The following is a 72,089-nucleotide window of genomic DNA, read 5'->3' as shown; positions in this document are numbered from 1 at the left end:
TTTGAGGGGAATGTATATTGGGGAATGCCATATCACATATAGGATTTTTGGTAAAAGTATCATTTTGACCAGGCCTATACAACCCATCACACCCACCGGTAATCTGATCCGTGTTTGAATCTTAGATTTAATGAATGGGACTAGGGGTTCCACATTTTGGGGGATGAAGTCTGTCAGTGACCTGGAGATCTGTATACCCAAGTGTTTAAGAGTGCTCACTCTTACTAGAGGTAAGTCAGCCTGTTCTTTTGTTGGGGGGAATATATCAATGGGAAGAATTTGGGACTTGTCCCAGTTCATTTTGAGCCCAGAGAACCTGCCAAAATTCTCGATAACCTGCAGGGCTGTTTGGAGGGAGGGACCCGAGTCTGACCCACCCTTTCCTCCATTGTGCCTGAAGCTATACCGTGGATATTCTCTAAGCGCCACTGCCAGGTGTTCCACTGCCAGCGCATACAGTTGAGATGAAATGGGACATCCCTGCCGCGTCCACCGTGAAAGTGGGAAGGCAGCAGAGGTTCATCCGTTAGCCACAACTCCAGCCTGAGGTGCATTATATAAAATAGTGAGCCACTTAACAAAGTTAGGACCAAACCCGAAGCTATGTAGTCAATGCCATAGGTACTGCCATTCCACCGAGTCGAATGCCTTGGCTGCATCAAGGGAGACAACTACTCTAGATCCTATTTGCTGGTGAGAGGCCTGGACGTTCCTGAAGAGGCGTCTGGTGTTAAATGCAGTGTTTTTGGCTGGTATAAAGCCTGTTAGGTCTGGGTGTATGAGGGAGAGGATAACCTTATTTAGGCACAGGGCTAGGATTTTGGCCAATATTTTGATGTCTTTTTGTAGGAGTGAAATAGGCCTATATGATTCACGCATGTATTCATGGAGAGCGTTAGCCTTAAATATTGCTTGGTATAAGGTGAGAAGTCTAGGGATAAGGGTTTCTGAAAAACGAGCATAAAATTCAATTGGCGATCCATCGGAGCCTTGGCATTGGCAAACTGGGAGATAGCGAGTTTAATGTCATCTGCGGATAAAGGGGCCTCAAGCATCTCAACTTGTTCTGCATTTAATTTAGGTAGTGTAAGGGCATCAAACAGATTTTTGAGGTCTTGTATGGGATAATTTACCTCGGATGTGTATACTTCCTTAAAGAATCTTTCGAATTCCTTAACTATCAATGCAGGATCTGTAATATTACCCGCCGTAGCTGATTTCAGGGTGATAAGCACTGTGGGTCTGGAGTCAAGGTGTGCCAGATAAGCCAATAGCTTACCTGGGTGTTCCCCGTGCTCGAAAGCCTTTGGTTTCCTGAAGAACATCGTATATCTAGCCCGTTCCTGACACATCTGATCAACCGCCCTGGTTTGCAGCTTCAGCTGTGCCAGTGTGGCTGGTGTAGGGGATGTCACATAGTCAGTTTCTGTTTCCGCTAGTTGCGCTATAGCTTTGGTATAGGTAAGTTTAGAATTTCTCCTAAACCTGGATATACATTCAGTGAGCAGCATTCTAGCATGTTTTTTAAACGATTCCCACTCACTCAGTGGAGTGGAAGTGCCAGTGTTATTTTGAAAAAAGAATCCCCATTCCAGGACTAACCTATCTGTGTCAGGGAGTATGTTTAACCAAAAGGGCTTTAGTCTCCAATTCGGGGGGAGGGGGAGGTCGATATAAGATGTCAGTTCAACCCAAAAGGAAGAATGGTCAGAGAGTAGTCTGGGGCCAAATCCGGCATTATGTAGCCTGGGAGTTAGATTGGCGGATATCCACACATGGTGTATACAGGACATGGAAGAATGGGAACTAGAGAAGCAGGAGTAGGTTTGGCGCTTTGGGTAGAGGTGTCGCCAGGTGTCCACCAAGTCAAAACTTGTCATTAGTCTGCTAAACCTAGTATCATGATCTAGTAGGGGTGGTTGTGAGCCCTGTCCCAGGCGCTCAAGGGAGGGATTGGTCACCATATTAAAGTCTCCTAGCCATATTGCCGGTACACCCAGGTATTTAGCCATAAAACAGAATCCCTCACTGACAATGGTGGAATTAAAGGGCGAGGGAATATACCAAGCAAGTATTAATATGGGGTCACCCGCTATTTTGGCATGCAATAGCACATATCTGCCCTGGGGGTCTAACACCATAGATTGTATCTCAAATGGTACTGACTTAGCCACCAGCACTGAGACACCCCTGGAGTATGAGGTATGGGTGGCATAGTAAGCCCAACCAATCCAGGGGCGCTGCAGCGCTAGCTGTAGGTGTCCCTGTGCATGGGTCTACACTAGTATAATCACATCAGCCCTTTGATTTTTAAGGAATGAAAACACTGCGTGTGCGTTTCAGTTTATCACCCAGTCCATGTACATTCCACGTCAGGCACTTCAGCCTAGCCATAGGCAAAGCATAATGAAGCGGGCAAGCCGGGTAGGCTCGCTCATCCCCCTCTTGTGTTGGCATTGTAGTGCGCCTGTGCAAGTGTATCCATAGTGTAATAAATCATTAGACATCAGCATATTAATGGTCATATTTGTGCAAAAAATATGTGCGATAGACTGATCTTTTGCTTTTAAAGGTCTTTTTGACCCCAGATCTCTCTATAACGAGGACCTTTCATCAGTATTTCTATTACAAGGTGTAGGGTTGCACTGATAGCGATACTAGTATTGGTATCGGTTGCCGATACCGAGCATTTGCACAAGTACTTGAACTTGTGAAAATGATCCGATGCTTAACCTGATACCTCCAGATCTTCAGCCCTCCTCCAGGAACAAAGACATCATGCGAGGGAGTTGGAGGCGTTGTTCTATCAGAATACCGCTACCCATCAGATTGTGTAACGGAAGTGACGTTCCGACCAAAAAATACTTACTGCGCATGCGCTCCACGGTGCGCTATACGTTCTACGCACTTCTCCACTCCACTACCAACAGAGCCCATCAGGTTGTTTGACAACAGCAGCAGCGGACATCTTACTACACCCAGCTAGGTCTTGAACTTTTTTAGCAATGAAGTGAGCGTATATAAAGGAATATAGTATATTGACATCTGTGATGCTGTTTGGATGTTTAATTTTGAAAGCCTAAGGGTTGACGCTGAGCAGTTTGAGGTGTACCAACATGGCCTCCGCCACCTTCCTACTGCTGGCTAGGGATAAGCTTTGAGTTTGAGTCAAACTCATGTTCGACTCGAACATCGGCTGTTCGCCAGTTCTCCGAACAGCGAACAATTTGGGGTGTTCACAGCAATTCGAAAGCGGCGGAACACCCTTTAAAAGTCTATGGGAGAAATCAAAAGTGGTAATTTTAAAGGCTTATATGCATGGTATTGTCATAAAAAGTGTTTGGGGACCTGGGTCCTGCCCCAGGGGACATGTATCAGTGCAAAAAAAAGTTTTAAAAACGGCAGTTTTTTCGGGAGCAGTGATTTTAATAATGCTTAAAGTGAAACAATAAAAGTGTAATATCCCTTTAAATTTTGTACCTGGGGGGTGTCTATAGTATGCCTGTAAAGGGGCGCATGTTTCCCGTGTTTAGAACAGTCTGACAGCAAAATGACATTTCAAAGGAAAAAAAGTCATTTAAAACTACTCGTGGCTATTAATGAATTGCCGGTCCGACAATACACAGAAAAGTTCATTGATAAAAACGGCATGGGAATCCCCCACAGGGGAACCCCGAACCAAAATTTAAAAAAAAAATGACACGGGGGTCCCCCTAAATTCCATACCAGGCCCTTCAGGTCTGGTATGGATATTAAGGGGAACCTCGGCCCCTCAAAATCTATACCAGATCTGAAGGGTCTAAGGGGAACCCTGCGCCAAAATTTTTTTTTAAAATGACGTGGGGTCCCCCCAAAAATCCATACCAGACCCTTATCCGAGCACGCAACCTGGCAAGCCGCAGAAAAAGAAGGGGGGACAAGAGAGCAGCCTTCTCCTTCCTGAACCCTACCAGGCCACATGCCCTCAACATTGGGAGGGTGCTTTGGAGTAGCCCCCCAAAACACCTTATCCCCATGTTGATGGGGACAAGGGCCTCCTCCCCACAACCCTTGCCCGGTGGTTGTGGGGGTCTGCGGGCAGGAGGCTTATTGGAATCTGGAAGCCCCCTTTAACAAGGGGACACCCAGATCCTGGCCCTGCCCCCTGTGTGAAATGGTAGGGGGGTACCCTACCATTTCACAAAAAAAACTGTCAAAAATTTTTAAAATGACAAGAGACAGTTTTTGACAATTCCTTTATTTAAATGCTGAGATGTTTTATCAGCTTGCCGCTACCCTTCAGATCATAAAGTGTTTGGAACGCAAAGCGCCGTAGAATGCATGTTGGAACGCATAGAGCATGCGCAGTAAGTATCTTTTGGTCGGAACATCACTTCCATAACACGATCTGATGGGTAGCGCTATTCTGATAGAACAGCGTCACTTGCTCATTCCCGGAACTCTGTGGGCAAAGAGAAGACAGAGGGAGTCAGCGTCAACATTTAACACACTGGCAGCTGGCAGGTAAGCTGGTCTGGGGCAGGAGCGCAGCCGCTATGTTTTCCTAAGACAAATATGCTGGTGTTCCATCAGAATCGGCGACCCGTCAGATTTGGTAATGAAAGTGACGTTCCATCAGAACACTGCAGTGACCATCTTGGTGCACCCTGCTCATATAGTGAAATACAGTATTTTAAAATCCATGAGACATGTTTTGATATTGAATTTGAAAAGCAGCGGCAAGCCTGCTGATCTGACAGGTTTGGTAATCTGGCAGAACACTGCTGCTTTTAAAATTCAACATCAAAATAATCTCACGGGTTATAAAATACTGTATTTGAACCATATAAGCTCAGTTTACTGCTAAAATAAGTCTAAAATTCAAGACTTGGCTGGGTGTAACAAGATATCTGCTGCTGCCTTCTGACTGCAGGCTTACTGCGGCCGAGTACAGGGTACCAAGATGGGGGTCGCAGTGTTCTGACGGAACATCACTTTTGGTACCTTATCTGATGGGTCGCCGATTCTGACGGAACACCAGCATATTTGTCTTGGAAAAACAAACTATATTATTTAAAGTGGAGTTCCACCCAAAAGTGGAACTTCCACTCATTAGATTCCTCCTCCCTCCGGTGACACAGTTGGCACCTTTCAGGGGGGAGGGGGGTACAGATACCTGTATATTACAGGTATCTGTACCCACTTCCAGCATAGATAGCCGCAGAATCTGCGGGTATTTACGCCACATCCTGTTCCCCCCGCTGCCTGCTGGGAAACACACGGGTCCCAGAGGCAGCAGGGACCATCCGTATTGCGCTGCGCGACTCGTGCATGCGCAGTAGGGACCCGGGAAGTGAAGCCGCACGGCTTCACTTCCTGATTCTCTTACCGAAGATGGAGGCAGCAGCACCCGAGGACGGAGAGATGCTTCGGCCTCGGGTGCCGACATCGTGGGCGCCCTGGACAGGTAAGTGTCCATGTTTTAAAAGTCAGCAGCTGCAGTATTTGTAGCTGCTGACTTTTAAAAAAAAATTTTTCGGTGCCGCTCCACTTTAAAATAGTTAAAAAAAGGTATAGCTTCTTAGCTGCGCACACTCTGGAACGAACAAAATAAAAATAAAAATGTAAAAATCAATTAAGTGAGCAGCCCGCAGTGTAACCATAAGGTCAAATGTGAAAATAGAAATTAATAAATTTCATACCATGCTCAATAAACCAAATGATGGGATATAAATTACTCATATTAAACATATGCAGAACATAAACATATGCAGAAAAAGAAAGAAAAGCTGCTCATAGTGTAGCTTGAAGCTGTTTATTTGAAAAATGTACTGGTGACATCAGACGTGCTGACAAAACGCATTGGATTATGTACGTGATACGTCACTTCCGCCATCGTGGTTGGAGCGCAGGTGGAGCGCAACTTGGCGTACCGGCTCCATTTTATGTGTTTTTAATGGAATGAGTACATTTTTCAAATAAACGGCTACAAGCTACACTATGAGGAGCTTTTCTTTCCTTTTCTGATCTACAAATCTCGTTTTGGCCATATCGTTGGGGAGAGATGCCTATACTGGGTGGGGACATTGTGATATACATTCTCTGCTTATTTGACACCTGTCATGAGTGTCAGATCTATCCGGTGAGTAGGATGTTTGCCTAGATTGGTGGAGGACGGCACCTTTCCCATTCCTAGAATTGTATTTTCACCGTTCACTGGAATGAAAAATCGTTTGGTGGCGGTTCATTATAATTTCATTACAATTTCATTGTTGTATTTATAAAGTTCATTTATATCATTTGTCACATGCATATGTTTATATGAGTAATTTATATCACGTGATTTGGTTTATTGAGCGCGGTATGAAATTTTATTAATTTCTATTTTATAATATTTAAAAGTTGCAGTGAGGCCAATCTGTGCCCATCAGTTATGCCAATCAGAGCTGCCTTTTAGTGCCACTATAAAAAAAACGGTAATCGGTATCGGCGAGTACTTGAAAAAAAACTATTGGTACTTGTACTCTTAAAAAAGTGGTATTGGTACAACCCTAACAATGTGTTTATGTTTGCAATGTTTACATTCCTTGTAATAGAAATAAACATGATAAAAATTTGAAATAAAAAATAAAACAAATAAGAAAAAAAATAAAAAATAAAGTTCCCCCATCCTTCCGTGTTCGCGCACAGAAGCGAACGCATTCATAGGTTGTATAGGCATATGTAAACGGTGTTCGCACCACACATGTGAGATATCCCTGTGAACATTAGAGTGAGAGCAATAATCCAAGCGCTAGATCTCCTTTGTAGCTCTAAACTGATAACCTGTAAAAAATGTCGCCGGTAACCTGTAAAAAATGTTAAAGCATCGCCCATGGAAATTTTTACATACCATAGTTTGTTGCCATTCCATGAGTGTGCTCAACTTTAAAGCGTGACATGTTAGGTATCTATTTACTCGGCGTAACATCATCTTTTTCAAAAAAATTAGGGTATATATTGTTTTTTTTTCATTAAAGTGTATTTTTTTTAAACTGCGTTTGAAAAAATGCTGCGCAAATACCGTGTAACATAAAAATTGCAATGATCGCCATTTAATTTCCTAGAGTAAAAAAAAAAAACACAAGGAATAGGGGCGCCTCTGAGTATATATCGTAAAACAATTTATTAAAACAATAATATCCACTCACATGAAGGAAAGAGGAGTAGTATTCAGGTCCATAATCTGGGCTGAGAAGATGATGGTGTGGGACTGTAGGTCACAGCAGTTCCAGTGTGGCTGACACTCCATCAGATCCAGACAGGCAGGAGTGGAGATGACTGAGCACAACACAATCTAATGTAGTTCAGTATTCCTGGCAGATACCTGTAGCAATCCGGTAGGGAGGAGGGAAAACAGTCTGGTGCTGACAAGGGTGTCAGTGAGGGGGGAGGGGGGGGACATACGGATGGATGGTCGAGCCGTGCCTCCACAGTGTTCACACTGCTTCTGTGTTATGGAGGGAGACACGACCGTGTATGCAGATTGATATTGATATTCCCTAGAGTCTCTGCTAAATAAATAAATAAATATATATATAAATAAAACATTTGAGGGTTATAAGTCATTTTCTAGCAAAAAATACTGATTTAAACTTGTAAATAAAAAAGTGCCAGAAAAGACTTTGTCCTCAAGTAGATAGACAATCTTCAAGGGTATGTCTGATGTCTTTGTACTACCAGTTGGCCTCAGGTGTCCTGTAACTACAGTATATTTCATGGAGTTTGTAAAGTGGCCCTGCCTTGGCTATAACAAATGGCTTAGATATTTACTGTGAGTTGCTCAATGGCTTATTACAAAAGGAAACATTTGTGATCTGTGGGCTTTGTTGTGCCATATTGACAGTTGTACATGCAAGTCTTGGGCTTTACAATTGGCCATTATTATTAGGAAAACATTTACATAGGGAAAGTCAACTTTAACCTCCTGGGGTGAAGCCACAGGGGGGATGAAGGACGGGGGAATAAGGACTTGTGTAGAACAGTAGCCATTAGCACTTGTTTTGGTGGAACTAGTAAGAGATGGGATGCAAGGGCAAGTTGATTTGACAACAATGGAAGTGGGTTTTTGAATTCTTTTGTGTCCATTTTTTACCTTACTTATTTAATAATAAAGTACCACATACCATACTATAGTGATCTTCTTCATGTGACCTTTTGGTGAGCTTTGGGTATCTATGAAGATGTCCTTATATTTTAGACGAGGAGGTATTTTAATTGATGAGGGAATTCCGGGGGTGTTTTTGTTTTCTTTATCATTTCCATCACTGACAATGGTCACCGGGACTAATAAAGGAGTGCATTTCCTCAGCACAGATAGCTAAAAAAAATCAACAGGGAGTCTAACTCTTCCCCACTCCATCCAAAGCTAAAAAAATATGTTCCCTTTTATTCAACAAAGGTGTCTATCAAAGAACGTTCCTCCTATCTAGCCAACCATGATCAGCTCAGGGATTGATATGATATTTCTGGACATCTTTGCTTGGATCAGATTGGGGAGAGTCAATCAGCCAGTGGGGTTCTTTCTAGATGGGGATATCAGCTAGGCTCCCCCCACATATAGACACTGGCTTTATTTTTTTATACCATGAGTATTTGGTGGAACAATTGGTTGGCCTCTACCTTGTCATCTGTAGGAAGCATTAGAAGCTTTTTCATATTTCTTCCAAGCAAACACCACAATGTGAAGTACTTCTTGGTTCTTTGCTGCTATTTTTTCTATAATTACAGTTTTTCTATGGCCAAAAATTAGCTTTCTGAGGATTCAATTCCCTTATTTATTTTTTTTATATTATCTTCCTCTATGTGGGAAGACATCTGCCAGAGCCAGGAGAAAGGATCTAACCTAGGTCCCTTCTTCCAGACATAGGAGCCCCGTAGGAAACTTGTTCTGCACTTATGGGCAGTGTGGACAAGGGTGACAAGCCGTCAAAGTGGTTATAGCTTATATGGCTCCTGTGGTGAGAATGCTGGATCTAAGGATCTAAGCTAGATCCCTTCTTCCAGACATAGGCACCCCATAGGAAGCTTGTTCTGCACTGATGAGCAGTAAGGACAAGGGTGACAAGCAGCCCAAGTGGTTATAGCAGGGCCGTCTTATCCAGTGGGCACACCTGGGCACTGCCCAGGGGCCCCAGGTGCACATGGGGCCCCATCAGGATGGGCCCAGGATGGGCCCAGACCTACAGAGATGCTGCTGGCACTAGGGTGCAAATACTCCCCCAGCTTTGCCTTATCTCTCCTACTGATTGCAACACATTAATCCCTCTCCTCTTCACTCGCTCTCCTGCCACGGCTCACTCCACCTTCTTTCCAGATGAGTTTCTTTCAATTATTTCTGCTACAAACAGGTCACCCTCTGCTTCTCCCTTTATCTACACTTTCAGTTTGCTGTAAGTTGAACACTTTCGCACGATCCAATCCTCCTCCCCTCTCCCCTGATAACTCTATGTCCTCTCCTTTCTATAAATCTGCACTATAAACAACACTGGAGCCTCCGCTCTCTGCTCTGGGCATTTGGAAGAGATAGAAAGGGTGCAAGACCAGTGGCAGCTTGTGCTCATAATTTTTGGGGGGCGCAAACAAACTGAAAAACACTGAAAAAAAAACATCAATTGCAGCCACTGTGCCCAAACGCAGCCACTGTGCCCAAACGCTGCCACTGTGCCCATCAAATGCTGCCACTGTGCCCATCAAAAGCTGCCACTGTGCCCATCAAACGCTGCCACTGTGCCCATCAAATGCTGCCACTGTGCCATCAAATGCTGCCACTGTGCCCATCGCATGCTGCCACTGTGCCCATCAAATGCTGCCACACTGCCCATCGAATACTGCCACTGTGCCATACAATGGCACCACTGTGACCCCCTCACTCACTGTCTGCCTGGCACTTACCCTGTCTTGGTGGGGCAGCAGGTGATGGCCGTGAGCAGTGTCCTCCGAGCGCTGTCCTCCAAGCGGTGCCTTCATGTGTCTCTTACTGTCCTCTCCTCCCGTCTGGGGTCCAATCGCCTATCGTTTCAGCCAGGTAACAGACCCAAGCACCTGACTGGCAGAGAAGCAGTTCAGTGTTAGGACAGGGAATATTCATTTGCTGTTCTAACACACCTGGGTAAACTGTGAGCGCCAAGCAGTGATCACCTTTTTTGACGCCTATTAGAGCCTATGGCTCCAATCACGTGCTTCAAAAATACCCCCCCGCCACTGTAATTCAGGTGCCCGGTGCCCGAAAAGGGGCCAGGTGCCTGAATAGGGGGTGGCACCAGTGGCCATGGATAGATTTATGCAATGCATCAATCTATCCATTGGTCATAGAAGGGGTGGCTGGAGAGAGGGTCCCTTATGGACGCACTGCCACTGTGCAAGACAGATAAACGTGTGGACTGTCTTGCACCCTTTCTATGCCTGCTCACTTTTTATCTCTTCCAACTGTCCTGCAGCCTAACACATTTTCTGCAGCTATTTAAACTGCCCATAGCGTAACACACTCCCGATCCCTGTATTCTGAGCATAACACACTCCCGATCCCTGTATTCTGAGCATGACACACTCCCGATCCCTGCATTCTGAGCAAAACACACTTCCGATCCCTGTATTCTGAGCAAAACATACTCCCGATCCCTGCATTCTGAGCAAAACACACTCCCGATCCCTGCATTCTGAGCATAACACACTACCGATCCCTGCATTCTGAGCAAAACACACTCCCGATCCCTGCATTCTGAGCATAACACACTACTGATCCCTGCACTCTGAGCATAACACACTACCGATCCCTGCACTCTGAGCATAACACACACCTGATCCCTGCATTCTGAGCAAAACACACCCCTGATCCCTGCATTCTGAGCAAAACACACTCCTGATCCCTGCATTCTGAGCAAAACACACTCCCGGTCCCTGTATTCTGAGCATAACACACTCCCGATCCCTGTATTCTGAGCAAAACACACTACCGATCCCTGCATTCTGAGCAAAACACACTACCGATCCCTGCATTCTGAGCAAAACACACTCCTTATCCCTGCATTCTGAGAGCAAGCACTCCTGATCCCTGCATTCTGAGAGCAAGCACTCCTGATCCCTGCATTCTGAGAGCAAGCACTCCTGATTCCTGCATTCTGAGAGCAACACTCTCCTTAATCTTGCATTCTCAGCACAATGCACTACTTAACCCTGCATTCTGAGCGCAACACAAACCTTAACACTGCATTTTGAGCATAATGCACTGCTTAACCCTGCATTCTGAGCGCAGAGCACGCCTTAACCCTGCATTCTGAGTATCATGCACTTCTTAACCCTGCTTACTGTCTTTTTATTTTTGTTTGGTGGGGTGCTTCAGAATTCCCTGCCTATATTCTCCTGAGATTTAAATCCAGCCTTGCAAATCACATCAGACTGCAAAAACAGTAGTGCATGCACTGGCACCACGTTCTGGTGTGAACCGGCCCCAACAACAGGACACTGTGCCCGGTGATCTTTGACTTCATCAGTGTTGTTCAAGTAGATCTCCATCTGTCTAAGGTTGCCTACCCCTGCCTTAGAGCCTTTTCAATCCCTTTTGCTCCCTCAGAGCCCCCCAAGATCCCTTTAGTTCCATGCACCAACTCATTCCCAACTGGGAAATATGTTTCCTCAGTCCCTTTCATTGTATCAAAAGTAAGACTTCCGGGGTCTGTTTACACCCCTGATATCTCACCAAAGACAATAGCGTTATGAAAAAAATGTAAGCAATTATTTTAAAAAAAATATGGTTTAAAAAAATAGGTCAAAATCAAACTAAAAGTTCTAATCAGCCTAAAAAGCCTTGCCCAATATGTAGCATAATTTAGCCACACCCAATGTTTGCCACGGCACGCGTAGCATGCTGCAGATCACCATCTTCATTGTTGGGGCAGCAATGCATTACTTTGCCCAGGGGCCCCTAATGCTATTAAGATGGCACTGGGTTATAGTGGCTCCTGTGGTGACAACACTGGATTTAAGGATCTAAACTGGATCTAAGCTAGATCCCTTCTTCCAGACATAGGCACCCCATAGGAAACATATTCTGAACTGATGGGCAATGAGGACAAGGGTGACAAGCAGTCCAAGTAGTTACAGTGACCCCTGTGGTGACAACGCTGCACAAGCATCACTTTAGACCCAACAGCATTGTCAACTTGCAGGAGGAAGGATCCAGGCTAGATCCCTTCTTCCAGACACAGGGCACCTCATTGATTACTTGTCCTGCACTGATAGGCAGTGAGGAGGAGGGTTATCAGCAGTGACAACAGTCCAAGTGGTTACAGTGGCTCCTGACGTGACAACGCTGCATGAAAAATCACTTAAAAAAAATAGCGTTGTCAACCTGTAAGAGGAAATCCAAGCTCAATTCCTTCTTCCAGGCACAGGGTGCCCCATTAGATACGTGTCCTGCACTGATGGGCAGTGAGGAGGAGGGTTATCAGCAGTGACAACAGTCCAAACATGCAGTGGTGACAACTCTGCAAAGGGCGTTGTCAGCCTACAGGGGGGAAGGTCCTAAGGCTGCCACTTTCATTTAAATTGTAATTTAAAAGAGATTTATGAGGAAGAATTTCCCTTTTTGGATATAGTTATACTTTAATATTATAAAACTGGAAAAGTGAAAGAAAGCAAGAAAAGTGGTCAAAAAATGCTAGAATGCTAAAAAGGGCCGAAGAACAAAATTGCTACTTTAGGAAAAGTGACCCTTTCAATCTCTCTGCTTTGAGAATGTCAAATTAGGATTTGGGTGGAGTAAATCATGGGAGTAAGTGTATATACTCTAAGATTGGGTTCACATATATGACAATTGGATGTGTTTTTAACCGTATCCAATTCACATAACATGTGAGTGTGACCGGCTTTCAATGGAGCCGGTACACACATGTCCGGTGGTGGCTTCAGTGCAGTTTTGAAAAGGGTCTTGTGCGTTTTTGGGTCCGGTTCAGGTGCGAATTCAGGGAAAAATTTGCACCTGCATCACACCTGAACCGGTGAACCGAAATGCACAGGACATCGGACTGCAATCCACAGCCACAAATACACTATATGAGCAAAAGTATTGGCACGCCTGCCTTTACACACACACATGAACTTTAATGGCATCCCAGTCTTAGTCCGTAGGGTTCAATACCGTGTTTTCCCGAAAATAAGCCCGGGTCTTATATTCATTTTGCCAACAAAAGACACAGTAGGGCTTATTTTCGGGGTAGGTCTTATCATGTAATGTGCTGTCTTCTCTCCCCCTCTCTCTCTCCCTGCCTGACAGGAATCCCCAGTGTGAACCAAGTTAAAATGCTTGTAAATCCTATATTCCACTCTATTAAAGTAGTATATAATGTACAATGTGTGTGTTTCTGTAATATAATTGTGCCAAATACCTTCATTATAGCATCGTTCTGCTCTTCTGTGACCCACCGGAGCTCTTTTCCCTGCAATTATATTACAGAAGCACACACATCGTACATTATATACTACTGTAATAGAGTAGATTATAGGATTTCACAAGCATTTTAAACTAGGGCTTATTTTCTGGGTAGGGCTTATATTGCAGCCCTCCTGGAAAATAACGCTAGGTCTTATTTTCAGGGTAGGTCTTATTTTCGGGGGAAAACGGTATTGAGTTGGCCCACCCTTTACAGCTATAACAGCTTCAACTCATCTGGGAAGGCTGTCTACAAGGTTTAGGAGTGTGTCTATGGGAATGTTTGACCATTATTCCAAAAGCGCATTTGTGAGGTCAGGTATTGATGTTGGATGAGAAGACCTGGCTCACAGTCTCTGCTCTAATTCATCCCAAAGGTGTTCTAGCGGGTTGAGGTCAGGACTCTGTGCAGGCCAGTCAATTTCCTCCACCCCAAACTCGCTCATCCATGTCTTTATGGACCTTGCTTTGTGCACTAGTGTGCACTCATGTTGGAACAGGAAGGGGTAATCCCCAAACTATCCCCACAAAGTTGGGAGCATGAAATTGTCCAAAATGTCTTGGTATGCTGACACCGTAAGAGTTCCCTTCACTGGAACTAAGGGGACAAGCCCAACCCCTGAAAAACAACCCCACACCATAATCCCCCCTCCACCAAATGATTTGGACCAGTGCACAAAGCAAGGTCCATCAAGACATGGATGATCGAGTTTGGGGTGGAGGAACTTGACTGACCTGCACAGAGTCCTGACCTCAACCCGATGGAATACCTTTGGTAAGAATAATGCCACGTACACGCGATCGCACATTCCAACAACAAAATCCATGATTTTTTTTCTGACGGACGTTGGCTCAAATTTGTCTTGCATACACACGGTCACACAAATCTTGTCGGAAATTCCGAACGTCAAGAACGCGGTGACGTACAACATGTACGACAAGCTGAGAAAAATTAAGTTAAATAGCCAGTGCGGCTCTTCTGCTTGGTTCCAAACATGCGTGGAACTTTGTGCGTCGGAATTGTGTACACACGATCGGAATCTCCGACAACGGATTTTGTTGTCGGAAAATTTGAGATCCAGATCTCAAATTTTGTGTGTCGGAAATTCCAATGGAAAATGTCCGATGGAGCCTACACATGGTTGGATTTTCCGACAACAAGCTCCAATCAAACATTTTCCGTCGGAAATTCCGACCGTGTGTGGGCGGATAACTGGGGAGTGTACACTCCCACCCAGTGAGAGCACACTTGGATAGGGCATCCACACTGAGGCTTGGTTGGTAGAGGCGGACTCGTGGTCCGATTGGTAATTTGTGGAAACACATGATCTTGAATAAAAAACGCACGTTAGGAATCCAGGAAGTCAGAGCGCACGACGCTGTAACAGCTGTTTATGGGTTATTATCTTAGTATATGTATAAAAGCGTGGTGGTGGCGGGATGGCACATACCCCAGCCGAAGTCTTTTCAGATGAAACGCGTCGGGTCTCCTTGCTGTACCCAGCCACCCACACCACGCTGCAAGCTTGTTTGACTCACCGCCAAGGGCCTGTGAGTCCACCAAAGTCAGTAAGAGTACTCTATCCCTTACTCTGATTTGGATTATTACTGAGAAGATACCAGTATATCACCTGCATTGTACTGAATTTGCTTCACCTGCATTATGTATCATTTGGACTAGACAATTTAATTTTTAGGCTTTAACCGGTGGCTACACCCCTTACCAGAAGTGTGGACATTTTAATATCACTACTATGTCTGTTATTTATATCTCACTACTTTCAATTCACAATTTTTTTGATTGTTCATGCTTTTCTTACCACTAAAGAAAGAGCGTTTTATGTCCTATATAGGTTATGACATAAGATTATACACCTAGAATTTTTTTCACTAATTTGCTTTAATTTCTCTAGTTCTAAGATTGGATGTGGTTATTTTTCACACAAGTGTGAAATAGCTTCCCCTCTCTTAATCCTCACACATAGAAGTTCTAATTTTAGCGCTACACTTTTTATATCTAAGCTCCAATCAAACATTTTCCGTCGGAAATTCCGACCGTGTGTGGGCTCCATCCGACATTTTCCATTGGATTTTCCAACACACAAAGTTTGAGAGCAGGAGATAAAATTTTTCGATAACAAAATCCATTGTCGGAAATTCCGATCGTGTGTACACAAATTCGACGGACAAAGTGCCACGCATGCTCAGAATAAATAAAGAGATGAAAGCTATTGGCCACTGCCCCGTTTATAGTCCCGACGTACGTGTTTTACGTCACCGTGTTCAGAATGATCGGATTTTCCGACAACTTTGTGTGACCGTGTGTATGCAAGACAAGTTTGAGCCAACATCCGTCAGAAAATAATCCATGGATTTTGTTGTCGGAATGTCCGAACAAAGTCCGACCGTGTCTACGGGGCATTAGAATGGAGACTGCGAGCCAGGCCTTCTCATCCAACATCAGTGCCTGACCTTCACTGCTGAATTTGCACCTGAACCAGACCCAGAAATGCACAGAACTCCTTTTTGAAACACCACCTCGTCAGCCCCAGAAATGTGTGTACCGGCTCCATCGAGAGCGAATTGGACGCGGTTTAAAACACATTCACTTTGCATATATGTAAACACAGCCTAGAACTTATGTTTATTAGATATAATACATTTTTGGGGCCGTGGATATTGTCTCTTGTAGTGAAAAGTTTGGAGACCCCTGTATATGATTGGCAGATTGATAGCTTATTAGTGATTTAATTTCATTCAGATGATTAGCGGTGAGCTCCACTAATGTTCTTCTCTATATTGTATTTGTTTAATAACATCTATTATTATTATTATTATTATTATTATTATTATTATTATTATTATTATTATACAGGATTTATATAGTGCCAACAGTTTGTGCAGCGTTTACAACATGAGGGCATCTATTGAGTTTTCTTCACACATAGAATATATATTGCTGACAATTTATAGGTTATAACAAGAGAAATGCACATTTTTCTTATATATGAGATTTGTAACGAAATAACAATTTCCATCTTTAGAAAGATTCCTGCGGGTGTATTCCTTGTAGTGGGAATTCCTGGGCTCGTGTCTCCTGACAATGGGAGGTTGTGATGTTTGGAAGGGTGTAATGTACACTGAGATCGCTCACCATTGTTGGGGCTGTTGAGATGTAGATGAAGGTTGGAGTCACACGGGGGATGAAGGGTTGGTGGGACATATCAGGAGAACAATGTTGGCCTGATGGGTTACTTAAGGATTCTATCATGTGCTAATCACTGTAAACAGGGTTCAGATTGAGAAGTGAGACTCCTCCAGGCAAGAAATGGGAAGTCACTTTCATATGTGTCATGGGACTGATAACCCTAAAAGACGCAAATTGAAAGCATATTGTACAAAGTTTAGGTGAGTCTATGAGAGTTTAAGAGCATTTTGTTTACAGGCGTTTTTTACACTACACGCCCCTCTGCAAAAGCCAAGAAATGATGTACAGCAGCAACACATGCTGACAATTTATAGGTTATAACAAGAGAAATGCACATTTTTCTTATATATGAGATTTGTAACGAAATAACAATTTCCATCTTTAGAAAGATTCCTGCGGGTGTATTCCTTGTAGTGGGAATTCCTGGGCTCGTGTCTCCTGACAATGGGAGGTTGTGATGTTTGGAAGGGTGTAATGTACACTGAGATCGCTCACCATTGTTGGGGCTGTTGAGATGTAGATGAAGGTTGGAGTCACACGGGGGATGAAGGGTTGGTGGGACATATCAGGAGAACAATGTTGGCCTGATGGGTTACTTAAGGATTCTATCATGTGCTAATCACTGTAAACAGGGTTCAGATTGAGAAGTGAGACTCCTCCAGGCAAGAAATGGGAAGTCACTTTCATATGTGTCATGGGACTGATAACCCTAAAAGACGCAAATTGAAAGCATATTGTACAAAGTTTAGGTGAGTCTATGAGAGTTTAAGAGCATTTTGTTTACAGGCGTTTTTTACACTACACGCCCCTCTGCAAAAGCCAAGAAATGATGTACAGCAGCAACACTCCTTTTTTTTTTTTTTTTACTAAAAAACGTTTAAACTTGACGTTCAGAAGAGATAAGAGGAGTTTAGGAGAGATTGACGTTTTTACAGCTCCTAAACTTCCCTAGAAAATGCGATAGAGAAGGTTTTTTTTCCTGCCTCTGAACGTCTCTGACAGAAAACGCCTGTAGTAGTCATAATGTGCAAAGACACATAGAACACAATAGAAGTGCTTCTAGAGGCAGGTGAAAAAAAGCCAAATGCCTGTAGAATCGACGTTTTTTAAGTCCAGTGTGCATGGAACCTAATAATGTCACGATTGTCACATTAGCCATCGATATTTCTTGTTCTTGTGTGATGGTGAACTGAGAATACTCACATTAAGAATCAACACATTTGTTACAATCTTCAATGACTTTTAGATCCACCAACAATTATCTAGTGTAAGGGCCGGCCTGATTAGATAGGAATTGATTGGGTAGATTAGGTAGGTTCTTATATAGTTCTGGTAAATCTAAAGTTGATTGGGCAAAGTTTGTATGGTCAAACTGTAACATGTTTGGTGACCTTAAAGCTGACCACGTGCGGGAATCTGATTGTAAAATCTCCTTTAGATCTACCAACAACTATGTAGTGCATGGGTACTCAACCTGTGGCCCTCCAGCTGTTGCTAAACTATAATGCCCATCATGCCTCTGCCTTTGGGAGTCATGCTTGTAGGCATCAGCTTTGCAGTGCCTCATGGGACTTCCACAACAGCTGGAAGGCCACCAGTTGAGCACCCATGATGTAGTGTAAGGGCCTGCCTGATTGGATACAAATCCATTGGATAGATTAGGTAGGTCCTCATATTACATTGCTTCTTTTTTCTGTAAAGTTGATATTACAAAGATGATACGGTCAGATGTTTTGGGGACACGAACCGTGACTGTCTTATAAGATTCATGGTCAATATTCCCATAAAACACTTTGATAGTTTATCTTCGTTGTCAAATTACTAATCCAACCAGAAGAAGTGAATCTAAAGGCCATATTTATCCAGCACAGAATGGACTCACATATACAAGAACCTATTCTATACTGGACATTGGTATTTCCCAGCTGGTATTGTAATTTTGAGTAAAAAATAATTATATTTGGAACCAACATTACTCTCCATACACACACATTGACTTGATGACATTTACATTGTTGCAATGTTGAGTAGGGGCAGATCTGTGTTGGACACTCATTCTATATATCATTTTTTATAAGATTCTTCTAACTCCCTGGTGTCCAACCTGTGGCCCTCCGATGCTTGTAGTGCAGCCCTTACCCCCAGCAGTCAGTACAGGGAGCACTGATTTGTAAAGGGTTCCATAACTGTAGTAAAGTCCAGTGGTCTCTTGCAACATTTGCCTAGTCTCTGATGGTCTCCTATAGCATGACTTCGGTCTCCAACCACTCTAGTACAGGGGGTCTCCAAACTTTCCAAACAAAGGGCCGGTTTACTGTCCTTCAGACAGAAGGGGGTTGGACTAGGGCCATTGGGAATAAAAATGTTCTGGTGTCCAGTGGGAGTAAACAACGCTCTCTTAGGTGTCAATGGAAATAATTGTGCCCCATCATTGATGTCAATGGGAGGAATTGTGCTCCATCATTGGTGTCAATGGGAGGAATTGCGCCCCATCATTAGTGTTAATGGAAGGAGTTGTGCTCCATTATTGAGGGACCCACATCACAATGGTGTGAACCCAGCCTAAAATTCCATGGGAGGTCTTCCATGTTTGAGAATAGATTTCCATTTCTCTGAAGAAATTTCCTCTCATTTCCTATTGTGTCTATAGTACAGGAAGTGAATAGAAATCTAAAAATGGCAGACATTTTAACCATTTCCTACAGTATCCAATAATGTTTAAAAAGTTTTGTCTTTTTATGCTTACGTTTTTGGAAAATCTGCTATTACTGACAGAAACAAATATGGACATTGGTTCTAACCCGTTTCCACTCCGTCCAAAAATTAAAAACAGTTTTGATACTCTGGTTTTAATTCAGCTTGAGTACATATTTTTCCCCCTTTTACTAAAAAGCCGTTTTGGTTACAGTTACTGGGTTTGGTTTACTAAAGCCAATAGGCCGATGACTTTGCAAGGGAATTTAACCTTAGCTTAGTAAATGAGGTGAAGCTCTGCAGCCTTCCATCATTCAATCATATGCAAGAAAACAATGCTGTGTTTTTTTTTTAAATTTTCATTGCCTGGTTGGGTTTCCTTTGTAAAGCGCATTTCACCACATTCACTAAGTTAAGGGAAAAACCCCTTGCAAAGTGAACACCGGTTTGCCCTTAGTAAGTCAAACTCGGTGTGTCCAGTTCTGGAGACCTCACATTCAAGAAGATATTGATGTGATAAAACAAGTCCACTGATATGATGATGGGACTGATGAGAATGTACAATGTATACGTAAAGCGCTGTGTAAATTGATGGCACAATACAAGTACCTGAAATAAATGAAATAAATAAATAAGTCCAGAGATGGACAACAAAATGGTGAAAGGTCTGAGGGATAAAACATTCCGTTTGTTCAATGAAAGGGCTTGTAAAGCTTTGTGTTTTTTCACCTTAATGCATCCTATGCATTAAGGTGAAAAAACACCTGGCAGTCAGCGGCTCCCCCAGCCCCCCTATTTTACTTACATGAGCCCCTTCATCTGCGCTGTCCCTCCCTCCACGGGGTCCTGGCTCTTGATTAGATAGATTGATAGCAGCACAGCCATTGGCTCCCACTGCTGTCAATCAAATCCAATGATGCAGGGGGAGGGGCCGAGTATGACATTCATGTCTGTGGATGCAAATGCTGGACTCGGGACTGCACCCACAAGGTAACCCCCTCAGGAAACTGCTTCTCCTAGGAGGTTATCTGATATGGGGAGGAGCCGCCGGGGGACCCCAGAAGAGGATATTCGGGGCCACTCTGTGCAAAACGAGCTGCACAGTGGAGGCAAGTATGACATGTTTGTTACCATGCACAGCCGCACCAGATTCTGTGTGCACTAGTTTTAGGAAATCAAAAAAATTGGCAGACCCAATGGAAGACTTGGTCTTTTTTTAGTAAGTCAAACTTGGTGTGTCCAGTTCTAGAGACCTCACATGCAAGAAGCTATTGATATGATAGAACAAGTCCAGAGATGGACAACAAAATGGTGAAAGGTCTGATCAATAAAATAATCAGATTGTTCAATTAAGCTTTGACAATACAACCTTGAAGCTGATTGGTTACCATGCACAGCTGCACCAGATTCTGTGTGCACCAGTTTTAGTAAATCAAAAAAATTGGCAGACCCAATGGACGACTTGGTCTTTTTTTAGTAAGTCAAACTCAGTCCAGAGATGGGCAACAAAATGGTGAAAGGTCTGAGGGATAAAACATTTAGTTTGTTCAATTAAGCTTTGACAATACAACCTGGAAGCTGATTGGTTATCACAGTTACACCAGATTCTGTGGGCACTAGTTTTAGAAAAAAAAATAAAAATTGGCAGACCCAATGGTCGACTTGGTCTTTTTTTAGTAAGTCAAACTCGGTGTGTCCTGTTCTGGAGACCTCACTTGCAAGAAGATATTAATGAGATTGAATGAATCCAGAGATGGACAACAAAATGGTGAAAGGTCTGAGGGATGAAACATATCAGGAGAGACTTCAGGAACTTACAGTCTGGAGGAAAGAAGGGAAAGGATGGATATGGCAACCTTCAAACTCATAAAGGGGGTGAATAAGGTTCAGGAGGGCAGGATTTTCAATATGAAGCCAAGTTTAGGAACACGGGGACATGACCTCAAAACTAGATGAAAGAAAGTTCTACACTAATCTTATGCCGCGTACACACGGTCAGACTTTATGGCAGACTTTGCCCGGCGGACTTTTTGATGTACTTTATGACGGACTTTCTGAATGAACGGACTTGCCTACACACAATCCACCAAAGTCTGTCGAATTCGTACGTGATGACGTACGACCAGACTAAAATAAGGAAGTTCATAGCCAGTAGCCAATAGCTGCCCTAGCGTGGCTTTTTATCCATCGAACTAGCATAAAGACGAGCAGACTTTTCGACCGGACTCGATTCGACGAATAGATTTAAAACATGTTTCAAATCCGTCCAACTTTTGAGCAAACAAAGTCCGCTGAAGCCCACACACGATCGAATTGTCCGACGAAATCCCGTCCGCCGGGCAAAGTCTGCCGTAAAGTCCGCTCGTGTGTACGCGGCATTAGAAAGATTGGAACAGACTTTCAGAAGAGGTAGCGAGTCAGTCAACAGTCAGCCCCTGTTCACATTAGAGCGACAGGTCAAATCGCATAACAAGTCACATCCTATTGCCAGCCATCACTCTGTTCAAATCAGTGCGACGCCGACTCATGCATATTGGATGTGGTGTAAAACGCATCCAATTCACATATATGTGAACCCAGCCTAAATCTCCCCCTAATGTATTTAACATTAGTGGGTATATAATTCTCTAGATTTGCATCCCTGCGCCATATCCTTTTTCCACCATATTTTCATCAGTATAAAAAAATAATTTCTAAGCATGTCTATCATAGATTTAGAATAGCAGTTTCGTTGGGGTGTCATACTAGTAAAAAAAAAATCTGCAAACAGCAAGAGCAATAAAGCAGCTTCAGTACTGACCCCATCAATCATTATACCAACATTTAATAAGTCATTAACTCTTCATTATTAATTGATTATTAATTATTAATAATAATCAATTAATATGTATTCAAAGTTTTTACCCATTTAATATTACATCTAGACACACAGACACATAGAAGAGTGAGGACAGAAAAAAAAGACCAAGTGCTCCATCAAGTCGGCACCATTTTTTTAATTTATATCTACAGTATATCTATATTTTTATTTTTTTAGTATAGATTTATGTTTGCCCCAAGCATTTTTGAGATGCATGTTTGAAACTCTATTATCAGTTATAGACCTCCCATGTTATATGGAGTCCTACTGAGTGTGTTTTTTATCAAAGACATTTTTTCCTGCAAATTGCTCAGATCTGTCATCTTAACATAACAAAATTGTTCTGCTTATATAGATATAATATCATATAGGTATTTATATTTTTTATATTAAATATAATCCCCTTCAATTTGCTTCTACAAGCTCCTAAATAGAATGAATGCCTAGAAAATGGCCACTATTAAGGAAAAAATGCTGAAAACCATCTGGAATAACAGGGACACCAACGTGCAGCAAATTTAAAACACTGATTTCAATTAAGAAATAAACAAACAGAAAAAAAAGTAAATTTATGCTAAAAAAAGCAGTTGTAATTTAACACAGTATGTGCTCCTTAGATAAGATCCCTCAGCAAATATATCTTTCTAGGTGTAATAAAAAAAATAACTTCTAAAATTCAATGTACTTGTAAATGTTAACTGGATAAAGTTATTTAAATAAATTAGACATAAAATAAAACTATTTTGACAGCCAAACGTTGTAAGAATATTTCGAATAATAAAACCATCAAATTCAAGTTTGGACACTTTGAGTGGTTCTAATGGATAACAAGCAGTATTAAGCTATTTATGCCCGATGTACCCTAAGAAAAGCCATTCTGAGATTGGTAAACGTGTCTAAAATTTTATGCAAAATGTAGGAAAATTAAAAGATAAAACAAATATATTTTTGAATTAGTAAAAAAATCAAAATTATACATGTGACATAAAAGTATATACAAATAAATCTATATCCACAGGTAAAAATAAAAATTGTATATACAAGAGAATCTTAGTATATGAACGTAATATTCACCTCATAAGCATACGATATATGCTCCATCAGCTTATAGTCAACACAACATATACATAACAATGCCCCCCAACATCTCAGCCCTGAAACTTCCTAGAAACTTATTCAAATGGATGGTGAGGGGCCCTCTGCAGTAAGGGAGGTGTCGCCTCTTATGATTACAGGTGCATTTACATTATAAAGCCCAGGGTGGGGATCCCAGCACTATGTATACCTGGCTGCCCCCATACACACAACACACCTGACAAGCCATGGATTGCCCACAACATTCCTGGGACCCCCTCTACAACCAAGTCCCTGAGCCACACAGCATAGACAGGATCCTGGCCAAAGTAGAGAACTGTCCTGGGGAGGCCAACGGAGGCCCCAAAAAGCCCGACACCACTGATCAGCTCAGCAAGAAGAGCAAAAAGAGCAAAAAGAGCAAGAAGAAGAATTATCAACGCTATGCCAAACCACCCTACTCCTACTTGGCCATGATCGCCCTGGTCATCCAGACTTCCCCCAAGAAGAAGCTCAAACTGTCCCAGGTAACCAACCTTCCATTATGGGGCTTCCTGGGGCTTTAGGGCAGCTAAGGGCAGAGGGAGGGGGTGACACTGAGACTAGCTCAGATAAAGGATTTGTCAGAGGGATATTCTTTATTTTCAGCGCAAAATTATTTGTTTCTGTTAGGCCTATGAAGGCTGAAAAAATTATACCAATATTTATCAAAATTAGAAGTTCAAGAAGTTGGGTGAATTGTCAGTGTTTTATTGTTTAGTTATATTTTTATTTTTAATTTAGGCCCCTGGCTGCCTGTTATATTTGCAACATATAAAACTCTTATGACTACAGGCTGAATTACGGAAAAAAAAATGTTTTATTTTCCTCCTCAAATTTTTTTAAATAAAAAAAATGATCGAAAGCCAAAACTTTTTTTTTCTTTTTTTTTGATGAAGTAGGTCAGATTTTTGTTGTTTTTGTATGGAGCAATAAGCCTTATGCTGCCCTTATGTATATCATTCACAGCTGTTCAATTATACCAACTTTTTTTTACAAAATACGAAAAGAAAATATTAAGAAAAAAATAGAATCACATAAACGTTCAGAAAAAAAGGATTTTTTATTTAAATTTTTATTGTTTGCATTTTTTGTTTTATGTAATTTCATTTCTGTGTGCTTTTTTTCAAATTTGTGTTTTTTTAATATTTTTACTTTATTTTTTCTTCCTTTTTTTTGCTTTTTTCATATTGTGTTTAGAGAATACATCTGATACAATTGATATAATAAATTGAACATATGTGAATAATATATGTAAGGATAGTGCAGCTAAGGCCTTCATTATTATTGCTCTTATTGGGCTTAGCCCGTGCTTTGTGGAAATACGTTTTGTAATAGTGAATGATATTATAGAGAGGGGTGCTTTTGCATTTTATTTTAGTCTTTATTGCTGTCTGTGTCCCAGCTGGGGAGATTTACCCTGAGACCCCCCAAAGTATGAAAGTGATTGGAAAAGCCAAAATATTGGGCTGTAAACAAAACAGGGGAAGCCTTTCAATGAAGACAATTGTTCCTGTGGCAAATGTTTAACTTGGGATTTGCCTCCCTTTGGGGAGGTTTCATCTTACTTGAAGGAAAGGGAAGAGATTAATTTCCTCAATGGGGACACAAAAAAATTAAAAAACCTCCACTCCATCCACAATGTCCAAAAAAAAGTTTTGCCTTCAGGTCATCTTTTTCTTCCAAGTTTTGTGCTGGGATCTCAATGGTAACCCAAAAATCCCCCCAGGACATTGATGTCCCTTTCTCCCATACATACATACATTTGGCTCCCAACACCAGACTTCAGAAAGTGCTAGCTGCCTCCCCAATTCAATACAAGCATGCACAAAGTGTTCTGTCTATACCCTGACATCACTTTCTACATGCTTAATTTAGGAAGCCTTATACCACAAATGGACAGGAGGTCTACAGTGATGTCCTCCTAAGTATCTCAGTACAGGTCTCCTGGTTATACTTATATAATGTAAGATGTATTATGTATCTTGGTTTACGGTCATGTTCATTCACTTACAACTATACTTTTTTTAATTGGCAGATTCTCCATGAGATCAGCATCCTCTTCCCTTTCTTCAAGGGGGATTATCAGGGCTGGAGGGACTCTATTCGACATAACCTCTCCTCCAATGATTGCTTCAGAAAGGTAAGGACTTGTTGCTCCTAGGATGTGATGGCAGTGATGGGCTCCTAAGGCTCTCTACATACTGCAGCCAAGTAAAAAAAAAAACATTTTCAAAAATAGGTGCAGATTCTGAGAAATGACTTTTCTGCTCATTATAAATAGGTCACAGGGTTTTGTTACTCTGACCTGTAAAAGAATTGTGTGAATCTGCTTTGCTGGTTTACGCCTCTAACATCTTCTCCCTCTTTTGCAGATCCTGAAAGATCCATTGAAGCCGACGGCTAAAGGCAACTACTGGACGGTGAATGTGAGCCGGATTCCCGCCGAAGCCACAAAGCTGCAAAACACGGCGGTCACCCGCCAGGAAGCCTACCCTCATGACCTTGCTCCTTATATCCTGAATGGAAAGCCCTACAGACCTTCCGCTTTTCACAACCCTCATCCTCCAATAGAAAATACTGCGGTCAGAGCAGAAGCAGAGGCTCAGTCCTCAGTACCAACTCAACCCCCTAGTGTACATCCCGCCTCAACTTTCCCAGAGATCTTATGGAACCTTCCAACATCATACACAAAATGCGTGGCCCCTAATGTGGTGGCCCCTCCTAGCATACACCCTCTGCAGCTTTATCCCAACTTTGCACTCTCTCTACGTAATTACATGCCTTCCCCATACTCAAGATCCACCTGTGCGGTGCAGAGGGATGTCTACCCTCCCAATGCGATACCTCAAATGTCTCCCCAGCCTAGACCCTCTGAAGCCAGGAATTCCCTGTCAGATTTCCCTCCCAATACAACAATCTTTGACGTCCCCATGTATCCCCCACACGGGAGCTACATGTCACCTCAAAACATATATGGGCAGCAATTATCTCAAGGTGGTGCTTATGGGCAGCATTTATCTCAGGGTGGTGCTTACGGGCAGCTTTTATCTCAGGGTGGTGCTTACGGGCAGCATTTATCTCAGGGTGGTGCTTACGGGCAGCATTTATCTCAGGGTGGTGCTTACGGTCAGCATTTATCTCAAGGTGGTGCTTACGGGCAGCATTTATCTCAGGATGGTGCTTACGGGCAGCATTTATCTCAGGGTGGTGCTTATGGCCAGCATTTATCTCTGGGTGGTGCTTACGGGCAGCATTTATCTCAGGGTGGTGCATATGGGCGACATTTATCTCAGGTCGGGGTGTACCCAGAGTGTGGACCCAACGGTTACTGATTGGCCAGATGCTGAGATAAGGCTGGTTTTGGGCCGTTCACTTTTGTCCCAAGGACTAGCTGCACTTGAATGCTTACCTGATGACATTGGCACCAGTGGTAATTTAGTCGACTAAAATAACACTATTTTAGTTGACTAAAATAATTCAGATGGCTAAAATACGACTAAAACTGAAATGGCCTTTTAGTCAAAAGACTAAGATTAAAACTAAACTGAAATTTGCTGCCAAAATTAACACTTGTTGGCACTCAACTTGGCATGTGGCCCAGCGGAGGTGGCACCAAACATGACATACAGTCCAAAGGCATTGGAATTGAATCACATGTATATATGACAATCATTTTGTATCTTGTCTGATTATATTCACTTGAAATAAATTTAAATTTTTGTTTTACTGAAATTTGGCATCAATGTTTTAATTATCTCCCCATGGGTATCAAGATAAGAACTAGTAAAATAGTCTGAAAAATGTATATATCAACTGTATAGTATAGTTCTTAAAGGGTCAGGCCACCCAAAAGTTACATTTCAGTATTTGTCTAATATATATAGTGGTATTCCGCGCTTAGGACGGGCTTGTGACCAAACTGCAGCCCCCCAGATAAAGAAAGCATCTAGGTGTGATCCAATTGCTATAAAATCTGAAAAAATAGGGGATTGGCGCTGTTCACTGGTAAAAAATAATAAATAAACTATAAACAGACTCCTAACACAAGGGAAACATTACACCACAATTCTGGGTGAGTGAAAAGTGCAACACAGTGTAATATAGTATTTGTAAATAAATATACGTGCTAAAAATTGTCACAAAATGTGCAATCTGCCTAAGGTGAAATATTATATAAAATAATGCATGAAATAATAAATAAAACTCCAAGCAATAATATAAGTGAATGATCAGTCAGGTGTATAAACATTTTTTTTACAAGATCCAAAGAAAATATTCAATGAAGGGTATAAGTGAATTATACCCTAGAGAGAGGACAAACACAGTGTTGCCCACTACAAAATGGCGTATATACTAGTGAAGCTGAATGGTGTTAGATGAAAAATAAAATCAAAAAGAGGACTACTAACATATGGTGTGCATAAAAATATTAGTGTTCAAAGAAAATAATGAAAAACATGAAAAAATGAAAAAATGAAAAAGTCCAAGCATCCAAAAAATTCCAAAAAATGCCAAAACATGCCGTGTATATTAAATATATTGTTCAGTGTACATAAAAAGTACTTGTGCAGCAAGCTAGTGCATCTTCAAATGGTTCCAGGTAAGTCCGTCCCAATATATGTATACTGTCCTGTGTGGAGCCCCCTCTAGTGCCCCCACTCACCGGAGCGCCCAACCCATGCAGGGGTAATGGGCATGTAGATGTAAATCCGATGATCCAAGCGGTCGGTGTCCCCTTCACCACCTGATTTCCACTTGTGTCACCAGATCGCTTTCAAAAGGCATCCACCCGGACAAAATACCATGTGCAGGGAGAAGAGAAGAGCCTCATAGTGTGATTCCAAATATGACTTTATTAAGCTCAAGCTTACAACAAACAAAAAAAACGAAAAAACGAAAAGCTAAAATCAAACAGCATTCTGCCGGCTGGCTCCACATCAGAAGCCGCAGACAGTGCAGTGTTAGCGGCGTGCGTTCCACAGCCGACTGCTGAAACCGGAAGTGAAAGACACAAACAGAAGGAAAAAAGGACGTATGCGTACAAAGAGGCCACACCTTATGTGTTTCATCATCAAGGCGCACCTCAGATGATGTCTTGATGACGAAACGCATAAAGCGTGGCCTCTTGGTACGCATACGTCCTTTTTTCCTTCTGTTTGTGTCTTTCACTGCAGTCGGCTGTGGAACGTACGCCGCTAACACTGCACTGTCTGCGGCTTCTGACATGGAGCCAGCCGGCAGAGTGCTGTTTGATTTTAGCTTTTAGTTTTTTTGTTTTTTTCGTTTGTTGTAAGCTTGAGCTTAATAAAGTCATATTTGGAATCACACTATGAGGCTCTTCTCTTCTCCCTGCACATGGTATTTTGTCCGGGTGGATGCCTTTTGAAAGCGATCTGGTGACACAAATGGAAAGCAGGTGGTGAAGGGGACACCGACCGCTTGGATCATCGGATTTACATCTACATGCCCATTACCCCTGCAGGGGTTGGGAGCTCCGGTGAGTGGGGGCACTAGAGGGGGCTCCACACAGGACAGTATACATATATTGGGACGGACTTACCTGGAACCATTTGAAGATGCACTAGCTTGCTGCACAAGAACTTTTTATGTACACTGAACAATATATTTAATATACACGGCATGTTTTGGCATTTTTTGGAATTTTTTGGATGCTTGGACTTTTTCATTTTTTCATTTTTTCATGTTTTTCATTATTTTCTTTGAACACTAATATTTTTATGCACACCATATGTTAGTAGTCCTCTTTTTGATTTTATTTTTCATCTAACACCATTCAGCTTCACTAGTATATACACCATTTTGTAGTGGGCAACACTGTATTTGTCCTCTCTCTGTGTTGCACATTTCACTCACCCAGAATTGTGGTGTAATGTTTCCCTTGTGTTAGGAGTCTGTTTATAGTTTATTTATTATTTTTTACCAGTGAACAGCGCCAATCCCCTATTTTTTCAGATTTGATAGTATATGTCTAATGCTGGTGAATTAATTGCCCTGACAGGGTCTTGTATCTCCAGATTTTACACACTTGCTATCCCCATTATAAAGGGTTCCCAACTTCCCACCATCCCGGCACCATTTTTAATTTATTTTAGGTTATGGAGAATGTGACAGAAGGCATCAAAACACAAATGTTTTATATATGAGATTTGTAACGAAATAACAATTTCCATCTTTATAAAGATTCCTGCGGGTGTATTGGTTGTATTTGGAATTCCTCGGCTCATGTCTAGTGATAATGGGAGCAGTGGCATCGCTATGGGGGGGCAAGGTTGGGTGTGGCCCGCACTGGGTGACACCTGCCAGAAAGGTGACACCGGGGCCGCCACTACACAGTGCACTATATTGTATGCACTTGCAGAGCTGCAGCGGAGCGGTGAGAGCGGGACATGTAGCCGTGTGAGGGAGGCTGCCTATAACACTCCCCAGTCAGTGAAGCTAACCCTCGGGGATCTTCAATATCTCCTTCAGCTGCAGTTGGGGGCAGAGCTGGGGGGTGTGGCAGCCTCCTCCACTCCTCCCACACACTTATTCACTCCCGCGGCTGAAGGAGAAGAAGAGGCAAAGACACAGCAGCCCCGAGTGTCTTCATCTCTGCAGCTATGCTGTAAGTTCCTTCAAACTGCCCTATACCTCCCCAACCTGCCCTATACCTCCCAACCTGCCCTATACCACCACAACCTGCCCTATACCATCACAAACTGCCCTATACCTTCCCAAACTGCCCTATACCTCCCCAACCTGCCCTATACCTCCCAACCTGCCCTATACCACGACAACCTGCCCTATACCACCACAAACTGCCCTATACCTTCCAAAACTGCCCTATACCTCCCCAAACTGCCCTATATCACCCCAAACTCCCTTATACCTCCCCAACCTGCCCTATACCTTCCCAACCTGCCCTATACCACCCCAACCTGCCCTATACCACCCCAAACTGCCATAAACCACCCCAAACTGCCATATATCACCCCAACCTGCCCTACACCACCCAAACCTGCCCTACACCACCCAAACCTGCCCTACATCACCCCAACCTGCCCTATACCACCCCAACCTGCCCTATACCACCCCAAACTGCCCTATACCATCCCAAACTGCCCTATACCACCTCAACCTGCCCTATACCCCCCAACCTGCCCTATTTCACCTCAATCTGCCCTATATCACCTCAAACTGCCCTATACCACCCCAAACTGCCCTATACCAGCCCAACCTGCCCTATACCTCCCCAACCTGCCCTATACCTCCCCGAACTGCCCTATACCACCCCAACCTTCCCTATTTCACCTCAATCTGCCCTATATCACCTCAAACTGCCCTATACCACCCCAAACTGCCGTATACCCGCCCAACCTGCCCTATACTTCCCCAACCTGCCCTATACCTCCCCAAACTGCCCTATATCACCTCAAATTGCCCTATACTACCCCAAACTGCCCTATACCAGCCCAACCTGCCCTATATCAGCCCAACCTACCATATACCACCCCAACCTACCCTATATCACCCCAACCTGCCCTATATCACCCAACCTGCCCTATACCCCCCAACCTGCCCTATATCACCCCAACCTGCCCTATACCTCCCCAAACTGCCCTATATCACCTCAAATTGCCCTATACTACCCCAAACTGCTATACCAGCCCAACCTGCCCTATATCACCCCAACCTACCGTATACCACCCCAACCTACCCTATATCACCCCAACCTGCCCTATGTCACCCAACCTGCCCTATACCCCCCAACCTGTCCTATACCACCCCAGCCTGCCCTATTTCACCCCAACATGCCCTATAACACCCCAAACTGCCCTATACCACCCAACCAGCCACATATCACCCAACCTGCCCTATAATGAATCCAGAGATGCATAACAAAATGGTGAATGGTCTGAGGGATGAAACATATCAGGAGAGACTTCAGGAACTTACAGTCTGGAAGAAAGAAGGGAAAGGATGGATATGACAGCCTTTAAACATATAAAAGGGGTGAATAAGGTTCAGGAGGGCAGGATTTTCAATATGAAGCCAAGTTTAAGAACACGGGGACATGTCCTCAAACCAGGTGAAAGAAAGTTCTACACTAATCTTAGAAAGACTTGGAACAGACTTTCAGAAGAGGTAGTGAGTCAGTCAACAGTCAGCCCCTGTTCACATTAGAGTGACAGGTCAAATCGCATGACAAGTCACATCCTATTGCCAGCAATCACTCTGTTCAAATCAGTGCGACACAGACTCATGCAAATTGGATGCGTTGTAAAGCGCATCCAATTCGCATTTATGTGAACCCAGCCTAAATCTCCCCTAATGTATTTAACATAACTGGGTATATTATTCTCCAGATTTGCATCCCTGCACCATATCCTTTTTCCACCATATTTTCATCAGTATAAAAAAATAATTTCACAGCATGTCTATCATAGATTTATGCCCCGTACACACGGTCGGATTTTCCGATGGAAAATGTCCGATCGGAGCGTGTTGTCGGAAATTCCGACCGTGTGTGGGCTTTTCCGACACACAAAGTTGGACAGCAGGAGATAACATTTTCCGACAACAAAATCCGATCGCGTCAATTCCGACCGTGTGTGGCCTGTTCCGACGCACAAAGTGCCACGCATGCTCAGAAGAAATTCCGACACGGGACAGCTCGTTCTGGTAAACTTAGCGTTCGCAATGGATACAGCACTTTCGTCACGCTGCAATGTAAAAAATGGTTTAATACAGCGCACTCTCTTCTTCTTTATAATGTGACAAGAATTAAGTCGTTTTGATGCTCATATTCACACGCACTTCTCACAAACTTCTTTCGTTACTATTTATCGGGATTCCCTCAATATATTTTGATTTCTCACATCTGACAACATATTTGTTTTTTTTTTTTCTTTACTTTAATGTAGAATCTTTTTTTGTGTTTCTCTTTTTTTTTTTTTTTGGTGATTTTGATTTGTACTCCCGAAAATGTTTGTGTGTTTTTTGTGACAAGTTCCCACAACACCATTGATATGTTGTTCTATTTAATCTGTAGGAGATTGTTTGGTGTTGTCCCTTAATTTAACATTGTACTTTAGAAATGTACCTGAATACTCACCAACAAACTGTCCTTTTTGGATGAAAACACACACAGGAGAGTAGAATTTACCTAAAAATATTTTATTAAGGGGTCACAACTATAAACAAAGAGGGAGGCAACGCTGGAGAAACTGCAGAAGTGGGCGAAGCCTTGTACCCCCAGGGCAGACATCAATTATTTAAAAGCAAAATTGGTGGCCTGAGGAGTCCTTATCTAAGGGAGTGCAGTCTGGTCCAGAAGTCCCAGAGATCCGGAAAGCAGCAGATGACATCTGTGTCCCCAGGCTGTGGTCATACGGGAGACTGCATCTTCTGTCAGACCAGACTGAACCCAGGGTCATCACTCTGTGGTCTTCTTTCCACGCTTCCTTCCACGCTGTGGCTGTGGTGGTGGAGTTGTGGCAGCAGGAGGAGGAGGAGGAGGAGGAGGAGGATCGTCCCTCTCCATGACATCCGTCTTGTGTGTCAGTTCCCCACTCTCCCCCTTACGAAGGACTTTATAAAGCAGGTCCTCACAGAGCCTGCGTTGGCCCTCCTGCATGCCCTGCAATTTGGTGGCAGCCATGCAGGCAAAGGCCTCTTCAGGACTGGGGAAGGCTCTGAGGGACGCCGAAGCCTCCTGGATCAGCCTGTATGCTGAATCCTGCACGGGACTCGGAGTGGCCTTCCTGGCTCGTTTATATGGCAGGCGGAGGGGAGGAACCTGAGACTCAGTCAGGCTGCGACTTGTCCCAGGCTTCTCTTGGCTGCCACTTAGCCCCGCCTCCTCCTGGCTGGCCCTAATCCCCACCTCCTCCTGGCTGCCACTAATCCCCGCCTCCTCCTGACTGCCACATTCCACAGCCTCCTCCTGGCTGAGGTCTTCCTGTGTATGAAAAAGGGACATAGTTTTAGTATTGTTTTCATCAATCACACACAATTTTCACCTCCTGACTGCTGCAAATTCAATGTTAACAAATATAACAGACTTCTGAGCCCAGCATTTTTCATTCTTGTCCCAATTATTTTTGCCCACTACTGTCTATTGATATGTAAAACACTTTTTTTAATCAGCAATTAGTGATCAATAATAACATCTAGGAAACATCATTTATTTATTGCCCAGAAATCAGTAGAAGAATGCTATACCTGACTCCAGCTGGGCTCCTCCACTTCTTCCTGGCTGGAAGGCCCAGGTTGGACATCGGAAGCCTCGGCTGGGGTGGAAGGAAGAGTGGAAGGAAGAGTGGAGAGGGATTCCCTGACTTCAGTGTGGTCTGACAGAAATCGCAGTCTCTCATAGTACCACAGCCTGGGGACATAAACGTCATCTGCTGCAGCTCCGGACCTCTGGGAATCTGTGACCTTCTTGCACTCCCTAAGATACGTGCTCCTCAGGCCACCAATTTTAGCTTTTAAATAGGGGATGGTTGCTGTGGGGACCACCGGCTTCACCAACTCCAGCAGTTTCTCCAGCACTGCCTGCCTCTTCTGTTTGTGATTATAGTGGGGGTGTCTGACTTGCCACAGACAGGGCAGCTCCCTGTACTTGTCTATGAACAGGGGCAGGAAATTGTGGTCGTTGAACCCATCCATTTTCTCTGCAAGACACAACACATGACAAACCCTAAGGTCAGGCCAAACTCCCCTAATCTTGTTACAATATAGGCTTCAATTTCGAAGCAGTATAGGGCCAAGTTTAGATCCTACCTTCGTTAGCACGATCGGCGTCTCCGATGCTCCTTCCTCCGCTCACAGATCGTACGTAAGAAGCGCACGTTACGATTTATACACACTGCACATGCGTATAACTCCGCCCGCCCCTGACGTTCTTTCTATTCTATTCCCCGCCCCTTTTCGTTCGGCGCAGTGGAGGAAGAGCACATGGTGGAGAGACAGCAGGATAGTGCTAAGTACAGCAACGAGGAGGAGGAGGAAAGGCTGGAGCCTGAAACATCCCGATCCAGAAGGAGATTGAAGGACTCAAATATGTCCTTTGGGGAGATGTTGGAGATGGTGGACATCCTGAAGAGGGCCGACTATGATGGAAAGTATGGGCCTTACCCCAACCCCAATGTCCGAAAGGCCAAGATCATGGCGAAAGTGGTCAGGAGTCTGCACCGGAAATTCGGGGTACGACGATCGAAAGATCAGCTCAGGAAACGGTGGTCGGACCTCAAATTACGAGAACATGAGCAGTACAGAAAGATCCGGAGAGTGCTGCAAAAAAGTAAGTAGTTGTGCTGTGTTCCTATTCTTTATGTTTATTACGTTCGTGCTGCTCCATGTGCTTTTAGGAACTGTTGTACAGTTTAAAATGGCAACTTTCATGTTCATGGGCACATTATTCGTTCGGATCACACATTTTTTTTTTTCGGACTATAAAATACCATTGTTTAGCCCATATGCATTTGGCCACCATTTTGAGGCCCTATACTTGTCTTCAAAGAATTGGGTTGTGTAGATGGCTTTGTTACTAGAATGAAATGCAAACTAGATTGTGTGTAAGGAGAGGACACTGAGCAGCTGTTTTCACATCTGGACACTGGAGCACTAGTGTGGGACACAAGAACACCATTTTTATTAGGGGGGGCACACAGGTGCTCCAGTGTATACTATAGGGGGGGTCTCCATCTGTGAAGCTTGTACCAAACAGGTAAAGTATTGCAGCTTGACAAAGGACACTAAAAAAGCGACATCTTGGAACTCGGCTAAAATAGATAATTGTACCCTACTTCCAAGCAATGTTTCATCTTTATAGTTCTGCCATCAAATATCTGTGTGCTAAGTATACCATTTTTGTTTTACATAGGGGAGAAAAGACTCGGAGGACACCCCTCATGTGAGGAGACCAGAGCCCCCCCCCCTCTGGAAGAAGGGGAAATACCAACACAAGATGAGCAGGAGGAAGAAGATGTGGTGGAACTAGTCACCACAACAGGTGAGTGTCTGCAACCACAGGCTCAGATAAGAGATGGATGGCGGCATTTTTTTAGACCTAATTTATTTTGGGTTTCCTCTCTTTTTAGGTGATCGTGAGGTTGTGGATGAAGATCCTTTCACATCAGAAAGTGCCCAGATCCTGATCGGGGAGATCATGGGGTGTAATTTACAATTGGAAAACATCAAGCAAAACATCAATGATGTTATTCCAAAATATAAAAACATCATTGATGTTTTGGAGCGAGTTTAAAGCCCCTCCAAATCACTTTCTTCTTTTGTCTGCTACAATGTGCGAAATGTTTTTGTGATTTTTCCCAAAGCCAAATTTGGAGGATGCACACAGTGTGTCAACATGTGCTATCTGCCATCACGGGAGATCAATGGACGTGTTTTGGTGGTGCAACCCCCTCCTCAATTATAAAGTAACGGTGAGGAAGGGCTTTCTCCCCCAAAACACATCCCTTCATCCCCCGTGATGGCAGCTAGCACATGTTGACATTGTGAAATTGGTGTGCATTTTCCAAATTTGGCTTTTCCAGGGGTGATTTCCCCCCATCTGGACGCAATATCAAACACAGTTCCTAAATACTCATGTCTGATATTGCCTTCCAGTTCTACCAAATGTGAACTTTGTAAGATCAAGATTTGTGTCTTTCTTGTTGGTTTTACACAGGCCTGTTTTCTATAAAATGCACATTTTGATTTTGGATAATGACACCACAAAATATGTTATACAACAAACATGTCGGTTTGTCAGAAAAACCTTTGGTAAATGCACATGTGATTGTGCTGGTATTAAAAAGATTGTTCATCAAGAATGTGTAGATTATTGTCTCAACGCTACAACACTTTTGGGGTGATGTAATTGTTGTTTTATGAGAAAATGGGGGTTATTTGGTAAGGGAAAATCCACTTTGCACTACAAGTGCAGTTTCAGTGCAGTTGCAAGTGCACTTGTAGTGAAAAGTGTCTTTGCATTTAGTAAATAACAGCCAACAGTGCTTTGTATAAGGTTACACAATCACGATATTTTCTGCACTCCACACATTTCTGTCAGGGTCAGCTAAAACAAACACAAGCAGTAAATGTCCACAAAGAAGAGCCTGGGGGGAGATGCCTGTCGAGAACTTGAGGTCCTGCAGACTTCTCCCTGTCGCCAAATACCGCAGGGTAGCGACCAACCTCTGCTCCAGAGTGATGGCTTGCCTCATGCAGGTATCCTGCCTGCTGATATAGGGGGTCAGTGAAGCCAACAAACGGTGAAATACGGGGTCCATCATCCTGAGAAAGTTCCTGAAATCATCAAGATTATTCTCACGGATCTCACGGAGCAAAGGCATATGAGAGAACTGGTCACGCTGAAGCAACCAATTCTTGGTCCATGAACTCCTCCTCGCCCTGTTCATGGACTGGACTTGTGTCAAGGTCAGGACCCCAACACCAAGCCCCCGCACAGCACAAACTGTACGAGGAGTACGCATACGAAACATGGCTAGAAAACGGTCGGCTGCTCAGAACGAAGTAACAGAACGCACTGAAGAACAGCAAGGCCTGTAAAGAGCGACCTGAAAAACAGCAACGAGCGGACAAGATCGCACAGAAAACTCCGATACGAACTGACGCCACGCACTGAAGAGCAGATACAAACCCACAAGCACAAACTGAACGGCAGAAAACGATCTGAAAGCCACGAGTCTGAAAAAGCGCGAATCGTCTCTCACCAAACTTTTACTAACACGAGATTAGCAAAAGGAGCCCAAAGGGTGCCACGCTTGGTTCTGAACCGGCCTTTTCTAGTCTCATCGTACGTGCTTGACGTCACCGCGTGGTTGTCGATCGGAAATTCCGACAACTTTGTGCGACCGTGTGTAGGCAAAACAAGTTTGAGCCAACATCCGTAGGAAAAAATCCGAGGATTTTGTTGTCGGAATGTCCGATCAATGTCCGACCGTGTGTACGGGGCATTAGAATAGCAGTTTCGTTGTTGGGGTGTCAAACTAGTTAAAAAAAAGTTCTGCAAACAGCAAGAGCAATAAAGCAGCTTCAGTACTGACCCCATCAATCATTATACCAACATTTAATAAGTCATTAACTCATTATTAATTGATTATTAATAATAATCAATTAATATGTATTCGTAGTTTTTACCCATTTAGTATTAATTCATTAATTAATATCTAGACACACAGACACATAGAAGAGTGAGGACAGAAAAAAAAGACCAAGTGCTCCATCAAGTCTGCCCCACTTTTTTCATTTATATCTACAGTATATCTATATTTTAAGTTTTTTAGTATAGATTTATGTTTGCCCCAAGCATTTTTGAGATGCATGTTTGAAAATCTATTATCAGTTATAGACCTCCCATGTTATATGGAGTCCTACTGAGTGTGTTTTTTATCAAAAACATTTTTTCCTGCAAAATGCTCAGATCTGTCATCTTAACATAATGGAATTGTTCTATTTATAGATATAATATGACATAATATCATATCGGTATTTATATTTTTTATATTAAATTCTGAGCATAACACACTCCTGATCCCTGTATTCTGAGCATCATGCACTCCTTAACCCTGCTTACTGTCTTTTTATTTTTGTTTGGTGGGGTGCTTCAGAATTCCCTGCCTATAGGCTCCTGAGATGTAAATCCAGCCCTGCCTGCAAATCGCATCAGACTGCACAAAAAAGTAGTGCATGCGCTGGCACCACGTTCTGGTGTGAACCGGCCCCAACAACAGGACACTGTGCCCGGTGATCTTTGACTTCATCAGTGTTGTTCAAGTAGATCTCCATCTGTCTAAGGTTTCCTACCCCTGCCTTAGAGCCTTTTCAATCTATTTTGCTCCCTCAGAGTCCTCCAAGATCCCTTTAGTTCCATGCACCAACTCATTCCCAACTGGGAAATATGTTTCCTCAGTCCCTTTCATTGTATCAAAAGTGAGACTCCTGGGGTCTTTTTACACCCCTGATATCTCACCAGCAAGACAACAGTCTTATGAAAAAATGTAAACAATTATTTAAAAAAAATGTTTTAAAAAAATAGGTCAAAATTTAACTAAAAGTTCTAATCAGCCTAAAAAGCCGCGCCCAATACGTAGCATAATTTAGCCATGCCCACTGCTTGCCACGGCACATGTAGCACACTGCAGGTCACCATCTTCATTGTTGGGGCCCCAATGCATTACTTTGCCCAGGGGCCCATGATGCTATTAAGATGGCACTGGGTTATAGTGGCTCCTGTGGTGACAATGCTGGATTTAAGGATCTAAGCTAGATCTAATGATCTAAGCTAGATCCCTTCTTCCAGACATAGGCACCCCATAGGAAACTTGTTCTGAATTGATGGGCAGTGAGGACAAGGGTGACAAGCAGTCCAAGTGGTTACAGTGGCTCCTGTGGTGACAACGCTGCACAAGCATCACTTTAGACCCAACAACATTATCAACTTGCAGGAGGAAGGATCCAGGCTAGATCCCTTCTTCCAGACACAGGGCACCTCATTGGTTACTTGTCCTGCGCTGATAGGCAGTGAGGAGGAAGGTTATCAGCAGTGACAACAGTCCAAGTGGTTACAGTGGCTCCTGTCATGACAACGCTGCATGAAAAATCACACTAAAAAAATAGTGTTGTCAACCTTCAGGAGGAAAGGATCCAAGATCAATCCCTTCTTCCGGGCACAGGGTGCCCCATTAGATACGTGTCCTGCACTGATGGGCAGTGAGGAGGAGGGTTATCAGCAGTGACAACAGTCCAAAGGTGCGGTGGTGAAAACGCTACAAAGGGCGTTGTCAGCCTACAGGGGGGAAGGTCCTAAGGCTGGCACTTTCATTTAATTGTAATAGAGATTTATGAGGAAGAATTTCCCTTTTTGGATATATTTATACTTTAATATTATAAAACTTGAAAACAAAATCGCTACTTTAGGAAAAGTGACCCTTTTCAATCTATCTGCTTTGAGAATGTAAAATTATGAGTGGATTCGGGTGGAGTAAATCATGGGAGTAAGTGTATATACTCTAAGGCTGGGTTCACATATATGCCAATTGGATGTGTTTTTAACCGTATCCAATTCACATAACATGTGAGTGTGACCGGCTTTCAATGGAGCCGGTACACACATGTCCGGTGGTGGCTTCAGTGCGGTTTTGAAAAGGGGCTTGTGCGTTTTTGGGTCAGGTTCAGGTGCAAATTCAGGGAAAAATTTGCACCTGCATCACACCTGAACCGGTGAACCGAAATGCACAGGACATCGGACTGCAATCCACAGCCACAAATACACTATATGAGCAAAAGTATTGGGACACCTGCCTTTACACACACACACACGAACTTTAATGGCATCCCAGTCTTAGTTCATAGGGTTCAATACCGTATTTCCCCGAAAATAAGCCCGGGTCTTATATTAATTTTGGCAACAAAAGACACAGTAGGGCTTATTTTCGGGGTAGGTCTTATCATGTAATGTGCTGTCTTCTCTCCCCCTCTCTCCCTGCCTGACAGGAATCCCCAGTGTGAACCAAGTTAAAATGCTTGTAAATCCTATATTCCACTCTATTTAAGTAGTATATAATGTACAATGTGTGTATCTGTAATATAATTGTGCCAAATACCTTCATTATAGCGTTGATCTGATCTTCTGTGACCCACCGGAGCTCTTTTCCCTGCAATTATATTACAGAAGCACACACATCGTACATTATATACTACTGTAATAGAGTAGATTATAGGATTTCACAAGCATTTTAAACTACGGCTTATTTTCTGGGTAGGGCTTATATTGCAGCCCTCCTTGAAAATAACGCTATGTCTTATTTTCAGGGTAGTCTTATTTTCGGGGAAACACAGTATTGAGTTGGCTCACCCTTTGTAGCTATAACAGCTTCAACTCTTCTGGGAAGGCCGTCCACAAGGTTTAGGAGTGTGTCTATGGGAATGTTTGACCATTCTTCCAAAAGCGCATTTGTGAGGTCAGGTATTGATGTTGGATGAGAAGACCTGGCTCACAGTCTCTACTCTAATTCATCCCAAAGGTGTTCTAGCAGGTTGAGGTCAGGACTCTGTGCTGGCCAGTCAAGTTCCTCCACCCCAAACTTGTTCATCCATGTCTTTATGGACCTTGCTTTGTGCACTGGTGTGCAGTCATGTTGGAACAGGAAGGGGCCATCCCCAAACTGTTCCCATAAATTTGGGAGCATGAAATTGTCCAAAATGTCTTCATATGCTGACTCCTTAACCACTTGCCAACCGCCTAATGCACATATTTTCTGCAGCAGAATGGCACGGGCAGGCAAAACATAACTGGTACCCCAGTGCCCGAGGCGGTCAGCTTTGTTAGGGGAGCGATCCAGGCTGAGGGGGAGACCACTCATTCGTGGCCACCCCCTCGCGATCGCTCCCAACTAATGAGAATCTTCCTCTGCTGTTGTAATGTAAATAGCGGCAGAGGAAGTGATGTCATCTCTCCTCGGGTCAGTATTTTCCATTCCGGCGCCGAGGAGAGAAGACATCTAAGTAAGTGCACCAACACCACACATACAGTAAAACACACTAGGCACACATTTCACCCCCCGATCACCCCCTGATCACCCCCCCGGTCACAGTGACACCAATAGCAGTTTTTTTTTCTGATTACTGCATTGGTGTCAGTTTGTGACAGTTATAAGTGGTAGGGCAGTTTGTGTTAGGACCCCTTTAGGTCTAAGGTACCCCCCTAACCAAGTTTTAACCCCTTGATCACCCCCCATCGCCAGTGTCACTAAGCAATCGTTTTTCTGATCGCTGTATTAGTGTCACTGGTGACGCTAGTTAGGGAGGTAAATATATAGGTTCGCCGTCAGCGTTTTATAGCGTCAGGGACCCCCATATACTATATAATAAAGGTTTTAACCCCTTGATTGCCCCCTAGTTAACCCTTTCACCAGTGATCACCGTATAACTGTTATGGGTGACGCTGGTTAGTTAGTTTATTTTTTATAGTGTCAGGGCACCCGCCGTTTATTACCTAAGGTTTAGCCCCCTGATCGCCCAGCAGTGATATAACTTATGTTTTAGGGTCATATAGGGTCTGCGTCACCCCAGGCAGTGTCAGGTTAGTGCCAGTAGCGCTAACACCCACGCACGCACCGTACACCTCCCTTAGTGGTATAGTATCTGAACGGATCAATATCTGATCCGATCAGATCTATACTAGTGTCCCCAGCAGTTTAGGGTTCCCAAAAATGCAGTGTTAGCGGGATCAGCCCAGATACCTGCTAGAACCTGCGTTTTGCCCCTCCGCCCAGCCCAGCCCACCCAAGTGCAGTATCGATCGATCACTGTCACTTACAAAACACTAAACACATAACTGCAGCGTTCGCAGAGTCAGGCCTGATCCCTGCGATCGCTAACAGTTTTTTTGGTAGCGTTTTGGTGAACTGGCAAGCACCAGCGGCCTAGTACACCCCGGTCGTAGTAAAACCAGCACTGCAGTAACACTTGGTGACGCGGCGAATCCCATAAATGCAGTTCAAGCTGGTGAGGTGGCAAGCACAAGTAGTGTCCTGCTGCCACCAAGAAGAAGACAAACACAGGCCCGTCGTGCCCATAATGCCCTTCCTGCTGCATTCACCAATCCTAATTGGGAACCCACCACTTCTGCAGCGCCCGTACTTCCCCCATTCACATCCCCAACCAAATGCAGTCGGCTGCATGAGAGGCATTTTCTTTATGTCCTCCCGAGTACCCCTACCCAACGAACCCCCCCAAAAAAGATGTCGTGTCTGCAGCAAGCGTGGATATAGGCGTGACACGCGCTATTATTGTCCCTCCTGTCCTGACAATCCTGGTCTTTGCATTGGTGAATGTTTTGAACGCTACCATTCACTAGTTGAGTATTAGCGTAGGGTACAGCATTGCACAGACTAGGCACACTTTCACAGGGTCTCCCAAGATGCCATCGCATTTTGAGAGACCTGAACCTGGAACCAGTTACAGTTATAAAAGTTACAGTTACAGAAAAAAAGTGTAAAAAAAACAAAAAAAACACAAAAACAGAGTTAGGTACCTGGTAACTCTTTTTCTAAGAAGTCTTCCAGGGCAGCATCCGAGAGATAGGCTCCTCCTCCCTAAAACAGGAAACACATTAGTCCACCATTATAAATTTCACAGCCTTACCTGCGTGCCTCAGTTGTATTAAAGCACCAAAGGAATTCCCAGTAAGCTCAAAAGCTCCCCCACTGTACCTGGTATTAGTCATTTCAAGTGTGAGAACTAGTGCTGCCCTGGAAGACTTCTTAGAAAAAGAGTTACCAGGTACCTAACTCTGTTTTCTCGAATCGTCTTCCAGGGCAGCATCCGAGAGGATGTATCAAGCAATACTTACTAGGGTGGGGATAGAGACTGGAGCACCTTGAGACCAAATGCTTGGTCTTGGTCGGACAGCTGGCTTATATGGTAGTGCTTTGCGAAGGTACTGAAGCTCGACCATGTCGCTGCCCTGCAGATCTGCCTTGGAGTTGCCCCTGCCTTCTCTGTGACCGAGGTTGCCCAGGCTCTAGTGTGCTCTGATTAAACTTGGTGGAGTGAGATTCCGTGCCTCATAGGTCGTCTGTATGGCCATCCTTATCCATCTGCTGATGGTACTCTTGGAAACTTGTTTCCCTTTGTTGACTTCTGCATAAAGGACGAAAAGGGAGGTAGTTCTACGCCACTCCTTCGTTCTTTCGAGATACGTTATGAGCGTGTTTCTTACATCTAGTTTATTGTAAGTGTCTCTTTTCCTACTATCCATGGTTTTTGGAAGTGAAGGTATGATGATGTTTTGGGTTCTATGGAACGTTGAAGAGACCTTGGGTAGAAAGGCCGGATCTGGAGAGAGAATTAATTTGTCTAAATGCATTAGGCAGTATGGTTCTATTATAGACAGAGCTTGGATTTCGCTCACTCTTCTGGCGGATACCAGGGCCAGAAGGAGTGCAGTCTTTAACGTGAGGTTTCTGTCTGAGCTTTTTTCCATTGGTTCAAATGAAGGGGAAAGAAAGCCCTTTAGTACCGTGGCCATGTCCCAAGTGGGAGTTCTGTACATTTTGGCTAGTCTAGCTCTTTTAAGTACTATTAGGAATCACCTTATCAGCGGATCCTCTGCTAGTCTGGTATCCATGACCGAGGAGAGCGCTGCAACTTGTACCTTCAATGTGCCTGGAGAGATGTTTTTGTCTGCACAATCTTGTAGGAAATCCAAAATTGTTGGGATTATCCCTTTGTTGGAGATCGGTTTGTTTCTGTACCAAGAGACAAACTTTTTCCTTACTTTCTCATAGATAGCCCTAGTTACAGGTTTCCTGCTGTTTAAGATGGATTGATCACCTTGTCTGACAGCCCTTTGTTCTGAAGTCTTACCTTTTCAGTAACCAAGCCGAAAGCTTCAGGATCTTGTGGTTCGGGTGGTTGACCGGGCCCTGTGACAGCAGATCCAGCCGGTCCCTCAGTGTCAGCTGAGGTTGTATGCTGAGGTTTTTCAAGTGACTGAACCATGCTCTCTGGGGCCAGTGCGGTGCTATTAGTATCACCGTTGTTTTCTCTGCCTTGATTTTTTGAATTACCTTTGGGATTATGGCAGTTGGAGGGAATGCATAACACAGTTGCCTATCCCAGCTTTGGTTGAAAGCATCTACCCCGCTGTTGCCATCTGTAGGGTCCAGGGAAAAAAATATCGGTGATTTTGCATTTGCCTTGGAATTTGCCTCGATCAGAGGTAGATCAGCTGATCAGAGAACATAATGGCTCCAATCATCTCTATGGCCTAAGAAACCGGAAGCTACGAGCATTTCATGACTTAGATTTCACCGGATGTAAACAGCGCCATTGGGAAATTGGGAAAGTGTTTTATCACACTGATCTTGGTGTGGTCAGATGCTCTGAGGGCAGAGGAGAGATCTAGGGTCTAATAGACCCCATTTTTTTCAAAAAAGAGTACCTGTCACTACCTATTGCTATCATAGGGGATATTTACATTCCCTGACATAACAATAAAATTATTAAAACAATTTTTAAAGGAACTGTTTAAAAATAAGATAAAAAAGAAAAAAAAAAAAGAAAAAAAGCACCCCTGTCCCCCCTGCTTTCGCGCAAAGGCGAACGCAAGCGTTGGTCTGGCATCAAATGTAAACAGCAATTGCACCATGCATGTGAGGTATCACCGCAAAGGTCAGATCGAGAGCAGTAATTTTATCACTAGACCTCCTCTGTAAATCTAAAGCGGTAACCTGTAAAGGCTTTTAAAAATGTATGTAGTTTGTCGCCACTGCACGTTTGTGCGCAATTTTAAAGCATGTCAGGTTTTAGTGCATTAAAATAAAAAAAGTGTGTTTTTTCCCCAAAAATGCATTTGAAAAATTGCTGCACAAATACTATGTGAAAAAAATGAAACACCCACCATTTTAATCTGTAGGGCCTTTGCTTTAAAATATATATATATATATAATGTTTGGGGGTTCAAAGTAATTTTCTTACAAAAAAAATTTTCTTTTTATGTAAACAAATCGTGTCAGAAAGGGCTTTGTCTTCAAGTGGTTAGAAGAGTGGGTGATGTGTGACATAAGCTTCTAAATGTTGTGCATAAAATGCCAGGACAGTTCAAACCGCCCCCAAAAGACCCCATTTTAGGAAAGTAGACACCCCAAGCTATTTGCTGAGAGGCATGTCAAAAATTTACGCCCTTAGGAATTCTGAAGGCGGTGATTGGTTTTCGGGGTCCCGTACACAGCTAGGCTCCCAAAAAGTCCCACACATGTGGTATCCCCATACTCAGAAGAAGCAGCAGAATGTATTTTGGGGTGTAATTCCACATATGCCCATGGCATGTGTGAGCAATATATCATTTAGTGACAACTTTGTGCAAAAAAAAAAAGTTTGTCATTTTCCCGCAACTTGTGGCAAAATATAAAATATTCCATGGACTCAACATGCCTCTCAGCAAATAGCTTGGGGTGTCTACTTTCCAAAATGGCGTCATTTGGGGGGGGTTTTGTGCCATCTGGGCATTTTATGGCCTTCAAAACTGTGATTGGTAGTGAGGAGTAAAATAAAAAATTTACGCCCTTAGACATCCTGAAGGTGGTATTTGGTTTTCGGGGCCCCGTACGCGGCTAGGCTCCCAAAAAGTCCCACACATGTGGTATCCTCATAATCAGGAGAAGCAGCTAAATGTATTTTGGGGTACAGTTCCACATATGCCCATGGCCTGTGTGAGAAATATATCATTTAGTGACAACTTTTTGTACATTTTTTTTGTCATTATTCAATCATTTGGGACAAAAAAATTAATATTCAATGGGCTCAACATGCCTCTCAGCAATTTCCTAAGGGTGTCTACTTTCCAAAATGGGGTAATTTGGGGGGGTTTTGTACTGCCCTGCCATTTTAGCACCTCAAGAAATGAGATAGGCAGTCATAAACTAAAAGCTGTGTAAATTCCAGAAAATGTACCCTAGTTTGTAGACACTATAACTTTTGCGCAAACCAATAAATATACGCTTATTGACATTTTTTTAAGAAAGACATGTGGCCGAATACATTTTGGACTAAATGTATGACTAAAATTGAGTTTATTGGATATTTTTATAACAAAAAGTAAAAAATATTGTTTTTTTCAAAATTTTCAGTCTTTTATCATTCATAGTGCAAAAAATAAAAACCGCAGAGGTGATCAAATACCATTAAACGAAAACTCTATTTGTGGGAAGAAAAGGACGCAAATTTCATTTGGGTACAGCTTTGCATGACCGCGCAATTAGCAGTTAAAGTGACGCAGTGCCAAATTGTAAAAAGTGCTCTTGTCAGGATGGGGGTAAATCCTTCCAGGGCTGAAGTGGTTAAGAGTTCCCTTCACTGGAACTAAGGGGACAAGCCCAACCCCTGAAAAACAATCCCAACCCATAATCCCCCCTCCACCAAATGATTTGGACCAGTGCACAAAGCAAGGTCCATAAAGACATGGATGAGCGAGTTTGGGGTGGAGGAACTTGACTGGCCTGCACAGAGTCCTGACCTCAACCTGATAGAATACCTTTGGGAAGAATAATGCCACGTACACGCGATCGCACATTCCGACAACAAAATCCATGTTTTTTTTTCCGACGGATGTTGGCTCAAACTTGTCTTGCATACACACGGTCACACAAATGTTGTCGGAAATTCCGAACGTCAAGAACACGGTGACATACAATACATACGAAGAGCCAAGAAATATTAAGTTAAATAGCCGGTGCGGCTCTTCTGCTTGGTTCCAAACATGCGTGGAACTTTGTGCGTCAGAATTGTGTACACACGATCGGAATTTCCGACAACGGATTTTGTTATCGGAAAATTTGAGATCCAGATCTCAAATTTTTGTGTGTCGGAAATTCCGATGGAAAATGTCTGATGGAGCCTACACACGGTTGGGATTTCCAACAAGCTCCCATTGAACATTTTCCGTCGGAAAATTTGACCGTGTGTACACGGCATTACAGTGGAGACTGCGTGCCAGGCCTTCTCGTCCAACATCAGTGCCTGACCTTCACTGCTGAATTTGCACCTGAACCAGACCCAGAAATGCACAGGACCCTCTTTTAAAAACACCACCTCGTCAGCCCCAGAAATGTGTGTACCTGCTCCATCGAGAGCGAATTGGACGTGGTTTAAAACACATTCACTTTGCATATAAACACAGCCTAGAACTTATGTTTATTAGATATAATACATTTTTGGGGCCGTGGATATTGTCTCTTGTAGTGAAAAGTTCGGAGACCCCTGTATATGATTGGGAGATTGATAGCTTATTAGTGATTTAATTTCATTCAGATGATTAGCGGTGAGCTCCACTAATGTTCTTCTCTATATTGTATTTGTTTAATAACATCTATTATTATTATTATTATTATTATTATTATTATTATTATTATACAGGATTTATATAGCGCCAACAGTTTGTGCAGCGTTTTACAACATGAGGGCAGCTATTGAGTTTTCTTCACACATAGAATATATATTGCTGACAATTTATAGGTTATAACAAGAGAAATGCACATTTTTCTTATATATGAGATTTGTAACGAAATAAAAATTTCCATCTTTAGAAAGATTCCTGCGGGTGTATTCCTTGTAGTGGGAATTCCTGGGCTCGTGTCTCCTGACAATGGGAGGTTGTGATGTTTGGAAGGGTGTAATGTACACTGAGATCGCTCACCATTGTTGGGGCTGTTGAGATGTAGATGAAGGTTGGAGTCACACGGGGGATGAAGGGTTGGTGGGACATATCAGGAGAACAATGGAGGCCTGATGGGTTACTTAAGGCTTCTATCATGTGCTAATCACTGTAAACAGGGTTCAGATTGAGAAGTGAGACTCCTCCAGGCAAGAAATGGGAAGTCACTTTCATAGGTGTCATGGGACTGATAACCCTAAAAGACGCAAATTGAAAGCATATTGTACAAAGTTTAGGTGAGTCTATGAGAGTTTAAGAGCATTTTGTTTACAGGCGTTTTTTACACTACACGCCCCTCTGCAAAAGCCAGGAAATGATGTACAGCAACAACACACCTTTATTTTTACTAAAAAAAGTTGAAACTTGATGTTCAGAAGAGATAAGAGGAGTTTAGGAGAGATTGACGTTTTTACAGCTCCTAAACTTCTCCAGAAAACGCGATAGAGAAGGTTTTTTTTTCCTGCCTTTGAACATCCCTAACAGAAAACGCCTGTAGTAGTCATAATGTGCAAAGACACATAGAACACAATAGAAGTGCTTCTAGAGGCAGGTGAAAAAAACGCCAAATGCCTGTAGAATCGACATTTTTTAAGTCCAGTGTGCATGGAACCTAATAATGTCACGATTGTCACATTAGCCATCAATATTTCTTGTTCTTGTGTGATGGTGAACTGAGAATACTCACATTAAGAATCAACACATTTGTTACAATCTGCAATCACTTTTAGATCCACCAACAATTATCTAGTGTAAGGGCCGGCCTGATTAGATACAAATTGATTGGGTAGATTAGGTAGGTTCTTATATAGTTCTGGTAAATCTAAAGTTGATTGGGCAAAGTTTGTATGGTCAAATTGTAACGTTTGGTGACCCTAAAGCTGACCACGTGCGGGAATCTGATTGTAAAATCTCCTTTAGATCTACCATCAACTATGTAGTGCATGGGTACTCAACCTGTGGCCCTCCAGCTGTTGCTAAACTATAATGCCCATCATGCCTCTGCCTTTGGGAGTCATGCTTGTAGGCATCAGCTTTGCAGTGCCTCATGGGACTTCCACAACAGCTGGGGGGCCACCGGTTGAGCACCCATGATGTAGTGTAAGGGCCTGCCTGATTGGATACAAATCCATTGGATAGATTAGGTAGGTCCTCATATTACATTGCTTCTTTTTTCAGTAAAGTTGATATTACAAAGATGATACGGTCAGATGTTATGGGGACATGAACAGTGACTGTCTTATAAGATTCATGGTCAATATTCCCATAAAACACTTTGATAGTTTATCTTTGTTGTCAAATTACTAATCCAACCAGAAGAAGTGAATCCAGCACAGAATGGACTCGCATATACAAGAACCTTTTTTTGATTATTCTATATTGGACAGTGGTATTTCCCAGCTGGTATTGTAATTTTGAGTAAAAAAACGATATAATTGGAACCAACATTACTCTCCATACACCTACATTGACTTGATGACATTTACATTGTTGCAATGTTGAGTAGGGGCAGATCTGTGTTGGACATTCATTCTATATATCATTTTTTATAAGATTCTTCTAACTCCCTGGTGTCCAACCTGTGGCCCTCTGATGCTTGTAGTGCAGCCCTTACCCCCAGCAGTCAGTACAGGGAGCACTGATTTGTAAAGGGTTCCGTAACTGTAGTAAAGTCCAGTGGTCTCTTGCAACATTTGCCTAGTCTCTGATGGTCTCCTATAGCATGACTTCAGTCTCCAACCACTCTAGTACATGGGGTCTCCAAACTTTCCAAACAAAGGGCCAGTTTACTGTCCTTCAGACAGAAGGTGGTTGGACTAGGGCCATTGGGAATAGAAAATGTTCTGATGTCCAGTGGGAGTAAACAACGCTCTATCTTTGGTGTCAATGGAAAGAATTGTGCCCCATCATTGGTGCTAATGAAAGGAATTGTTCCCCATCATTGGTGTCAATGGGAGGAATTCTGCCCCAACGTTGGTGTTAATGGAAGGAGTTGTGCTCCATTATTGGGGGACCCGCATACAATTCGCAATGGTGTGAACCCAGCCTAAAGTTCCATGGGAGGTCTTCCATGTTTAAGAGTAGATTTCCATTTCTCTGAAGAAATTTCCTCTCATTTCCTATTGTGTCTATAGTATAGGAAGTGAATAGAAATCTAAAAATGGCAGACATTTTAACCATTTCCTACAGTATCCAAAAATGTTTTAAAAAGTTTTGTCTTTTTATGCTTACTTTTTTGGAAAATCTGCTATTATTGACAGAAACAAATATGGACATTGGTTCTAACCCGTTTCCACTCCATCCAAAAATGAAACACAGTTTTGATACTCTGGTTTTAATTCAGCTTGAGTACATTTTTTACCCCTTTTACTAAAAAGCCGTTTTGGTTAGAGTTACTGGGTTTGGTTTACTAAAGCCAATAGGCCGATCACTTTGCAAAGGAATTTAACCTTAGCTTAGTAAACAAGGTGAAGCTCTGCAGCCTTCCATTATTTAATCATATGCAAGAAAAAAATGTGTTTTTTTTTTTACATTTTCGTTGCCTGGTTGGGTTTCCTTTGTAAAGCGCATTTCACCACATTCACTAAGTTAAGGGAAAAACCCCTTAGCAAAGTGAACACCGGTTTGCCTTTAGTAAGTCAAACTCGGTTTGTTCAGTTCTGGAGACCTCACATGCAAGAAGATATTGATAAGATAGAATGAATCCAGAGATGGACAACAAAATGGTGAAAGGTCTGAGGGATGAAACATATCAGGAGAGACTTCAGGAACTTACAGTCTGGAGGAAAGAAGGGAAAGGATGGATATGACAACCTTCAAACTCTTAAAGGGGGTGAATAAGGTTCAGGAGGGCAGGATTTTCAATATGAAGCCAAGTTTAGGAACACGAGGACATGACCTCAAACTAGATGAAGGAAAGTTCTACACTAATCTTAGAAAGACTTGCAACAGACTTTTAGAAGAGGTAGTGAGTCAGTCAACAGTCAGCCCCTGTTCACATTAGAGTGACAGGTCAAATCGCATGACAAGTCACATCCTATTGCCAGCAATCACGTTGTTCAAATCAGTGCGATGCCGACTCATGTATATTGGATGTGGTGTAAAGTGCATCCAAATCGCATATATGTGAACCCAGCCTAAATCTCCCCTAATGTATTTAACATTACTGGGCATATTATTCTCCAGATTTGCATCCCTGCTCCATGTCCCTTTTCCACCATATTTATCATCAGTATAAAAAAATGTCAAAGCATGTCTATCATAGATTTAGAATAGCAGTTTCGTTGTTGGGGTGTCAAACTAGTTAAAAAAAAGTTCTGCAAACAGCAAGAGCAATAAAGCAGCTTCAGTACTGACCCCATCAATCATTATACCAACATTTAATAAGTCATTAACTCATTATTAATTGATTATTAATAATAATCAATTAATATGTATTTGTAGTTTTTACCCATTTAATATTACATCTAGACACACAGACACATAGAAGAGTGAGGACAGAAAAAAAAAGACCAAGTGCTCCATCAAGTCTGCCCTACTTTTTAAATTTATATCTACAGTATATATCTATATTTTGAATTCTTTTAGTATAGATTTATGTTTGCCCCAAGCATTTTTGAGATGCATGTTTGAAAATCTATTATCAGTTATAGACCTCCCATGTTATATGGAGTCCTACTGAGCGTGTTTTTTTATCAAAAACATTTTTTCCTGCAAATTGTCATCTTAACATAACCAAATTGTTCTACTTATATAGATATAATATCATATGGGTAGTTACATTTTTATATTAAATATAATCCCCTTCAATTTGCTTCTACAAATTTCTTAAATAGAACGAATGCCTAGAAAATGGCCACTATTAAGGAAAAAATGCTGAAAACCATCTGGAATAACAGGGACACCAACGTGCAGCAAAATTAAAACACTGATTTCAATTAAGAAATAAACAAACAGAAAAAAAATGTAAATTTATGCTTAAAAAAGCAGTTGCAATTTAACACAGTATGTGCTCCTTAGATAAGATCCCTCAGCAAATATATCTTTCAAAGTTTAATAAATAAAAATGACTTCTAAAATTCAATGTACTTGTAAATGTTAACTGGATAAAGTTATTTTAAAAATTAGACATAAAATAAAACTATTTTGACAGCCAAAATAAAAAGTCGTAAGAATTTTTAGAATAATAAAACCATCAAATTCAAGTTTGGACACTTTGAGTGGTTCTGATGGATAAAAAGCAGTATTAAGCTATTTATGCCCGATGTACCCTTACAAAAGCCATTCTGAGATTGGTAAATGTGTCTAAAATTTTATGCAAAATGTAGGAAAATTAAAAGATAAAATAAATATATTTTTGAATTAGTAAAAAAAAATCTAAGTTATACATGTGATATAAAAATATATAAAAACAAATCTATATCCATAGGTAAGAAAAAAGAAATTGTATATACAAGAGAATCTTAGTTCATGAACGTAATATTCACCTCATAAGCATATGATATATGCTCCATCAGCTTATAGTCAACACAACATATACATAACAATGCCCCCCAACATCTCAGCCCTGAAACTTCCTAGAAACTTATTCAAATGGATGGTGAGGGGCCCTCTGCAGTAAGGGAGGTGTCGCTTCTTATGGTTACAGGTGCATTTACATTATAAAGCCCAGGGTGGGGATCCCAGCACTATGTATACCTGGCTGCCCCCATACACACACAACACACCTGACAAGCCATGGATTGCCCACAACATTCCTGGGACCCCCTCTACAAGCAACTCCCTGAGCCACACAGCATGGACAGGATCCTGGCCGAAGTAGAGAGCTGTCCTGGGGAGGCCAACGGAGGCCCCAAAAAGCCAGAAACCACTGATCAGCTCAGCAAGAAGAGTAAGAAGAGCAAAAAGAGCAAAAAGAGCAAAAAGAGCAAGAAGAAGAATTATCAACGCTACGCCAAACCACCCTACTCCTACTTGGCCATGATCGCCCTGGTCATCCAGGCTTCCCCCAAGAAGAAGCTCACAGTGTCCGAGGTAACCAACCTTCCATTATGGGCCTTCCTGGGGCTTTAGGGCAGCTAAGGGCAGAGGGAGGGGTGACACTAAGACTAGCTCAGATAAAGGATTTGTCAGAGGGATATTCTTTATTATTATTTGTTTCTGTTAGGCCTATGAAGGCTGAAAAAATTATACCAATATTTATCAAAAATAGAAGTTCAAGAAGTTGGGTGAATTGTCAATATTTTATTTTTTTTACTTATTTTTTTATTTTTAATTTAGGCCCCTGGCTGCCTGTTATATTTGCAGCATATAAAACTCTCATGACTACAGGCTGAATTACTTTTTTTTTCTTTTTTTTGATGAAGTGGGACAGATTTTTGCTGTTTTCGTTTGGAGCAATAAGCCTTATGTTGTCCTTAGGTATATCATTCACAGCTGTTCAATTATACCAACTTTTTTTTCCAAAATACGGAAAGAAAATATAAAGAAAAAAATAATAGAATCACATAAACGTTCAGAAAAAAAGGATTGTTTATTTAAATTGTATTGTTTGTATTTTTTGTTCATGTAATTTCATTTGTGTGTGCTTTTTTTTTTCAAATTTGTGTTTTTTTTTATATTTTTACTTTATTTTTTTCTTCCTTTTTTTGCTTTTTTCATATTGTGTTTTGAGAATACATCTGATACAATTGATATAATAAATTGAACATATGTGAATAATATATGTAAGGACAGTGCAGCTAAGGCCTTCATTATTATTGCTCTTATTGGGCTTAGCCGTGCTTTGTGGAAATACGTTTTGTAATAGTGAATGATTTTATAGTGAGGGGTGATTTTGCATTTTATTTTAGTCTTTATTGCTGTCTGTGTCCCAGCTGGGGAGATTTACCCTGAGACCCCCCAAAGTATGAAAGTGATTGGAAAAGCCAAAATATTGGGCTGTCAACAAAACAGGGGAAGCCTTCCAATGAAGACAATTGTTCCTGTGGCAAATGTCTAACTTGGGATTTGCCTCCCTTTGGGGGTTTCATCTTACTTGAAGGAAAGGGAAAAGAGAAATTTCCTCAATGGGGACACAAAAAAAAATCTCCACTCCATCCACAATGTCCAAAAAAAAGTTTTGCCTTCAGGTCATCTTTTCATTCCAAGTTTTGTGCTAGGATCTCAATGGCAACCCAAAAATCCCCCCAGGACATTGTTGTCCCTTTCTTCCATACATACATACATTTGGCTCCCAACACCAGACTTCAGAAAGTGCTAGCTGCCTCCCCAATTCAATACAAGCATGGACAAAGTATTTTGTCTATACCCTGACATCACTTTCTACATGCTTAATTTAGGAAGCTTATACCACAAATGGATAGGAGGTCTACAGTGATGTCCTCCTAAGTATCTCAGTACAGGTCTCCTGGTTATACTTATATAATGTAAGAGGTATTATGTATCTTGGTTTATGGTCATGTTCATTCACTTACAACTATACTTTTTATTATTGGCAGATCGAAGATGAGATCAGCAACCTCTTCCCTTTCTTCAAGGGGGATTATCAGGGCTGGAAGGACTCTGTTCGACATAACCTCTCCTCCAATGATTGCTTCAGAATGGTAAGGATTTTGTGCTCCTAGGATGTGATGGCGGTGATGGGCTCTTAAGGCTCTCTACATACTGTAGCCAAGTAAAAAAAAAAAAAACATTATTTAAAAATAGGTGCAGATTCTGAGAGATGACTTTTCTGATCATTGTAAATAGGTCACAGGGTTTTGCTACCCTGACCTGTAATAGATTTGTGTGAATCTGCTGTGCTGGCTTACGCCTCTAACGTCTTCTCCCTCTTTTGCAGATCCTGAAAGATCCGCTGAGGCCGAATGGTAAAGGCAACTACTGGATAGTGAATGTGAGCCAGATTCCCTCCGCAGCCATGAAGCTGCAGAACACGGCAGTCACCCGCCAGGAAGCCTACCCTCATGACCTGGCCCCTTATATCCTGGATGGACATCCCTACAGACCTTCCATTTTTCATAACCCTCATCCTCCAATAGAAAATACTGCGGTCAGAGCAGAAGCAGAGGCTCAGTCCTCAGTACGAATCCAGCCCCCTAGTGTACATCCCGCCTCAACTTTCCCAGAGATCTTATCGAACCTTCCAGCATCACACACAACATGTGTGGCCCCTAATGTGGTGGCCCCTCCTAGCATACACCCTCTGCAGCTTTACCCCAACTTCGCACTCTCTCTACGTAATTACATGCCTTCCCCATGCTCAAGCTCCACCTGTGCGGAGCGGAGGGATGTCTACCCTCCCAATGTGATACCTCAAATGTCTCCCCAGCCTAGACCCTCTGAAGCCAGGAATTCCCTGTCAGATTTCCCTCCCAATACAGCAATATTTAATGTCCCCATATATCCCTCACCCGGGAGCTACATTTCACCTCAAAACATATATGGACAGCAATTATCTCAAGGTGGTGCTTACGAGCAGCAATTATCTCAAGGTGGTTATTATGGGCAGCATTTATCTCAGGGTGGTGCTTATGGGCAGCAATTATCTCAAGGTGGTGCTTACGGGCAGTATTTATCTCAGGGTGGTGCTTACGGGCAGCATTTATCTCAGGGTGGCGCATATGGGGAACATTTATCTCAGGTCGGGGTGTACCCATGGTACGGACCCAACGGTTACTGATTGGCCAGATGCTGAGACAAGGCTGGTTTTGGGCCGTTCACTTTTGTCCCAAGGACTAGCTGCACTTGAAGGCTTACCTGATGACATTGGCACCAGTGGTAATTTAGTCGACTAAAATAACACTATTTTAGTTGACTAAAACAATTCAGATGGCTAAAATACAACTAAAACTGAAATGGCATTTTAGTCAAAAGACAAAGATTAAAAATTAACACTGGTTGGCACTCAACTCGGCATGTGGCCCAGCGGAGGTGGCACCAACCATGACATACAGTCCAAAGGCATTGGAATTGGATCACATGTATATATGAAAATCATTTTGTATCTTGTCTGATTATATTCACTTGAAATAAATTTGAATTTTTGTTTTACTGAAATTTGGCATCAATGTTGTAATTGTCCACATGCGTATCAAGATTAGAACTAGTAAAATAGTCTGAAAAATGTATATATCAACTCTATAGTATAGATCTTAAAGGGTCAGTCCACCCAAAAGTGACATTTCAATATTTGTCTAATGCTGGTGAATTAATTGCCCTGACAGGGTCTTGTATCTCCCGATTTTACACACTTGCTGTCCCCATTATAAAGGGTTCCCAACTTCCCACCATACCGGCACCATTTTTAATTTATTTTATGTTATGGAGAATGTGACAGAAGGCATCAAAACACAAATGTTTTATATATGAGATTTGTAACGAAATAACAATTTCCATCTTCATAAAGATTCCTGTGGGTGTATTGGTTGTATTCGGAATTCCTTGGCTCATGTCTAGTAATAATAGAAGCAGTGGCATCGCAATGGGGGGGCAAGGTGGGGTGCAGCCTGCACTGGGTGATACCTGCCAGAAAGGTGACACCGGGGCCGCCGCTACACAGTGCACCATATTGTATGCACTTGCAGAGCTGCAGCGGTGCGGTGAGAGTGGGACATGTAGCCGTGCGAGGGAGGCTGCCTATAAGACTCCCCAGTCAGTGAAGCTAACCCTTGGGGATCTTCAATATCTCCTTCAGCTGCAGTTGGGGGCCGGAGCTGGGGGGTGTGGCTGCCTCCTCTACTCCTCCCACACACTTATTCACTCTCGTGGCTGAAGTAGGAGAAGAGGCGAAGACACAGCAGCCCCAATTGTCTTCATCTCTGCAGCTATGCTGTAAGTTCCTGCAAATTGCCCTATACCTCCCCAACCTGCCCTATACCTCCCCAACCTGCCCTATACCTCCCCAACCTGCCCTATACCTCCCCAACCTGCTCTATACCTCCCAACCTGCCCTATACCTCCCCAACCTGCCCTATACCTCCCCAACCTGCCATATACCACCCCAAACTGCCCTATACCACCCCAATCTACCATATACCACCCCAAACTGCCCTATTTCACCCCAACATTCCCTATACAACCCAACCAGCCTCATATCACCCAACCTGCCCTAGAATAAATCCAGAGATGGACAACAAAATGGTGAAAGTTCTGAGGGATGAAACATATCAGGAGAGGCTTCAGGCACTTACAGTCTGGAGGAAAGAAGGGAAAGGATGGATATGACAACCTTCAAACTCATAAAGGGGTTGAATAAGGTTCAGGAGGGCAGGATTTTCAATATGAATCCAAGTTTAGGAACACGGGGACATGACCTCAAACTAGATGAAAGAAAGTTCTACATTAATCTTAGAAAGGCTTGGAACAGACTTTCAGAAGAGGTAGTGAGTCAGTCAACAGTCAGCCCCTGTTCACATTAGAGCGACTTGTCATGTGATTTGACAGGTCAAATCACATGACAAGTTGCATCCTATTGCCAGCCATCACTCTGTTCAAACCAGTGAGACACCGACTCATGCAAATTGGATGCGGTGTAAAGCGCATTCAATTCGCATATATGTGACCCCAGCCTAAATCTCCCCTAATGTGTTTAACATTACTGGGTATATTATTCTCCAGATTTGCATCCCTGCGCCATATCCTTTTTCCACCATATTTTCATCAGTATAAAAAAATAATTTCAAGGCATGTCTATTATAGATTTAGAATAGCAGTTTCGTTGTTGGGGTGTCAAACTAGTTAAAAAAAAAAGTTCTGCAAACAGCGAGAGCAATAAAGCAGCTTCAGTACTGACCCCATCAATCATTATACCAACATTTAATAAGTCATTAACTTATTATTAATTGATTATTAATAATAATCAATTAATATGTATTCGTAGTTTTTACCCATTTAATATTACATCTAGACACACAGACACATAGAAGAGTGAGGACAGAAAAAAAAGACCAAGTGCTCCATCAAGTCTGCCCCACTTTTTTCATTTATATCTACAGTATATATCTATATTTTTATTCTTTTTAGTATAGATTTATGTTTGCCCCAAGCATTTTTGAGATGCATGTTTTAAAATCTATTATCAGTTATAGACCTCCCATGTTATATGGAGTCCTACTGAGTGTGTTTTTTATCAAAAACATTTTTTCCTGCAAAATGCTCAGATCTGTCATCTTAACACAGCGAAATTGTTCTACTTATAGATATAATATGACACAATATCATATAGGTATTTATATTTTTTATATTAAATTCTGAGCATAAGACACTCCTGATCCCTGCATTCTGAGAGCAACACCCTCCTTAACACTGCATTCTGAGCGCAGAGCACGCTTTAACCCTGTTTACTGTCTTTATTTTTGTTTGGTGGGGTGCTTCAGAATTCCCTGCCTATAGGCTCCTGAGATGTAAATCCAGCCCTGCCTGCAAATCGCATCAGACTGCACAAAAAGTAGTGCTTGCGCTGGCACCATGTTCTGGTGTGAACCGGCCCCAACAACAGGACACTGTGCCCGGTGATCTTTGACTTCATCAGTGTTGTTCAAGTAGATCTCCATCTGTCTAAGGATTCCTACCCCTGCCTTAGAGCCTTTTCAATCCCTTTTGCTCATTTTCATTGTTGGGGCCCCAATGCATTACTTTGCCCAGGGGCCCATGATGCCATTAAGATGGCACTGGGTATTAGTGGCTCCTGTGGTGACAATGCTGGATTTAAGGATCTAAGCTAAATCCCTTCTTCCAGACGTAGGCGCCCCATAGGAAACTTGTTCTGAACTGACGGGCAATGAGGACAAGGGTGAGAAGTAGTCCAAGTGGTACAATGGCTGGGTGGAGTAAATCATGGGAGTAAGTGTATATACTCTAAGGCTGGGTTCACATATATGCCAATTGGATGCGTTTTTAACCGTATCCAATTCGCATAACATGTGAGTGTGACCGGCTTTCAATGGAGCCGGTACACACATGTCCGGTGGTGGCTTCAGTGTGGTTTTGAAAAGGGTCTTGTGCATTTTTGGGTCCGGTTCAGGTGCGAATTCAGTAAAAAATTTGCACCTGTATCACACCTGGACCGGTGAACCGAAATGCACAGGACATCGGACTGCAATCCACAGCCACAAATACACTATATTAGCAAAAATATTGGGACGCCTGCCTTTATACACACACACACATGATCTTTAATGGCATCCCAGTCTTAGTCCGTAGGGTTCAATAAAGTGTTTCCCTGAAAATAAGCCCGGGTCTTATATTAATTTTGGCAACAAAAGACACAGTAGGGCTTATTTTCAGGGTAGGTCTTACCATGTAATGTGCTGTCTTCTCTCCCCCTCTCTCTCTCCCTGCCTGACAGGAACCCCCAGTGTGAACCAAGTTAAAATGCTTGTAAATCCTATATTCCACTCTATTAAAGTATTATATAATGTACAATGTGTGTGTATCTGTAATATAATTGTGCGAAATACCTTCATTATAGCGTCGTTCTGCTCTTCTGTGACCCACCGGAGCTCTTTTCCCTGCAATTATATTACAGAAGCACACACATCGTACATTATATACTACTGTAATAGAGTAGATTATAGAATTTCACAAGCATTTTAAACTAGGGCTTATTTTCTGGGTAGGGCTTATATTGCAGCCCTCCTGGAAAATAACGCTATGTCTTATTTTCAGGGTAGGTCTTATTTTCAGGGAAACACGGTATTGAGTTGGCTCACCCTTTGCAGCTATAACAGCTTCAACTCTTCTGGGAAGGCCGTCCACAAGGTTTAGGAGTGTGTCTATGGGAATGTTTGACCATTATTCCATAAGCGCATTTGTGAGGTCATGCACTGATGTTGGATGAGAAGACCTGGCTCACAGTCTCGGCTCTAATTAATCCCAAAGATGTTCTAATGGGTTGAGGTCAGGACTCTGTGCAGGCCAGTCAAGTTCCTCCACCCCAAACTCGCTGATCCATGTCTTTATGGACCTTGCTTTGTGCACTGGTTTGCAGTCATGTTGGAACAGGAAATCCCCAAACTGTTCCCACAAAGTTGGGAGCATGAAATTGTACAAAATGTCTTGGTATGCTGGCACCGTAAGAGTTCCCTTCACTGGAACTAAGGGGACAAGCCCAACCCCTGAAAAACAACCCCACACCATAATCCCCCCTCCACCAAATGATTTGGACTAGTGCACAAAGCAAGGTCCATAAATAAATGGATGAGCGAGTTTGGGGTGGAGGAACTTTACTGGCCTGCACAGAGTCCTTTCCTCAACAAGATAGAATACCTTTGGGATGAATAATGCCGCGTACACGCGATCGCACATTCCGACAACAAAATCCATGTTTTTTTTTCTGACGGATGTTGGCTCAAACTTGTCTTGCATACATACGGTCACACAAATGTCGGAAATTCCAAACGTCAAGAACGCGGTGATGTACAAAACGTACGACAAGCCGAGACAAAAAGAAAGTTAAAGAGCCAGTGCGGCTCTTCTGCTTGGTTCCGAACATGCATGGAACTTTGTGCGTCGGAATTGTGTACACACAATCGGAATTTCCGTCAACGGACTTTGTGGTCGGAAAATTTGAGATCCAGATCTCAAATTTTGTGTGTTGGAAATTGTCCGATGGAGCCTACACACGGTCAGAATTTCCGACAACAATCTCCCATCGAACATTTTCCTTTGGAAAATCCGACCGTGTGTACGCGGCATTAGAGTGGAGACTGCAAGCCAGGCCTTCTCGTCCAACATCAGTGCCTGACCTTCACTGCTGAATTTGCACCTGAACCAGACCCAGAAATGCACAGGACCCTTTTTGAAACACCACCTCGTCAGCCCCAGAAATGTGTGTACCAGCTCCATCGAGAGCGAATTGGATGCGGTTTCAAACACATTCACTTTGCATATATATAAACACAGCCTAGAACTTATGTTTATTAGATATAATACATTTTTGGGGCCGTGGATATTGTCTCTTGTAGTGAAAAGTTTGGAGACCCCTGTATATGATTGGGAGATTGATAGCTTATTAGTGATTTAATTTCATTCGGATGATTAGCGGTGAGCTCCACTAATGTTCTTCTCTATATTGTATTTGTTTAATAACATCTATTATTATTATTATTATTATTATTATTATTATACAGGATTTATATAGCGCCAACAGTTTGTGCAGCGTTTACAACATGAGGGCAGCTATTGAATTTTCTTCACACATATAACCTATAAATTGTCAATATATATTCTAACAAGAGAAATGTACATTTTTCTTATATATGAGATTTGTAACAAAATAACAATTTCCATCTTTAGAAAGATTCCTGCGGGTGTATTCCTTGTAGTGGGAATTCCTGGGCTCGTGTCTCCTGACAATGGGAGGTTGTGATGTTTGGAAGGGTGTAATGTACACTGAGATCGCTCACCATTGTTGGGGCTGTTGAGATGTAGATGAAGGTTGGAGTCACACGGGGGATGAAGGGTTGGTGGGACATATCAGGAGTAGGGATGAGCCGAACACCCCCCGGTTCGGTTTGCACCAGAACCTGCGAACGGACCAAAAATTTGCACGAACTTTAGAACCCCATTGATGTCTATGGGACTCGAACGTTCAAAATCAAAAGTGCTAATTTTATAGACTAATTTGCATGGTATTGTCCTAAAAAGGGTTTGGGGACCCGGGTCCTGCCCCAGGGGACATGTATCAATGCAAAAAAAGTTTGAAAAAACAGCCATTTTTTTCGGGAGCAGTGATTTTAATGCTTAAAGTGAAAAAAAGTTAAATATTCCTTTAAATATCGTACCTGGGGGGTGTCTATAGTATGCCTGTAAAGTGGCGCATGTTTCCCGTGTTTAGAACAGTCCCTGCACAAAATGACATTTTTAAAGTAATAAAAGTCATTTAAAACTGCTTACGGCTTTAAGGTAATGTCCGGTCCCTGTAATATGGATGAAAATTAGTGAGACAAATGGCATGGGTACCCCCCAGTCCATTACCAGGCCCTTTGGGTCTTGTATGGATATTAAGGGGAACCACGCACCCAAATTAAAAAAAGGAAAAGCGTGGGGCCCCAGGCCCTCTGAACAGCACTATACAGGCGGTGCAAACAAGACAAGGACTCTAGGTTTGTTGTTAAGTAGAATATGTTTGTAATTTTGAACTGGTACATTTTTAAAGTGTAGCTCCAGCCAAAAAATCGATTTTTAAGCTTTTTGGAAAACATAGGGAAGGGTTATCACCCCTGTGACATTTGTTTTGCTGTCTGTGCTCCTCTTCAGAAGATTTTGTCTCACTTTCTGTCCCAATGACAAATGTTTTTTGACAATTTGGGTTTTTTAGTGAAACAAGGATTGGTGATAAAGCATCAGTGGAGAGGAGACACATTTTTCCCATATTAACTCTTACAGGAGAGAATTTCCCTTCCTAGGGGTAGATTTCATCTCACTTCCTGTTGTCTCCTTCCGTTTGCAAGTAGGAGTCGTTTGTAAGTTGGATGTTTGAAAGTAGGGGCCTGCCCTATATACTCAGCAGAAGTTGGGGCCTTAGGTGTTGGTATTGCCACAACACTGTAAGCCCTCACAGTTACTCTTGGTGGGGGCAAGAACGGGCTCTGCTGTGAAATATTAGATCAAGAATTGTAATTACATGCCATTGTTGAACAGGGGCAGAAAAATTGGGCCTTAGCCACTGGTGGCAGCGCCCAGTACCAAAAATATTCTTACAAGCTATCACCATGATCATTGAGGAGGAAGAGGAAAGTCACTCAGCATAACAGGATAGTCACTCAGCATCAGCATAGGCAGTCTTGAAGGGATCTGACATTTCACAAAAAATTATTCGGTTACATCAGCATCAGGTGCTTGGTAGCTGGTGGTGATCCAAGACTGATTCATTTTTATGAAGGTCAGTCGATTGACCGAGTAGGTGGACAGACGCACCCTGTGATCGGTTACAAACCTCCAGCAGCACTGAATGTGCTTTCCGAAAGAACGCTTAATGCAGGACAGGCCAGTAGCCCAACTGCATACTGTGCAAACTCTGGCCAGTGATTCATCCTCAAGACCCGGTAACCCAGAGGATTTTCAGTGGGAAAGGTGTCCAAGTCAGATCTTGCCCCTAGGTATTCCTACACCATGTAAAACAGATGCTGGAGATGGTTACTGGAACCGATCATACCTTGGGGCTGCGGACTAAAAAATTGTCTGAACGCATCAGTGAGACGGCCACCTTCTCCACCGCTCCTTCTTTGACTGACCGAAGCCTAAGCAACACGTTGTCCAGGAACAAGAGTTTGTAACCTCCCAGTCTCTGGGAATGCGTTGCACAGACCTTTCTGCAAGGCCTCCCGAAGATGTTTCCTCCTCTGCTCCCTCTGCGATGGCAAGATAAGGTCCGCAACCTTACCCTTGTAACGTGGATCAAGGAGGGTTGCCAGCCAGTATTGATCCCTCTCCTTGATACCACGAATACGAGGATCCTTGCACAGGCTTTGCAGGATCAGGGAGGCCATGCATCGTAGGTTTGCTGAGGCATTCAGTCCGGAGTCCTCTAGGTCACTAAGGATGACATGACCTGAAGCCACCTCCTCCCAGCCACATACAAGTCCATGGGTTTCTTGGGACTGTAAATGATCCCTTAAAGACTGCTGCTGATGCTGAGTGCCAGGCTCCACCTCCATGCTGACACAATCCTCCTCCTCCTCCTCTTCCTGTGTGATCGGCAGGCACGCAGGAACGCTGTCTGGATAAAGGGGGCATTGAGTGCTAAGGAAGTCCTCCTCTTCCTGCCTCTGTTCTGCCTCAAGTGCCCTGTCCATTATTCCATGCAGCGTGTGCTCCAACAGGTGGACAAGGAGGACAGTGTCACTGATGCATGCACTGTCACTGCTCACCATCCTCGTGGCCTCCTCAAATGGTGACAGGACAGTGCATGCATCCCTGATCATGGCCCACTGGCATGGGGAAAAAAAAACAAGCTCCCCTGACCCTGTCCTGGTGCCATAGTCACACAGGTACTCATTGATGGCCCTTTGCTGCAGCCGCTGCAGCAAGGCCAACGTTGAGTTCCACCTGGTGGGCATGCCACAGATTAGGCGGTTCTTGGGCAGGTTAAATTCCTTTTGGAGGTCTGCCAGCCGAGCACGGGCATTATATTACCGGCGGAAATGCACACAGACTTTCCTGGCCTGCCTCAGGACATCTTGTAAGCCCAGGTACCTGCCCAAGAACCGCTGCACCACCAAGTTAAGGACGTGAGCCAAACAGGGCACATGGGTCATTTGTCCCTGTCGGAGGGCGGTTGGTGCCATTGTCGCAAACCACCATTCCTGCCTTAAGTTGGCGTGGCATCAACCACCTCTGAACCTGCCCCTGCAGAGCTGACAGAACCTCTGCCCCAGTGTGGCTCCTGTCCCCCAAGCACACCAGCTCAAGCACCGCATAGCATCTTTTGGCCTGCGTACTTGCATAGCCCCTTGAACGCCTACGGAGCACCGCTGGTTCTGAGGACAAAGCACAGGAAGAGGCCATGGAGAAAGAAGAAGAGGTGGGGGAGAGAGGTGTGTCAGAATCACCAGTAGTGGCATTTTGGAGGCGTGGCGGTGGAACAACCTCTAGGACTACTGCACCTTGTCCTGCATCCTTCCCAGCTGCCAGCAGAGTCACCCAATGCGCCGTGAAGCTTGGGTAACGTCCCTGTCCATGCCTACTGGACCATGAGTCAGCGGTAATATGCACCTTATCGCTGATTTCCCTGTCCAGCGAGGCCAAGACATTGCCTTCCACATGCCGGTAGAGAGCCGGAATCGCCTTCCATGAGAAAAAGTGGCGTTTGGGAACCTGCCACTGAGGAACCGCACATTCCACAAACTCACGGAAGGGGGCAGAGTCTACCAATTGAAAAGGAAGCAGTTGAAGTGCTAGCAATTTTGCCAAGCTAGCATTCAAGTGCTGGGCATGTGGATGGCTGGGAGCGAACTTCTTTCTGTGGTGCAGCAGCTGGGGCAGGGAAATTTGCCTGGTACAATCTGACATCGGTGTACCGATAGCAGATTGCCCGCAAGTACTTGGCTGTGACACACCTAATTCTACACTTTCATTCCTCTCAGTGCAGGTCTCAGAGAGGACTGAAGGTATAGTGGGGTTGGAGATCCCAGCTGATGAGGAGCAAGGAGATGTCATCTTTGTTCTTTGGTGTGGGTCTTTTAGGTACGCTTGCCAATGAACTGCATGGCAGGTCAACATATGTCTGGTCAAGCATGTGGTGCCCAAGCGGGAGATGTTTTGACCACGCGAGATACGCTTGAGACATATGTTGCAAATAGCAGCGGTGTGATCTGATGCACTCGTCTCAAAAAAAGGCCCACACCAAAGAACTTTTGAAATAACGCGCAGAGACAGCAGCGCCCTGCACATGTGGAGCTCTGTGGTGTGATGCAGTCAGTGTGCTGCCCTTAGGCTGGCCCCTGGAGGGCATCCTGCCTCGTTGGTGATGTGCCTCCTCCTCCTCCTCTCTCCTATCAGGCACCCACGTTGAGTCAGTGACCTCATCATCCCCTCCCTCCTTATCACTGGAGCAAACCTGGCAGTATGCTGCAGCAGGGGGAACATGACTGCCAGATTGCTGTCCTTCTTGGGCACCCCGTCTGTCCGTGCTCACATTACTGCCTTCATCTAGCTCAATATCATCATCAGAGCCTTCAAAACGCTGTGTATCCTCCTGGAACATGTACCCAACACTGTGGTTTGCCTCTCCTTGTTGGCCTTCCAGAAATACTAATGGCCTGCAGTGAGCTGCACAAAACTGGGATATATATATATATATATGTAGGAAGGCCAGTATGGTGGCCTGAATTTATGGGAGGAGCCCGGGGGGTATTTAAGCAGCCTGCTCACCTGTGGTGCTTGTCGGTTTCCTGTGCGCGATATACGTCACTAGGCCGACTATTCGAATACCAGCGTCCGCAAGTTCTTGTCTCGCAAGTTCCCGCATTCGCAGTTTCCGTGCTCGAGAGTTTCGAAGTCCGTGTTACCGACTCGTAGTTTGTACCACGCGTCTGGCTTGGCTGTCGCAGGTAGGGTCCCGTCGTACTTTTGTTTTCACGCATTGTTAGATATCATGTCACTAAACCGTGATATCAAACTTACGAATCACTCGCAAATTTACAAACGTAACCGCAATGTATATCACTCGCACTATCGTTATGTTACCATTTCGCGTTGTCTGAGAAAACCACCGTGACGCAGGCATCGCTTCATTTCAGGCATGTCTAAATTGTTAAACATGCGTCAGTAGACAGCCATAGCGATTCGCAATTCGCAAATCTTATCGAATCATGTCAGTTCGATACCAATCATTTCTCATTTCTGAACATTTCTAAATACATTTCTAACATTTCAAACCATTTCAAATCATTTCTGATTTCATTCACGTACCGCGCTCCGATTCGAATCCAGTCGCACCTAAAGATGCACCGATTCGCTCTGGAGTGCCCCAGTAGTTACGGCCTCATTTCAGTACATGCTCCAGAGTCACGTCATTATCAGTCGCTTCGACTCGTCGATTCGTACCTCTGTCATGGTTATCATTTCATTGCCACGTATCACGCTCCGATACGAATTCAGTCGCATGGAAATGCACCGATTCGTCTCGGCGTGCCCCAGGTATTTGCCACATTTCAGTACATGCTCCAGAGTCCGATTCGCAGTCAGTCGCTACAGCGGCATGACCGATTCGCGCCTCTGTCATGGCAAACAAAATGTTACACCTGCACTTACCGCGCTCCGCTTCGAATCCAGTCGCATCCTCCATGCACCGATTTGTTACGGCTTGCCCCAGGGCTCGGCCTCATTTCTGAAACATGCTCCAGAGTCTGGATCATAGCTAGTCGCAGATATCGGGCGACCGATCCGCATCTCTGTCATGGGAATTGCTACCATTCATTTCACTCCCACAGGGCATCACCGTTTCGAAACCAGTCGCATCCAAGATGCACCGATTCGTCACGGAATGCCTCAGTTGTTTCGGCCGTATCCATACCTATACCAGAGCTTGGTTCGTTGCCAGTCGCAAAATGCAGCACAACCAATTCGAGCCTCGGTCAAGGTAAAACATTTCTCTCATTTCGTTTCATACTGCGCTCTGATTCGAATCCAGATGCATCAAACATGCACCGATTCGTCCCGGTGTGCACCAATGTTTTTCAGTTGCCTCATTTCAGTACATGCTCCAGAGCCCGGTTCACGGTCGGCTCAGTCACGGCACGACCGAGCCGGACCACTGTCATGGCAAGAGAGTTCACTCATTTCATAATCAAGGCAAACATTTCAAATCATTTCATTGTCACAAGATTGCAAGCACCATACAAGTCATTGCTTCAAGTTAGTCAGCAAACCCTTCACGAATTATCACCTTTCATTTTCCTCCAGGTCAGTCAAAGTTCATTAGGTCCACCCTGCACCAGGTTGGACGATATCCCCCCAGGTAAACAAAAAAAGAAAAAAAAGGGAGAAAATAAGTCGGGTAAGTATGACTCAGGGAATCAAAGAAAAAACTTGAAATTCATGTCACCCCCAATAGGTTACAGTCAACCAAAAAATACGAGCTCAAAGACAGGATATTCTCACCAGATCAACCATGTCTCAGGCCGGCAGCGAAGACTTCACGGCCCCTCTGTCACCTTCCCCGGTCTCAGAGAGCGGCAGCGTGCAGTCCCTCAGGGGATGGACTATCCCCAAACTGACGGCAGAGCTAAGACGCAGAGGTGTGCCCTTCCCCGCCACAGCGAGGAAAGGCAAGCTGTTCAAGCTCCTCTTTCCCCCACCAGCAGCAGGACCCAGTACCCAACAGGCATCCCTCCAGTCGATATCTTCAGCCATCTCACAACTTCACACGATGGTGTCGTCCCTGTCTACCTCGGTCACAGACGTACAAACCAGGGTGGTACTCCTGGAGGCTCGACCGGCCGCAGCTATCCCCAACCCAACCGCAACCCAAACCTTAACACCCCTTCCTGCAGGTACCACAGGCTGGAGCCCCATTGTCTACCCCTCCCATTTGGTTCCAACCAGCATCAGGAAGGACATTTTGGACGGCAGGGACGTCAACCTGGCCTCTCTCCTTATTTCTGTGCATGATCTGGCAGAAAATAAGGCCTACACCTGGGGTGACATATCGGTGGTCCTTAAAGCCAAAGACCCCAGACTGAACCGGAAGTTATCTGTCCCAGAATTCACCTTGGCCTTTGGCATGCTGAGAGACATCCTATGCTCAGCCGCCCCCAGCAGAAGGGAAGAGCTGGACTTGTACCTCCATACGGTAGTAGACCTGGGCTACAAGTATGGAGGATTTTCTTTTTACAACTACCACCGTTCCTTTTCCGCAAAGGCTGCAGCCAGACTCACACAGTTCCAAACAACAACAAATTGGAGTCTCATGGACACAGAACTGTTCTGCCGCCATTTTGCCGGCTTACGCTCACCCCTGTGTGTGATTTGCCAGTCCTCCACCCACACTGCCACCTGGTGCGCCAATGCGACAATCAGACGTCCCTTCGAATTTCCCTCTACCTCCGGTGCACTTCAGGGTCAGTCAGCCCCTGAACAAACGCCTCAGGTGGACATATTCGGACGCCCAGTCTGAACCGTGGGAGGGGCAGCCATCTGCAATAATTACAATTACGGGTCCTGCAACTTCAGTCAGTGCCACCTACTCCACATCTGCACCTTATGCCAAAGAGCGCACCCAAGAAACTTGTGCGAAGTCAAAAAACAGAAGAGGGCATGACTAAGCCGGATCAACGTCTTATGGCTAGGACTCTACCTCACCTCACATCCCACCCCTCCCTGGCCACCTACCTTATCCAGGGGTTCACAGTAGGCTTTCACACCGGCCTCATTTCACTACCCCACAGTACTTACGAATGTGGGAATCTTCGTTCAGCAGCCATTGACGAACAAGCCATAGATCGGCTCTTACAAGCAGAAGTAGACCGAGAGTACGTTATAGGCCCCTTCACTCAGCCCCCTTTCAGCACTTGGAGAGTCAGCCCTATTGGGCTTGTCAAGGGCAAATTCACAAATAAATTACGTTTGGTGTACAACCTGTCTGCGCCTCATTCTTCCCACATCCCCAGTCTCAATTCCCTGATCCCCTCCGAAGAATTGTCCCTAAAATATTCCTCCGTGGACATGGCGATACAAGCAGTCATCAAAGCAGGTATAGGTGCCTGGCTTTCCAAAGCCGACATCTCGGATGCCTTCAAGCTCCTGCCTATCCACCCATCCCTTTGGTGCTGGCATGGCATCAAGTGGAAGGAGGCATATTATTTTGCCACAAAACTGACGTTTGGTTTGAAGAGTAGTCCTTGGCTCTTCGACACATTCGCTCAGTCCCTCGCTTGGATACTGTTACACAAGGCTCAGTGCCAAGAAGCCATCCATTACCTGGATGACTTCCTACTAATAGAACCTCCCAGCAAGCCCCCAGGAGACCTCGACAAACTCAGAGTGGTATTTGGAAATCTCAATGTTCCCATCGCCGAGCACAAAGTCGACGGCCCAGCACACAACATCACCTTTCTCAGGGTCAACTTAGACACCTGCACTATGCAAGCCAGTCTCCCCCTTGACAAACTAACCCGCATTAGGGCGGTCCTTCACAAATTCACCCACACCAAGGGGTGTACCAAAAAGCAGTTGCAATCTCTCCTGGGAATGCTTAATTTTGCCATGCAAATTATTCCACAAGGCCGCACCTTCGTGTCACGCCTGCTGAGATTCCTGTCAGAAACACAAGACCCCGATCAGATCCTAAATCTAGACTCCGCAGCAATAGTGGACCTATCTATGTGGGAGGAATTCCTGTCCGCCTGGAATGGCATATCCCTATTTATACCCATGGTTTCAGCCCTTTCACCCCAGGTGGTGACAGACGCTGCAGCCTCCACAGGTTTCGCGGCAATTTTTGGCCACCAATGGTTTTCAGGACCCTGGCCTCAACAGATACTGTTGATACCCAGCTTTATCCGAACATCTTCCCTCTTCGAACTCTATCCCATAGTGGCAGCTGCACAACTCTGGGGTCACCATTGGACAGGGCAAACCGTAGTCTTCACCACCGACAATCAGGCCACGGCAGACATCATCAACAAAGGCAGGTCCAAGTCCCTAGCAGTCATGTCCTTCCTGCGCAGATTGGTACAACTGTCTTTACAGCATCAGTTTAACATACACTGTGAATTTATTCCAGGCAGATACAATTTAGCTGTCACGTTTTAACTACACCTCCTTTTTCAAACAGGTTCCCGGAGCCGAACCAGTGTCGGCCCCTATCCCTGTCTGGTCACAGCTGACCCTGGACTAGTTCAACATTTACAAGGAGCAACCCAGCTCATCAATCACTCACTCTCTCATAACACACTCAAAGCCTACCAGACAGCTTGGAAGGTGTTCAATAAATTTCTCACATCCTGCTGTAAAGGACCAACAGATGTCAAACAGGTACTGGCCTTCACTTCATACTGCCACACTCAGCTGGCCTTATCTTACAATACCATTCGGCTATACCTAGCCGGCATACAACATTTCTTGACGCTTGAAGACCCCACAAAATCTTCACTGTTCTCATCACACGCTATACGAGCCATCCTAAGGGGCATTCAGAAACAACAACCAGTGATCAGCATCAAGCGCTTACCCATTACGGGGCCCATCTTCAGGGATATGTCGACTATTCTGGCTACTTCTCCATTCTGTCTGCTCCCCAGCACGGTCCTACAAGAAGCCATATATTTGGCTTACTACGGGTTCTTGCGACCTGGCGAATTCACCTATAACAACCCCACAGACCAAGTACTATGCAGACGGCACTTGCTTCGCTACCAAGACCATTTCATCCTTCACTTCGAGGTCTCTAAAACCCAGCAAACAGGCTCTGGAGTGGACATTCACCTCTACAAAACCAATAACAGCTGGTGTCCAGTCACTGTACTCAACCGTCTCCTGTCACTCCTGCCTGAACAACCGGACACCAGTCCTCTTCTACCATTCCCAGTTAAACCCTTAAGCGCCTGTCAGTTTGTAAAACACATAAGGATACTTCTCCGCAATCTTCACCTTAACCCCAGTCAGTACTCCGGACACTCCTTTCGTATCGGAGCAGCCTCCGCAGCATCCCGCCATGGGGTCCCAGACCACATCATCAAAAGACTAGGCAGGTGGAAATCAGCCTGCTTTGCCCGGTATATCCCCAATCCTCAAGTAGAGATGGCACAGGCATTCTCCAAATTGGCTCAATGAATAACTGAAAACCAATAAAATATTATACCCCTACCTGAATGTTTTTGCCCCCTTATTTTGGCATACCGGCCATTAGACCAAGGCACACTTTCAGGTGCATTTCATATGGTAAGTCCACACTTCCAGGTCTATTTCCGATGGTAAGTCTTATCTTAACTATAAATGTTATCTATGTCCATATCGGACATAGGGCTCCAACCATAAGTAGGAAGGCCAGTATGGTGGCCTGAATTTATGGGAGGAGCCCGGGGGGTATTTAAGCAGCCCGCTCACCTGTGGTGCTTGTCGGTTTCCTGTGCGCGATACCCACCCTCCCATCCCCATTTCACAGCATTTCTCAACTATTCATTTCTCTTTACAGAATAATCATTTCTTAAACCAGGGTATGCCCCCTTATCTTGGCATACCGGCCATTAGACCAAGGCACACTTTCAGGTCCATTTCATATGGTAAGTCCACACTTCCAGGTCTATTTCCGATGGTAAGTCTTATCTTAAGTATAAATGTTATCTATGTCCATATCGGACATAGGGCTCCAACCATAAATATATATATATATATATATATATATATATATATATATATATATATATATATACCGATTATACTGCAGCTAGCAGAATCCACTGCCTGCCTGTAGTATTATTAGTATGATATCACCTGTACTTGTCTTCAGCTAGCTATACTGTAGGTGCAACTGTGCAGGGTACACAGTACAGTAACTGGAAATACTTCAAAGAGCCTACACAAGCACCTGTGCAGGGTACACAGTACAGTAGCTGGAAATACTTCAATGAGCCTACACAAGCACCTGGCTGCAGGTTGCTATACTGTAGGTGAGACTGTGCAGGGTACACAGTACAGTAGCTGGAAATACTGTAAAAACACCTGCCTGCCAGTATATTAGGAAGAGAAGACAGGATCTAGCTAAACTGAATACAATATATATATATATATATATATATATATATATATATATACACACACACATACAAAACACCTGGGATGCATATATATATACACAATACACTGTAACTGCAACTAACTGACTCGACCTGCCTACTCTAACTTAAATCAAATGACACTGTCTGTGTCTCTCCCTCTCTCTCTCTATCTCTTTATCTGAACGCCGGAACACACTACACAGGACCACCGTGCAGGCGGCCTTATATAGTGTGGGGTGTGTACTAAACCCCCTGAGCCATAACTGGCCAAAGCCTCCTTGGCTTTGACCAATTACAACTCT

The 72,089-nt window shown here is 43.6% G+C and overlaps 1 protein-coding gene across 1 annotated transcript; it reads left to right on the top strand.

The window, feature by feature from the left end:
• The first annotated feature begins 23,531 nt into the window (after nucleotides 1–23,531).
• Nucleotides 23,532–28,591, top strand: LOC141146104 (forkhead activin signal transducer 3-like). Its single transcript, XM_073632857.1, has 4 exons — nucleotides 23,532–23,810; nucleotides 25,361–25,465; nucleotides 25,698–26,319; nucleotides 28,500–28,591. The coding sequence occupies exons 1-4, from the start codon at nucleotides 23,532–23,534 to the stop codon at nucleotides 28,589–28,591; spliced, it is 1,098 nt and encodes a 365-aa protein (XP_073488958.1).
• Nucleotides 28,592–72,089: the final 43,498 nt, after the last annotated feature.

This window comes from Aquarana catesbeiana, linkage group LG05 (assembly GCF_042186555.1).
Source record: "Aquarana catesbeiana isolate 2022-GZ linkage group LG05, ASM4218655v1, whole genome shotgun sequence".
NCBI classification, from domain to species: Eukaryota; Metazoa; Chordata; class Amphibia; order Anura; family Ranidae; genus Aquarana; species Aquarana catesbeiana.
The sequence above is the reverse complement of the archived record's forward strand: the minus strand, read 5'-3'. Positions and strand labels throughout refer to the sequence as shown.

What these genes read in the sequence shown, in the direction of transcription:
- LOC141146104 (XM_073632857.1), top strand. Translation starts at nt 23,532, where the DNA reads ATGGATTGCCCACAACATTCCTGGGACCCCCTCTACAACCAAGTCCCT. An exon ending in CCAATGATTGCTTCAGAAAG is followed by an intron (nt 25,466 to 25,697) that starts GTAAGGACTTGT and finishes CCTCTTTTGCAG; the next exon opens with ATCCTGAAAGATCCATTGAA. An exon ending in TGGGCAGCAATTATCTCAAG is followed by an intron (nt 26,320 to 28,499) that starts GTGGTGCTTATG and finishes CTTTCACTGCAG; the next exon opens with TCGGCTGTGGAACGTACGCC.